The sequence below is a fragment of the Sceloporus occidentalis genome, unplaced genomic scaffold (genome assembly GCF_023333645.1).
Source record: "Sceloporus occidentalis isolate IW3139 unplaced genomic scaffold, rSceOcc1.0.p SCAF_42, whole genome shotgun sequence".
NCBI lineage: Eukaryota > Metazoa > Chordata > Lepidosauria > Squamata > Phrynosomatidae > Sceloporus > Sceloporus occidentalis.
Genome location: NW_028317022.1, coordinates 3813991 through 3874938, shown reverse-complemented (window position 1 = coordinate 3874938; position 60948 = coordinate 3813991). Strand labels below are relative to the sequence as shown.

At 38.4% G+C, this 60948-nt stretch overlaps 4 protein-coding genes across 4 annotated transcripts in view; 3 read left to right on the top strand and 1 right to left on the bottom strand.

Moving 5' to 3' along the window:
• The first annotated feature begins 4076 nt into the window (after nucleotides 1-4076).
• On the top strand, nucleotides 4077-18210 carry LOC149289887 (sulfotransferase 6B1-like). Its single transcript, XM_089490146.1, has 7 exons — nucleotides 4077-4290; nucleotides 11397-11506; nucleotides 12162-12251; nucleotides 13420-13546; nucleotides 14055-14149; nucleotides 16421-16577; nucleotides 18080-18210. The coding sequence occupies exons 1-7, from the start codon at nucleotides 4077-4079 to the stop codon at nucleotides 18208-18210; spliced, it is 924 nt and encodes a 307-aa protein (XP_089346272.1).
• A 3837-nt stretch (nucleotides 18211-22047) lies between these two features.
• Nucleotides 22048-28577, top strand: LOC149289886 (sulfotransferase 6B1-like). The gene is made up of 7 exons (XM_089490145.1): nucleotides 22048-22267; nucleotides 23991-24100; nucleotides 25091-25180; nucleotides 26250-26376; nucleotides 26812-26906; nucleotides 27395-27551; nucleotides 28447-28577. Exons 1-7 carry the CDS (start codon nucleotides 22048-22050, stop codon nucleotides 28575-28577), a joined length of 930 nt encoding a protein of 309 aa, XP_089346271.1.
• A 6196-nt stretch (nucleotides 28578-34773) lies between these two features.
• Nucleotides 34774-46303, top strand: LOC149289885 (sulfotransferase 6B1-like). The gene is made up of 7 exons (XM_089490144.1): nucleotides 34774-34972; nucleotides 37051-37160; nucleotides 42366-42455; nucleotides 43137-43263; nucleotides 45370-45464; nucleotides 45840-45996; nucleotides 46176-46303. The coding sequence occupies exons 1-7, from the start codon at nucleotides 34774-34776 to the stop codon at nucleotides 46301-46303; spliced, it is 906 nt and encodes a 301-aa protein (XP_089346270.1).
• A 10398-nt stretch (nucleotides 46304-56701) lies between these two features.
• LOC149289884 (E3 ubiquitin-protein ligase SHPRH-like) overlaps nucleotides 56702-60948 on the bottom strand; it is a 33269-nt gene continuing 29022 nt past the window's right edge. Inside the window, exons 25-29 of the mRNA XM_089490143.1 lie at nucleotides 60065-60157; nucleotides 59558-59644; nucleotides 58691-58869; nucleotides 57973-58053; nucleotides 56702-56798 (exon numbers count right to left, since the gene is read on the bottom strand). Coding sequence (XP_089346269.1) covers nucleotides 56702-56798; nucleotides 57973-58053; nucleotides 58691-58869; nucleotides 59558-59644; nucleotides 60065-60157 — 537 coding nt within the window. The remainder of the gene's footprint in view (nucleotides 56799-57972; nucleotides 58054-58690; nucleotides 58870-59557; nucleotides 59645-60064; nucleotides 60158-60948) is intronic.

Here is a 60948-nt window from a genome sequence, read left to right as displayed (position 1 = left end):
TAACTATTAAGATAAGAATTATAGAATTATTGATAATAATGATTTTAGATTAGACACTAGTAGATGTCTTGAATGTCTACAGTACACTCTACACTAGTATACTATTACTAACTATAGTATATATAACTGACAAATATATATATAAAATTTTATAATGTATTCAATTATTAATTATTAATATTACTGATTTTAGATTAGACACTAGTAGATGTCTTGAATGTCTACAGTACTCTCTACACTAGTATACTATTACTAATACTATACTAACTATAGTATATATAACTGACAAATATATATATAATTTTATATGTATTCAATTATTAATAATATATTCTATTAAATTATTTATAAATTCTATTATTTCAGTTATTTAAGCAGGACACTAGTCACTAGGCACTAGTGCCAGCCCAGGGCAAGTGCATCCCAGTGCCAGTGAGGCACTGAGTGCACTGTCAACTCAACAGCACTACACAGTTGATGACAGACAAAATAAAAAAATGATTAAATTAATAAAATTATTATTATTAAATCTTATTAATTCAGTAGAACTGAAGTGAGGAAGAGTACACTGTGAGAAATGGCAGGCTGAGGCTTACCAGTCTCACCCAGAACAGAACAATCTCTCTGTAACGCTCGGATGCAGCACAGCAGTGTTGCCAAAGCAGTCACAGCGAAAAATGAATGGATCTCTCAGGCAAGCTCTGCTCTTATAAAGGCGCCTTCAGAATTAAAAAAAAACAGCACAGGCATTGGACGAGACCCTTAGCATGACGTCACAAGAGTGAGCTGATTGGAGAGACGTGGTTGTGAGTTGTGAGTCTTCGTCTTCTCCTACGTTTTGCCGGCACTGTATTCTCTTCGGCGTCTAAAAAAACAGCCTCTTCGTGCTCGTTTACATGTTCGCCCGAAGACGAATGCGCAAGTCTACATTTTATGGAAATAAACAAAATAGACTGAATTTTAATTTATTGGCATCCACGGTGCTAGGATATAATCTTATGTGATGGGATTGGGAGTACATCAGTACACTAAAAAGTCATCATACATGGGATGCCTGAAGCCACAATTTAGTGCAACTGATCCTTTTTATTAGGATATGCAGATTGAAAGAGTAAATAACACAAACCCTTTACTTTTTCCTCTCACTGATTTCTGCACCTAGAAAGTTTTGTCCTCTGAAGTGACTACAAATTCAGGAATGTATTTAATCTCTGGAAAAGTAGAATTGCTTAATCCTACAGTAAATAAAGTGCCAGGAAACAGAAGATCAAACACATACATACAATCAGGCCAGGCTCTGCCACACCGACACCCAAACACACGCACCAGGACAGGCTCTGCCACACCAACAGCCAAACACACGCACCAGGACAGGCTCTGCCACACTGACACCCAAATACACACACCAGAACAGGCTCTGCCACACCGACACCCAAACACACACACACCAGGAAAGGTTCTGCCACACCAACATCCAAACACACATGCACCAGGACAGGCTCTGCCACACCACCACCAACACACACACAGCAGGACAGGCTCTGCCACACCATCACCCAAACACACACTAGGACAGGCTCTGCCACACTGACAACCATATCCAGACAGGCTAAGCTACAACGCTGCCTTGCTGTTGACCCCCTTTTGTGTTTTTGCCCACTTGTGTTTTGCCCCCAGTCAGCCCCACATTGTACATTTATCCCACCAGACAGCTCCACATTGTGTATTTATCCCACCAGACAGCCCTCCCTTTAGTATTACTTTATGTGATGACCCCAGCCAGCTACCCTTGTGAATTAATGCCTCATTGCCCCACACCCTTGTGTAGTGCCCCCAGTCAGCTCTATATTGTATATTTAGCCCACCACCCAGCCCTCCTTAGTATTGATTTATGTGATGTTCCCCAGCCAGCACCCTCTTGTGAATTAATACCAGCACACCCTTGTGTATTGCCCCCAGCCAGCCCCACATTGTGTATTAATGCCAACCAGCCAGCCCCCCCCAAGTATCATGTCAGCCCTGGCACACAGGTTGCATTCACAGGACCTGCCTAGAACCCAGAATAGAAGCATAGGACTTGCCATCTTTGCCCCCCCCCAAAAAAGCCTCCCTGTTGCATCTTTGCATCAAACAGCCCCCCTGTGCCATGCTTCCCCCTTACACATATATGTTATCAGATTGGAGCCCAGATTATGCATTAATTAAAGATGGGGAGCGGTACAATTAAACTGTTGGATTGAAAGTATCCTAAGTGCATAAATTAAGTATTGTTCCCAATATGAAAACATGGGGAAAAGATGCTCTCTTATTGGTACCACTTGTACATCAATTTTTTACATTACTTATTTGTGATGTATGAACACATTTCTTAGAACAAACAAGCAGAGATAAGACATTTGATGTATTAGTATATTTTTATAAAACAACAACACAAGGATCCAGTCATGGTGTAAACATTGATCAAATGCCTCATTACTCTGGGTGCTGTAGTGACTACATGTTTGATTGCAACTGCAATACAGAAAATAAACAATTACTTGCTTTACAGTCTCATTTGCCTGCACTCACCAGGACAATTAAGTAACCCTTAATTGTATTAAAAAGTATGGTTTTCAAAATCGTTAACTTTGAGGGCTTAGTAAAAAAAAGGCAGAGTTGCTTAGCTGCTTATCTTTTTCTGCCACATGTCTTCTTACTTTCTCAGTCAGTAGAGCCAATACAGGCATCAGCAGTATTCAAAAACCCGTTGTTGGAGCCGCGCGGTCAAAAGTGAAGCTATTAGAACGTGTTTTGGACACTGCCAGCATTTGTATCGTTAACTTTGTTTTTTACTGAATACCTAATCTCGCAACTAAAGATATGCAATTCCTATTACATTTATTGACCGCAATAAAAATAGAAATAGCCAGGAATTGGAGATCATCCGATTTAATCTTATGGGCAAAGATAAAAGCCCAACTGACATACCAATGTCAAATGGAAAAGGGGATTTTGTCCCAAACAGTATGGAGTACGATAAAGTATGCAATCTGGGAAAAGTGGTTAAAATTTCTTTCTGATGGAGAATTGGATGAATAGAGCTAATTTATTAATGAGTGGAATCCCGTCCAGAGAAACTCAGACACCTGACATAGATAGAACAGCATGATCGAGACTAATGGAATCCTTTTATGTATGTTTTGTTTCGTTTGTAACTGTAATGTGAAATTGTTGTATTGTTATTTATTTTGTGGATAATAAAAATTATAAAAAAACAAACAAAAAAAAAACAAACTTTGTTTTTTACTGAATCCCTTAAGAAAATGATTGCGAAAATAATATGTTTCATACAATAAACATTTGCTTAAATGTTTTCTTACAGGACGGGACAAACTTTACTGGCACTTAAAAACATTGTCAAGCCTTTTTCATTGTGACCAATGTTTTTCCAATATATATATATATATATATATATATATATATATATATATATATATATACACACACACACACAAAACCATGTGTGTAAAATGAAGAATATATATTCTTTATATAAAACATGTGACCTTCTGAGTTTCTTGTAAGAGTTCCAAAATTTCAAGAATAAATTCATTTAACAATCGAATTACCTTTGCTAGCTTCATAAGTGGTTTGTAGCCTTTACCTTTGTCCTCTTAACTGATATGGTGTTATGGCAACACCTGTTAATTATTAAACAGTTGAACAAAGTATAACTACAACTGGGAATAGCCACTTTACTTTTAAACACAGCAAAACAGATACATTGTCGATCTGGTTCTGTTGTACAGTTTTAGCCAACAGTGAGGCCAAGCATCACATTAGTATGATAAAGCAATCTTTGTGTTATTATTATTATTTTTTGTTACCCAAAGGTTTATTGTCTACATGGTCATTCACAGAGAGATGCACATTTCTGTCCCAATGCAATAAGAATTATAGTAGTTGGTGAATGCTTGAACAATTAGTTAACTGTGTGCTTTGGCACGGTTTATAAACACACCCTACTTCTACTCTTATATAAAAAAGTGGTAATCAAGCAAGTTATAGAGATCCCAAAACTCAAGGACTGAAGAAAGATGTCTAATTCTGGACAGAACACTAGAACCGGACAGGATAAACTGCTAGAAGCTCAAGCTGAGGATGCAAACAAGAAAACACCTGACCAATCACTGTTTAGTTATAAAGGGGTTCTATATCCCTGTTCTGTAACTAGTAAGGAAACATTGCAAGCTCTTCAATTGTTGGAAGCCAGAGAAGATGACTTGCTTATTATAACATATCCAAAATCTGGTGAGTAGAAAAAAATTCTTGCCATGGATAGCTGTGAACTGAGTATAAAGTTGAACTGACTTTAATTCCATTAGGTCCACTTCTTTAACAGGGAGCCATCATATTCTGTAAATTCGCAATTCTTACTTTTTAGTATTAATGTAAAAAAATGCCTATTATTTTTTGTTCTGTTACATTTGGGTGCTGACATCTTGCTGACACACAATGTTTTACAATTACATTACAAATATAGCTTTAAACTTGATTCCAGTTAAATATGTAAGAGCGTGAAATGTTAGGTACAAAACTAGGTACAAAAAGAATGCTTTAATTATAAAGGTTAATGAACAAAAACCTCTGTTTGAGATTTCTTAAATGTGGAATTAGTATTAATAATATTAATAAATAATACTACTAATAAGAAGAATTAATTTAGGTTAGGTATTTGTACATGAAAGGGCAGATTACTGTTGACAAATACTTTACTTTTAGTCTTAAAAAGGTTTAAGATGACTCTTCAGACAGGGCTGTCTGTTACCCATGCTTTTTAATGTCAAAAAGATACAGTATTTATCAGTGCAGCATACCCCCAATATTTCAGGTGTCCAAATCTGGACACATGTTTTGGAATGTGTGGCTGGAGGTGGGCCTGAGCTCCTTCACTGCCATCATAAAATGTCCTGCCTGTGAACTCCTCCATTAATGTGAGGAACTGTGAGACACATCAGAGAGGAGCCAGCTCTACAGCAGTTATGTATGTTACCTGATCCAATGCAGCGCAGACTCATAACGGGGTCGATCAAGGTCAGGTGGGGCCCTGGTGCACACCTGTGATTAGAGGCTCCCTCCATATTATACTGTATATTAGGCTTTGACAAAACCTGGTCACAGTGGCGGGTTTTGGAAGACAAGAAGGCAAAAACTGGCCAACGCTGCCATTGTGCATCAGGCACCCTATGCTGTCCTGTGGGGTGCGGTAAAGCAGGAAAGCATAGGTTGCGGGATTCACAATGGCCGAAGAAAAGCAGAGCCACGGCACACTGTAACATTTGTTTTTATATCAATATATTGAGTTCGCCAGTGTGTGTATGTGTATAAGAGTGCAGTGTTAGTGGGTATGGTGTTGTATATATTGCAATATGGCATTAACATTTATCTTACTTTCTACACCTCATGCTAACATCAAACACCAATACACAAACTCTTTCTCTAAATGCTGACATACACATTCATAAGAACATTAACAGAAGAAGCCATTGGGTGCCAGTGAGGTGTGTGATATACATTTGAAATGTTATGGTTAATAAGTGGTCTGTTTTTGCTATATTTCTTTTAAAGGCTTGTTTATTGAAAGGTTTACAAAAGACCAGTAATTCTACCTTATATAATTTATTTTTGTGCTTCAGTGAAGTGTTCTTGTTTACTTTGCATGTGGGAGATGTGGCTCAAGAAAAGGAGTTATCCAAGGCCTGTGTGTGAAGAGGCCCCTGCCATAGACTAGGCTTTGCTTGGTCAAAGTAGTGGGAATGTCCATGACCAGTGTTCCCTCTAAGCTGTGCGCTTGTGCACGCGCACATAACTTTTTGAGGGAGCGCACACGTCCTAACATTGTGCGCACAGTACCTAACGGGGAGCTGGGGGGGCGGGCAGTCCGTCCAGGGTGACGCTGGTAATGTCCGCCGCTGGAGGAGCAAGCTCGGTTGGGGAGATCAAAAATCTCACCCCAACCGGCTTAAAATCAATCAAGGGAACGGGAGGTCTGTTAATGCAGACCTCCGATCCTGCTGCCTTGCGATGCGCGCGGCAACTGATGCTGTGCGTCGGAATTTGATGTCAGATCCCGGCTCACAGCACTGAAGCCACGCCCACCTTCTTTACTGCACCGGAAGGACAGGACACAGAAGAAGAAGAGGCAAGAGGAAAAACGAAGAGGAGGAGGAAAAGTAACAGAGGAAAGGTAGGAAAACATTAAGTGAGATTAGTAAGTGTGTGAGAGTGATGGGTGTTATGCTGTAGTTTATGCTGAATGTTTGTGAATTAGTGTGTGTGTGTGTGTGTGTGTGTGTGATAGCATGGATGTGTAAATGGGGGGGATAGCATGGCATAGGGAGGCTGTAATCACATTAATATGATGCCCAGGTTCCAGCATGTACTGGCTGCCTGGGCATGATAGGAGTGTGATTGCTGTTAGCAATTATGTATATACCGTATTTGCTCGATTATAAGACGACCCTGATTATAAGACGACCGCCCAAAATCTGAATATTAATTTAGGAAAAAAAGAAAAAGCCTGATTATAAGACGACCCTATAGGAAAAAAAGTTTTTTAACCAGTAAATATTAATTCATGTAAACTATTTTTTTATATTGAATAAAAGCTATGATTGAGTAAAATATTTGTGTTTCATGTCCTTTAATTTGCCAACCTGCCCCCCAGTTATGCACATCTGCCTCCCAGTTATGCACATCTGCCCCCAGAAATGCCTTATACCCCTATATGCCACTCTGCCTCCCTGATATGCTTTTTACCCTCCTATATGCCACTCTGCCCATGATATGCCTTTTAACCCCCTATATGCCACTCTGGGGGGTTAAAAGGCATATCATGAGACAGAGTGGAATATAGGGGGTATAAGGCATTTCTAGAGGCAGAGTGGCGTATAGGAGGACACTCATACACCCAGACACTAATTTACCCACTTACCCACCAAGACACTTACATACCCACTGTGACACACATACCCAGACACTAATATACCCACTCAGACACACTTCCAAACCAAGACTCAAGCACTCAAGCAACTAAAGCACTCACCGCGATGGGTCAGCAGGCGCTTAGTATACTACAGCTTCCATGGCATTACAGCATGATGCGGTGTGACCCCGCTAGGCCCCGCCTCCTCCAAAAAATTAAAGCGGTAAATCTACTGGATCCGCCTTTGACTTTGGGACGGTACAGTGCCGCCCGGGTCCCACTGGGTCTTGCTTCTGGAGTGTGGTGCCAAGATCAATGGTTTCCCTCAACCGGCTCTGCTCCCCGGCAGTGGGCGGGCTATCGCGGCGCGGAGGAGGCGTCCCCCATGCTGAGAGCACGCTATGCAGGGAAAGGTACGCTGCTGCCCGCGCTTTCACGGCGCTCGCTGATAGACACCCGGTAGCAGCTGAGGTTACCAGACCGGAGGATCCAGATTCCCTGCAGCGCTGCAGGGAATCTGGATCTTAGTCTCATAGTCAGACCTCTGTTTGAGGTCTGATTAGAAGACGACCCCGATTACAAGACGAGGGGTATTTTTCAGAGCATTTGCTCTGAAAAAAACCTCGTCTTATAATCGAGCAAATACGGTATATATATATATATATATATATATATATATAATATTGTTGTTGTTGTTTTTTTGTCCAATTTTGGTGTGTTATTTTTAATAAAGTGGGGGGTCATTTGAATGCTGAATTTTCTGTCCAGAATTTTCATTTCGGTGCATCCCTATATACTAAGCCAGACACTGAAGCAGTAGGCCTACACCTTATCAATGTTTGGCTTAGTATATAGTGATAGGGTTTATGCTACATTATTGGCAATGTCTGGCTCAATGTTAAGTGATAGGTGTTATGCTGCCCCAGGGCCGGCCGAAGACTTAACGCCGCCTGGGGCGAAGTTTAAAATGCCGCCCCCCGCCGACGCCGGGGGGGGCGGCATTATCTACCCCCCCCCGGTACTTACCCTTAAACAGTCCTGCGGCGAGTCTCCCTGTGATGCCACAGTGCCGGCTTGTAATGCTGAGCGCCGGAAATTCACGTCACTTCCGGCGCTCTGCATTACAAGCCGGCACCGAGACCGAACAGGGAAACTCGCCGCAGAGGAGAGAGAGAGGGGCGCCGAGCGGGTAAGCGAAAACCACTCGGTGCCCCTCTCTCTCTCCTCCGCTTCAAAAAAAACAAAAAAAAAACCGCTTGGGGCGGCAAAGTGCCGCCCCTTCTGAAGTGCCGCCTGGGGCAATTGCCCCAGTCGGCTCCATTGTAGGGCCGGCCCTGTGCTGCCCCATCGTCAATGTTTGCCTCAGTATATAATGATAGCAGTTATGCTGTACCACCGTCAATGTTTGCCTCAGTATATAATGATAGCAGTTATGCTGTACCACTGTCAGTGCGTGCCTCAGTATATAATGATAGCAGTTATGTTGCAACACTGTCAATGTCTGCCTCAGTATAAAGTGATAGGTGTTATGCTGTACCCCAGTCAATGTGTGCCTCAGTATATAGCGATAGGTGTTATGCTGTACCCCTGTCAATGGTTGCCTAACGACAGAAGCTATGCAGTTTCCCAATAAAAAAAAATTATATATATACATATATATACACACACACACATATATATATATATATATACAAATATATATATATATATATATATATATATATACACACACACACATATATATATATATATATATTGATCCTTTATGCAGCCCGGAGCCCCCGCTTGTGATTCACTCATAATTAACTTTTGCAGTGAGAATTTCACCTTTAAAATAGACCATGGAGTCAAAAGGGTTGGAAATATATAGCTCCCCCCCTTGCAATATGATTTTTTTTCAGCTCCACCAACTTCGCTTTATATGGACTGTAGAAGCATATTGTGCGCACAAAATTTTGGCTCTGGGAAAAATTTTGCACAACAGAAATTTTCTGCGCACACCACCCAAGAAAAATTAGAGGGAACATTGTCCATGACCACACTTGATCATCTGCAACTTGCCATGGGCTTAGCTAGCCTTTTTAGTTTGTCAAGAAAAAAGGAAGGTCACACAATTAAACAACTGTCTGATCCTGAGGATGCACAGCTGATTAAACACCAACAAGATTTTGTCAAAAGAATGCATTGATGCTGTAAAATCTAAGGCCAAAATATAGTTTGTAAATCTCAGACTGAATAGTATTTGCCAAACCTGCCAGCTGTACTCTTGCTCTTATCATTCCGCCAGTACAATGTGCCCCACTCAATGTGCCAGCCATTAATCCACAAGTCAAAGTGCAATCCGATAAGTATGAAGCTGACAGTGTCAGTGTCAACTGATTTGATAAGCAACATGTGGTTATTAGGAAACCCGAGAAGATTAGAATTTGCATTGATCTGAAGTTTCTGAACATGGCTTTGAGAAGGTCACACAACATAATGCCAACCCATGAGGATGTTTTGCGCAAACTACCCAGTTGTAGGTGTTCTGTCACCAAGTAAGGTGTTGGAGGCTGGTATACTAAGTGCATCATTTTGAGGAAATGGAATCCATCTTTTTAGGCAGGCAGTGTAATTTCAAGTAGCAAACATGGGAATGGTAATGTTGTGCTGTTGTAGCATTCAGTTTAGAAGACTGTGTTAGGATATCACTACTGTTTTGTTGTAGCAAATAAAAAATTACGTTTCACTGGGACTGCAGTTTAAGAAGAACCTATAAATAGACGCCTTCCATTCAGCAACATACAATGACTACAACTGCTCGCAATACTGTCACATTACTGCAGAAAGATGTCAAACTTTGAACAGAAACCTATAACCGAACGGGATATATTGCTGGAAACCATTGCACAAGCAAAAGGAGAAGCTGGCAAGAAATCAGCTGATGAGCTGTTGTTCGATTATAAGGGAATTTTGTACCCCACTTATGTCTGCAGTAACGAGACATTCCAAGCTTTGGAATCCTTGGAAGATGATTTGTTGATTATAACCTGTCCAAAGTCTGATGAGTGAGTCAAGAAGTGGATAATTCCACTATTGATTACATAGGAAGACAATTATGTGTATCCTTGGCTGAAAAACAAGTAGTTTAATGAGTTCAGACTGGGATACCCAAAATGTTGGCCTGTTTTTGGCCCTCAAGGACTGGAGCTATGCTCCCCTGTTGCTAAATGAACAGATTATGACTATATACCGTATATGTAAATATAACCACATAGTTAATTGGTTAGAGAAAAGACACAAGTTCATGTAGTGGTTTTTTTTTTTTAAATTTATAACAAGGTTTGTAATCCTGGTGCATACAGTGAATTTGGGCAAAACTTACTGGCTGTCTAGGGCTCTGAGCTAGTAGGAGGTGGCACTATGAGGTTCTATCTTGTGTTGGAAAGTGCATGTGGTCTGCGGTGGTGGAGACATAATGTTTTCAAACCTTAATACATCACATATATGATATGCCTTGTACTTTACATTTGTGTGCAAATGTGCATTTACATTATGAATCATAATTATTCAAGATTATTCATGATTATTTATCAAAGCAATTACTTTACACAGATTGGGGTTTATGCGGTAGTCTTTGTCCTTCCCTCCCATGCTCGAGATTTTAGTGTTTAATAAATGAAATACGGGGCAGGGGTGGCATAAAGGTGTTTGACACTGTCTCTAGTAGAAGGTCTTGATGTTAGCGGGTTACCTCAGTGATCAGTATTGTGATTTCTGTGTTCACATCAGCTGTTTTATATCACAAGATTTGGTTTATTGTCTTTTTATGTGCTCAGTGTCAAACTGTTCAGTTACGGAGAGCAAACATTGAGCAATGCGCTTAATCTCATAATTACACACTATTTTCTTCTTTCAACAGAATATAATAATAACGATAATCTAAATTCCCGTAACTGTCCAACCCATAAATAAAGAATAAATAGGAATTATTCATATATGGTTACCTCTGAAAATGAAGTCCAAAAAAAAAAAACGTAAAGAAAAAAAGTGATATGCTGAAAAAAATTTGTAGTGAGCTCATATTAATACTCTGTTTTATCCTCCATAAATGTCTTAGAATAGTCTGCTTTGTTTGTTTTTTTTCCACACACTAACGCATCATGTTTCTCTTTACAAAACTAAGAGATATTAATGTAAATGTTTTTGTACCATGATAATGGTCGATATCAAAGAGGACATTCCCTTTTTAGTACTGTATCTCTACTTCCTCGTACTATGTACATGGAATGTTTGAGGTGCACTCACGGTGGCCTTAACAAAATGTCCGTGTTCACATTTTGAATGTCTTTTTCTAGAAAACCAAATAATTTGGATACTACCTCACATTCCCTGTTGTCTTTCATGTTGCCTTCAGACCAAGATTATGTTTACTTATTTATGGTTTTTTTAGGAACTAATTGGGTATCCCAGGTTCTACATGAGGTGGTTCATTTAACTCACCAAAGAGAACCATTGGTGGATGCATTAATACTTGAATTTGGTAAACCAGAGAAAGTAGAGGTGAGTGAAAATTGATATAAAGTTCAAGGAGTGCTGTCTTTGCTATTGTCCTGAAATATAGGTCGTATGATGTGATACATATGCTCTGCTCTGGGCCCTAAAGTTTTTTGTATCTAGTGTATATCTGTATCAAATATCACACGCTTTGGCTATTGTAACACCTTTAAGAATATCCCTCTTTAGTGTCTTCACTGGATATTTTGTAGTTCTAGAGTCATGTATAGAATCATTTTTTAAGTACAGTAAATAGTAGACAATGGTTAAAACCAGTCACCTGTTCAAGGCTGCCAACTATACCAACTACAGTATGGAAGTTGGTAGTGCACATCTATCCATTTGATTGCTTGAAACACTTCCCATTATCCCTGTATTTACCTTTTTTAAACTAATATTACTTCTGTCAGGATCTAAAATGCCCTCTACACCCAGTAAACAATTTTCACTGTCCACCTCTCTGAGGTTTTTTCACTAAAGACCGAGAAGGGATAGTGTTCAAGCTACAATTTTACTAAAGATGTAGAGAGCTATGGTTCAACAATTTTTGCTTATTTGAACAACCCTTTAGATTACATACACTCGGTATGACAAACATGTTTTGAAGGATCTAAGAAACAATAGGTCTTATCTGATACTTCCAACATTTTTCTCCTGCAAGCACTTAAAAGAAAAACCTTCACCAAGGATCTTGTCAACACATCTAAATTATGATAACATGCCAAGGTCATTTTTTGAGAAGAAATCAAAAGTAAGTGTGAATGTTTTTCAATTGAATTTGAAGTAATTGTAAACATTTTACATTATCTCCTAACTTAACTAGTGTTTAAAAATGATTTTGAACGCAGGCAACAAGACGTGACTATTTGCAATTTTGCAAAATGTTAAAATCTCCTCTTTTAAGCACAATCCATTTGCACTGTATCTCAAAATTCAAAAGATTAACATAGAATACAATCATTTTAAATGTTGAATAATAGAAAAACGTGATGTTTTGTAAAAATGAAAATGAATAAAATTTGCAGTACTATATAAAATAATCTATTGATCCTGTAGATGAGGATCAGTGTTTGTAATGTACAAATAAAAACACTTGCCTAGCCCTCCATTCCCACTCATTTTCTAATATATTTATAGTTGTGAAAGGGTTGGAATAATAGGGTCTGCAGTGGGTGCACCTTCTATTATTCCAACTCTTTGCTTAGTGAATAGACCCTATAATGCTTTTATATTTTCAAGTTTATGACTGAAAACACAGACCTCACTTGGTGGGTCTCCTTAGCTCCCATCTACTGCATGGCCAAACACTGACAGGGTCACTAAGCAGCTGCCTAACAGCTAATCTTGTTCTGGATGAGAAGACACAGAAAAACACATTTGTTGCTTTCCACGGGTTAAGTACAATACACATACTAGAGTCTAAGCCTGGAGCTAAAAATAAATAGAACTGCAACTTGTCCCTGCAGAATCAGGCCCAAACTGGAGAAATAGAAGGCTGGATGTATGTAATTTATCAATCGCTGGTCTTCAAGTGCCAAGACCAACTTTAAACCCTAGCCCTGTACAGAAGCTTTGGCATCCATAGAGCACTCACCTTTACATACATCCAAAAGAACCAAGAATATCTGCAAATTGTCCCAATACCAAAAGTGCTTCCCTTTTTATATCATCTGAAGGGCCTCTTACACATGTGGGAACCCTAGGTAGCTGCTTATTCTACTTACATGGTAGTGCATGTAGTTTTAGGAAAATACACCATTAGGTCACTACTGGATATAATTATGAACCCAGTTGCTGAGGGGTGCATTAGAGGTGCTTGAATGCAAGGTTATAACTTAGCAATACTTTGATAACACCATTAGTTATTACAGTTTATAAAAATAATTTGTGATCTTTTTTAATTTAGATTTTTTTTTCAGATCCTGCTGATCCTTCGGAATCCAAAAGACACAGCTGTTTCATTTTACCATTTCTACAATAATAATCCCGTGCTTCCCACTTACAGTTCCTGGGACTTGTTTTTTAAAGATTATATCAGTGGAAATGGTAGAGTTGATCATATTTCCAATAATACATTACATTTTGGTTAAACAGTAGATTCTACAAGAGGGTAGCCACCATGACCTATAGCAGTATTTAGATCACATCCACTAGAACATGTTATCACACAGTAAACTGGTTGTTACAAAATATAATAGATGGTAAAATAAAGAAAATGTCTTATTGTTACAGTGAACATTTTGGATTTGCTTTCTGGAGGGGCTATGAAAAAAACACCTATCACTGGTTTAATTATCCCATATACTATAGCATATTTTTATTTTTATTGTTTTGGTTTGATAAGGCTTTCATGGGTCTGGAAGAACATCACATTTATTGAGAATTAATATTTATAAAGAATTAATATTGGGAAAGGTTTAGGTTTTCAATAATAGTAGGGATTGTATTTCTAATGCAGCAATCATAGATACAAATTTGTTAAACATAGAGAAAAGATTAAAAAGGTAATAGTTATTGTGACTGTTTAATAAAATGGTGAGATCTCTCTTTATAGTGTGTTATGGATCATATTTTGAATATCTGTTGGGCTGGAACAAGAAGCTGGATGAATTGAATATAATGACAGTTACATTTGAAGAAATGAAAGAGGTAAGATCCTCAACTAGCTCATTAGGAACGCTTTTTTATACTTGTGAAAGTATTTTCAGGGCAAAAAGGGCTTTAAACCATATTCTATATACCGTATTTTTCGCTCCATAAGACGCAGTTTTTTTCCTCCCAAAGTAGGATGAAAAATCAGCCGCGTCTTATGGAGCGAAGATGCAGGCAGGGAGGGGGGGGGGGGCAACGATATACCGTATTGGCTCGAATATACGCCGCACTTTTAAGACTTTAAAGTGGGGGTGCGGCCTATATTCGGGGTCTAGCGCCCGACGCCCGGGACATGCAGTCCCGGGCGCCGGGCAGGCAGCGGGGTTAGGATACAGATCCCCCGCAGCGGTGCAGGGGACCTGCATCCTACTCCCCGATACGCTCAGACAGCCTCCCCTGCCAGCACTTCCCACGGGGGGGGTGCCGGCACGGGAGGTTGTCTAAGCGCATCGTGCGGATGCGTTTTACCTCTGCACCCCCCGCGGACTTACCGGAGCAGACTCCCGGGTGTCTTGCGGGGTCGGCGGGGGACGTCTACGCAATACAACTTCCGGTGCCGGATGTGCCGCACCGGAAGTTGTATTGCGTAGATGTCCCCCGCCGGCCCCGCAAGACACCCGGGAGTCTGCTCCGGTAAGTTGGGGAGGGGGGGGCAGAGGGGGACAGTGGCAGCGTATCTCGGGGAGGGAGGACAGTGGCAGCGTATCTCGGGGAGGGAGGACAGTGGCAGCGTATCTCGGGGAGGGAGGACAGTGGCAGCGTATCTCGGGGAGGGAGGACAGTGGCAGCATATCTCGGGGGGCGGGGGGGGCGGGGGGGGCAGAGTGGCAGTATGTTTTTTGGTGCTTTTTTAAAGAAAAAAACTTTTTCTTTAAAAAAGCACCAAACTTTTAGGGTGCGGCCTATATACGGGGGCGGCCTATATCCGAGCCAATACGGTACTCACCAAAAGTGTCCCGGACAGTCTCTGTCTCGCTTCGCCGTCCAGGGGAGGTCTTCATCTGGAGACCGCCGCCTCTGTCGCCGCCTCTCCTCTTCTCTGGTCCGTTGCGACGGCTAAGGGCGGACTGGATGGAGAGGACGGGGGGATTTGACGCAAGCGCCGTGTCACGTATGGCGCCGGCGCATGCGCAGTACGGCGCTTGTAGTCCAACTACACTTCCCATCATGTCTGACCAGCTTTTTTCTGTGCAGGCATGACGGGAGGATGATGTCCTTTTTTTATAGCCCATTTTTTAGCTCAAAATATTTTTTCCTTTTTTTTCTCCTCTAAAATCTAGGTGCGTCTTATCAGCAGGTGCGTCTTATAGAGCGAAAAATACGGTAATCCATCATTTAGTATGACTGAAAATATAAAAAAATGATAAAAATAAAGCACAACTACTGCAAAAGAGAAATAAAAACAAAATATAAAACAAATATAAACCCTTTAACACACACTTACATATGTACATATGTACATATGCTAACACACCCTCACTCTAACAAACATGTACACACGTATATATACATACTTCCCTAACACCCTTACCCTCTCACCCTCTTTCCCCTTTACCTTCCCAGGAGCCTTCTTCATAGATGTATGCACACATTTTTACGAGCAGCCTCACTTTTACTGTGGGGTCATGTTACATTGTGTATAGGTATAAGTACTCTGGAGCCCCAAGTGCCTTAATCTGACTTTGTCTATGTTAAATCTGTTTCTGGAAGAGCTGCCCTGGAAGCCTACCCTGCATTGAATAAAAGGGGATTAGCCAGGAGTTTTAAAGACAAGGATACCTTATTACTTTATTTAAATACAAACTATTTGTAAAAAAAAATATGTTCCCAAATTGTAGCTCTAAACTGCTCCAAAGTATTAGTAAAATAGATTTGGTATTAATGGATTCTGCAATTCATTTATGCAGTCTTATGACTGATCCCCTATATGAAAGGGTTTGATCAGAAGATCTATGCTGGGCTTCATGGTCTATAGGGAAATCAGTAATGTCACAGCTTGGGGACATTGCCATAGGATACCGATAACCATTTGGCCTATCTAGTTTTTCCTCATATAAAGACTCCAACCTTAAACGGTTCTGGTTCGTGTCTTAGATTCGGGATAGACATTTTTCTTACTTAACAACCTGTTTTCAACTTTTAATGCCTTGTGCTCCTTTTTCTTCAGCTCCTATGAAAAAAGTAAATTTAACAAAATGCATCATGACCATATTTAACCAACAAGTGCATAATGTATGTAATTAATTCCTAATTTGTCTTCCATTTAAGGACTTTGCTGTGCAGTTGGAGAAGATTTGTGAATTCATAGGGCTCCCTTTGACAACGGAGCAAATTAAGTTGGTTGAAAAAAAGACTACCTTTAAATCTATGAAAGAAAAAGCCAGTGAAACAAACAGCAAGCTTGCTAAAGCCATGTTCAGAAAAGGTAAACAACAGAAAGTGCCCTAATTGCTACTTCGCTACTAAGATAATAAATCATGGGAATATGTAACTTGTGTATGATTTACTTAACAATAAATACTTAAATGGCTGAGAAAATCCTGGGAGCATTCAGAAATATTCACCAATTAGACTACTCCGCGTTGTCATATATATTAGTTTGTTAGTCAAGTTGCTCAGACTAACTTATTGCCAGTTTGACCAATTCTGGGACATGTCACCTCCCCCCGAGGCGCTGGGATGATTTTGTATAGCAGGAGTTATTTTTCACAGCTGACCTGTTTTACCAGCTTCTTTGCAAATTAAGTTTATACCAACAGTTTGTGAATAGCAAAGTTAATTTGATTTCAATTTCAACCTCAAACTGTTGAAGTTGACTCGGAATGTGGTTAAGTTGGCAAATGAGTTGGTTCTAGTGAATATATGAGATGCTGCATTGAAAGGAAAGTCCTGTTATTTTAACTTTTCTGTAACTGAGCTCTAGCAGTCACCTCCAAAATATTTACAGTGGTTCTGAGTAAAATACATTTCCTGCCCCTTTAAAACATGTCAGATTGATCTCAGGCTACTAGACTCATCTCTTGACTCTGTCAACAGATCCCAATAGCTTCCCTATTTCCATTTCAGTTTAAAAAACACATTTATGAACCTTTAGTAAGGTTAGGGCTCTGTGCAATCCAGTCAAATTCTTCCACACCAAACTCATCCAGCCATATCTTGATGGACCTTGATTTGTGCACTGGGGAGCAGTCATGCTGGAATAGAAAAGGGCATTCCCTAAACTGTTCCCACAAAGTTGGAAGCATACAATTATCTAAAATGTCTTGATATGCTGAAACAATAAGATTTCCCTTCACTTGAAGTAAGTGAAGGGAAACCAAATGCTTCAGCATACCAACCCCTGGCAAACCGCCCCATACCATTATCCCTCCTCGACCAAACTTTACAGTTGGCGCAAGGTAGTCAGGCAACGTTCTCCTGGTATCTGCGAAACCCAGACTCGCCCATCAGACAGCCAAACAGAGAAGTGTGATTCATCACTCCACAAAACACATTTCTACTGCTCCAGAGGTGACGTGCTTTACACCACTCGATCCAAAGCTTGTCATTGTACCTGATGATGTTAGGCTTGGATGCAGCTGCTCGGCCATGGAAACCCTTTCCACGAAGCACCAGCTGCACAGTTTTTTGCTGATATTGATGCCAGTGGAAGTTTGTAGAATTAGCAGAGTGTTGGTGACACTAAGTCTGCTCTGTCATTTTATGTGGTCTTCTGTTTTCGAGGTGTGTCCCAATACTTTTGCCCATATAGTTTGTATTTATTTGGGAAGGCAATATTGTTAATTAAACTAGAATTCAAGCTTAGAATTCTGAAATAGTATTAATGAGTTTCTGTATAAAACTGATTGAAAAAAAGTAGAAAAAAAGTATGTTATGTGAAGATAGTTTTTGTAATTGAACGCTAAAGTCATTTTTATATTTTAAAAGGAGAAATTGGGGATTGGAAAAGCAATTTTACTGAAGAACAGAGCCAAGAGGTGGACTCAAAGTTTGAGGCGTCCCTTGCAGGAACAACTCTGGGTGAGAAGCTGAATTACAATAAATACTGCAAGTTCTAGAATTCACCCATGGAGACTTTTGTTCAAGTAAAACAATGTGTTGTGGGTTTGCTACATGCTTTATTATTGAATAAACATGACTTTATTGTTTCTTTAAGTGTTTTTTATTTAATAAAACCTAAAATATTTATTCAATGTAGATTTCTGTAACCATTGTCCTATGGCCATTCTTCAACTTGATTGTACCTAGAACTGATTTAAGATACTTAAATCTTAAATCAAAAATACTCTATGAATCCCACCAATTAGAAAAAAAGCACATGCCATAATCAACAATAGTTGGAAAGAAGCCCAACTCATCATATTTAGGGGAATACATCTAAAAGTTACAACATATAAGAATTGTGTACATCCCACAGGAGAAGTGCTTTAGAACCTTTAATTAAAGGGACACTCAAGCTACAATGTGAACTTTAATACTCACAATAGCCGTGTTTTCACTTAATTCCCCTTAAAATGCATGGAAGCTCTTTCCCTACACCTGCACCTACATTTTTTTTATAGATACTGATTATCAGTTGTGTTAATCATATATTTAAATATATCACATGATCAATTAATGAACTGCTATAAAGTACACTTCCTGCATATTATCTTTAGCTTATGAGTAAAAGCTAGTATAAGCTCGAAATGCATAAAGCCTCAATTGACCTATACCGCCTGGTCTTATGAGCACAGATTTACTCCATTAAATATCAAACTGAGTGCGGATCTTGTATTTTATTTCCTGATTTTATACATTGTATACTCACCACCAGTCAACTCCAGCGCTTGCTCAGTGAATGCTCTAACAAGACCCTTGTGCACATATGCAGAAAGCACTCTTTTTTAATGCATAATAAACATTGTCCCGGATCAGAGTAATGCAGATGGATTAACAGAGAAGGAGAGGTGCAGGAACGTTTCTCTTTCTTCGCGGATCTGTCTGCATTATTTTGGCCTCTTGGAGTATTTCCACAAAAGGGCAGACCCACAGGGGACACCACGGGGAAAGCATCTCCCCATTGCTCAAATTGGGGACAGGGTATGTTCGGAGGCTCCACTCCGTATTAGAACTGCTCCAGAAAAAGCTGTGGAAAAGGAAATCCGGACAAGGCAGAAGTAAAGTGATTTAATTGATATCCATGGGAGTACTTTTTACAGACCCCTGCCTCCAGACTTTGCTAAGCCAGCATTGGAGCTGGCTAGGGGTTAGTATATGATGTGCAAGGAGATGCATCCAGCTGAAGACATCCCCTATATGGAAAATAGGGCAGGGGGAGGAGCAAATGCATTTTGGGGTTGGGGATGAATTTGATGGCTGAAGTGTCCCTTTAAAAACAGGTTAAACCAGGATAAGGCAATATTAAAGCTAGGAGTACAAAACGACACCTGGCCAGCTTTTTTTTTTTATTTATAACAGGATAATTGGATGGATCCACTAGAAATTAACATGAGCTCTTAACTATGTTTGCTTCAGGACTCACACTTACAGACAAAAATGACAAAGTTATCAAACTTACATTCCTTAAAAAAGGAAAGGAGTTCTCTCCTACAATCAATTTGCAATCTATTGCACTCTAAGAATCTTACCATGCTGTGTGTTGCCTTAATTACATTTACTATTACTATTACATAGTGTTTCATAAAGAAGCTACTGTGTCTAAGGGAGAATAACGCTCTGTAATGAAAGGTAAGAGGTTTAGAATATTTTTAATGAAAGGGGACAGAAAGCGTGTGATGTCGGACATCAGAAGTTGCCAGGGCTGTCTTTAACAGGGGGCAAAAGTCTGCAGTGACCAAGCTCCCAGGTGTTGAAACTGCGATTACTTCCCCATGGGCCTGCTGCTTAAGTCTGCGTTACTTGCGCACTTGCAGGAACACAAAGGAGGATGCAGGACTCCTCTGCATTCTAGCTTCCCCTGGGCGGTAAAAAAGAAGTTGCGAGCAATGCAGAGGGAAGCTGCTGGCCTGTGCGAGCTTCACAGACAAATCTAGAGTTCGTGAAGAGGGTGGGGGAGGGTGTATAAACGAGTATGTTTGATTGAGTGAATGAATGAGTATCTGTGAATGTGTGTGAGATAGCTAGGATGTCTAAGTGGGGGCAAAGATGGCACAGGGAGGCTGCTTGGGGCAAACGTGGCACAGGGAGGCTGCTTGGGGCAAACGTGGCATAGGCAGGCTGTTTGGGGCAAATGTGGCACACGGAGGCTGTTTGGGGCAAAAATGGCACAAGGAGGCTATTTGGAACAGAGATGGCAAGTCCTTAGCATCCAATCTGGGACAAAGGGACAAAGGAACTTTGGTGTAAGGACATGGTATGGGGGCACCACAAGCGAGTTCTGCACAGGACTCTGAACAACTGAAGCTGTTATGACTTGTGCGTTCATTTCAAGTCGCTCGCCGGACCAGTACCATTCATTTTCTATGCAATCGAAATGGTATTGCACTCCTCCCCTTTCCTGTGCGTATATATCGTGAGGACATCTCACACGGAGTCAGGCTGGGGTCACAAGATTTATGTGTATGTTGTAAGTTGTATGTGTCCTGAGGCTGACTCTAGAGGGAGCCAAGAGCCTTGTTAATGTGTCACTGTGCAAAATCATAGTAGGTGCCATTGGTGTTCATTATACCCTTTTCAAAGAGGGAACCTGAAATCACAGCAATACATTTTAATTGCCCACCATGCTCAATTTGATACCCAAATTCAATTCAACCCATTTTCTTCATCTGGATTAAAGTTTAACTGGCGTAAAGTAGGTAGAACTCCAACATGGGCCCAAAAGAACATGCTGCTGTAGGAATGTGCCTAGTATGTATAGTTGGAAATCTGAGACAGCTCATAATGTATTAAGCCCTAGAGCGCCAGCTACACTAAGTAGAAGATATGTAGCAGGAAAACTGGAGTAAGTATATCAGCTACATAGCGGCACCCTGTGCCCTAAACTAATCAATCAAAGTCTTTTCTGTTATATGGTAGGAGTGTCTGTCTTCACAAGGATTAGTATGAAAATTGGCCCAGGCAAGTGGGCGAAAAAAATGTGCCAGACCTCTGTCTGATCTGATGTTGAGAGAGCAAGATATAACCATAACCAATTTAATAAATACCACTTAAAGGGACAGTTTAATATCCCATACAGCCTCACCAAAGAATATAGCATGCGATTTGTTCGGCCAAACACATATTTTGCAGGCTAATAAGTGGGAGGTGAGTAAAGGGGCATATAAATCCCCCATGCATTTGATCACTTTCTTCGCCTAAGCAGTGTTTGCTGTAATGTCTTTATGTTGAGGCATCCAGCAACGCTGAAATTTACTGCAGAGACCCCGTGCCACCCCTCCCCGGGGTGTCGACGTCCACATTATACCGTATAGTACCGGGTGCCCGATTTAAATGAGCGCTCCGGAGATCGGTCACAGGTGCCACTGCGCGAGATTTTGTCTCTCGCAAGATGGCGGGGTGCTTTAAAAAAATACATACGTTTCCAAGAGGGTCTCTCCAGGAGTGACATAGTAGTAGAATCAGTGCATGGAAGGGGTTAAAATACCAGCACAAAAGTGGTAAAACTCCCTTGGTCAAAAAAAATTAAAAAATAAGCCTGGTCCTTAAGGGGTTAATTCTGAGCAGTGGACTAATCTTTCCGACCAATGATTACTAACCACACTCTTATAGATTTTCTGGTTTAACATTTCACATTTTTGTAAATTCCCTGCTCACGCCCCATGGAAGCAGAAATTACATTCAGCTCATGCCCTTTTACTCTTTGTTGTAAACACACCCCTTGCATCCCTGCCTACTAAAAGGAAGCCCTTGTGAGAACTAGAGTATTTTCAACTACTTGATCACATTCCGGGAACATGTCTGCTGGCACTGAATCAAAAACAAACCGGGAGAAATTCCTGGAAGAAATGCAAAAGATAGCAGCAGAGGCTGCCAAGAAAACTCCTGAGGAACTTGTGTTTAATTATAAAGGGGTCCTGTACCCCAGCTCTATCTGCAGTGAGGAGACTTTCCAAGCTCTACAATCTTTTGAAGCTAGGGAGGATGACCTACTTGCTGTGACTTATCCCAAGAGTGGTGAGTGTTTAAATTATTTGATTGCGTTGCAGGAATTGCTTTATAATAAGCGGGCAAACATTCCCTTTAAAATAAAGATTTCAATGCTGAGCCAACAGTATATGGCCCCCCTTTGGCTCTCAGGTTGAACTCCTAAAACACAATTTACAGATATAACAGATTGTAACTTCAAGGGACACTCCAGCCACTTCTAATTCAATTATTTTTTCTCTCCAATTGTTCTATATGTTTCCACTGTGTCCCTGCTTCCCGGCGGCTTGGCCAGTAGAAGCTAAATGCTTCTTCTGCTTGCCTGTGTGCAAACAGTACACACACGGCCATCCAGCACTGGCCTGTCTGAGACATCTGGGAGGTCTAAGGCGACGCACGCACCCACCCGCACGCACGCATGTGCATAAAGTGCTCCCAATGATTTCAGCAGAAGGGCATTACTGACCGTGATTGCATTCCTCATTAGCTGTGCAGTATGGAACATTAAACTGCCCCTATAATGAATACTATAAAAAAGTTTGCTATGGCATTGTATGGTGTGTTAAATTACATAAGGAGCTTAATCCACTAAATCAACTAGGAGAGTTTACAGGAGCATTGTGTTTCAATTCACAATGCTGCATGGCTAATTTGTTTTAAAGGGATACTTCAGTCTACATAAGCACTTTAATGTATATGATAGCTGGGAGGTCCCTTTTACATATACATGGTGTGAACAAATATTTCTGAACAAATTGGTCCTATTCCAAGGTAACACAAATGGTTTTATTATGAGCATATTGTTCACGTGTACCTTGAGTTATTCATGCTCCTTCTTTTAACTCTTTTTATCGGGGGGGGGGGGTTACACAAGGTGAAGTGCCAGGACAAGTGTTAAGTGGTCATGTGTACAAAGAGGAACTGTCACATCTCAGATGAAAAAATAGATGAATCCGACATCGAAACAACCAATTGTTTGTGTTTATTTAATGTACCAGCCTCTGGTTATTCAGATTACATTTTTCTCGATCTGACACCACATGCACCTCTACTAAAAGCATGACAGAGGTGGAGTCCATGTTGGGGCTCTTCCTTCCAATAAGACAAACACACCAACTGAGTACAAATATTTAATTACCATGTTGGCTATGAATAAATTAAGTGAACACCTATAGGTGGTTGACTCTTGCACCACAACCAGCCGCTACCAACTTTCAAACATAACAGGGGATGGACACGCTGTCCTGCTGCTACAAAAAAAGAGGGTGGAGCAACCCTGGGGCAAAACCTGTAAACCCCTTACTAAATCAGGCCACCAACCAGGCCTGCTGTCAATCAGCAAATGCCCCTGGAAACATTAACCCCTGGAGGGCTGCCTGGAGTCACCCCTGTCATGCTGCCAGTAGCGTATTTAGGTTTTGTACTGCCCTAGGTTTGACTAAACTCTCATACTCAATCTTAAATTGCCCCACCCAGGCCTCACCCCTTTCTGATTATGATCCACACCTTCCCCTGTAAACCCCACCCCTTAACCCGCCTTTTAGGCTCTGGCTTTTCGTCTTTGAGCTCCACCTCTTCCTCTCTGTATATTAAGTACCTATCTGTATAATTTCACCAAGATTGTGCATTCCCATACATTTGCACCATACATCCAATTGATTAAAAATCTACTCCTTTTTAACAAATCTTAAACACAATCAAACGCTGATTCACTATGCTTATTTACTGTTTATCTCTATTTATTGTGTTTTAGGAACTAATTGGGTAACTAAGGTACTTCACGAAATGTTAATTTTAGTACACAATAGAGAAATAACCGTGGACCATGCAATGCTTGAATTTGGAAAACCAGAAAAAGTAAAGGTTTGTATCTTCGACTGGCTGTCCATTGCCTTCCAAGGTATCATACTTATGTTTTAATACCGTATACATTCAAATAGCAATTTAAATGTGTTACTCTCTTAATTCTATTCCTTGTTTGAATACTCTGAATTGAAATAGACTTAGCCTGTAATTAATTAATTAAAGTTAAAACCGTGGATGCCTGGTATATTAGTTTAAAAACATTAGATCGATAACGTGTATTCCACAAATCGGATATGTTCCGTCTAATAGATTTATCATCTAAAGGATTAAATAAATGAGTGGAATCTGGAAACTGAAAAAAAAGTCAGAGTAAATGTTGTGCTTATACCGTATTTCGTTTCCCTCTGACTTTATTTTGAGTAACGCAATTGTACTTAACGCAAATCACTTAACTGGGCCTCTGGAGTGGAATTCAAAACAGATGATCTCATCATATGAAGTTCAGCTTGAGGGAAAAAAGAAAAGAATTGTTCCAATTTTTCCAAATATCGACATTAACCCTTCATTACTCATATAACATCCCTTTGTGACTGACAGTCAAATGTTGTGTTTATATTTATACTCTTATATAGTAGGCTTTAAAAGAACAGTCTAGTCCCCATTTTATATTTTTTAATGCATGTCTGAGACCATTTTGTATTGATATGCATTTTACTACATGCAAGCAAGTGCATGCATTGTTTAGTTATAGGAGTTAGAAAATAAGACTTCTGTCTCATTCATGTTATCTCCTGTCTGCCAACGGTGAAGCCAGGGAACATTGTTATGCAACCTTCTTGGACTTTCTCAATAGCATTCCCATTGAAGTCACTGAAACAGCAACTCATCCCATGTTGGCACAACATATCATACTAGCCATTGGCTGCTGCTACTCCCATTGACTTATTCTGGAGCTTGGCTAGATGTCATCAGCTCCATTGGTACTTCCTTAATAATTTGTATGATTATTATGTAAGAAAACTTGTTGGTAACATTGTTCCCTTACAGTATCTGAAAGGACAACCTTCACCAAGACTCTTCTCAACTCATATGTATTATGATGATGTCCCCAAATCGTATTTTGAAAAGAAAACAAAGGTGAGTCTAACGATCATTTATGACTCTTTTTGGCAATACATTATGTCTCTTCCATTGTATTTTTATTTACCATAAATGTATTATTCCACCTTGACCCAACTCTGATTTAGATGAATAAATGTAGCATTAACAAACCATTAAAATACAGCCATTAAAAGCTACAGTTAACGATACGTGTAGCCAGGTCAGCCAGACTAGAGGTTAATGCATGGTAACTATATTTACTTTTTAAGTTTTAGGGTGTGGGGACACATTCATGTTTTTGAATAAACAAAAGTTTTTTATAGACTAAAAATAATTATTTACCAATCAGTGTTTTTAGATTATCCTGGTCATGTTGCTGACATAGCTAAGAGAGTTGCTCATTAACCCTTTTATTTAACCATAAGTACCCTTTTAATTTTAGACACAAATGGTATCTTTAACGACAAGCAACATATTCATACAGATAACATAATATTTATTAGTACTAAAATATAAAAAAAGCAACCATTGTTTTTTTGCACTTTTGCTTAGAATTGTTTCTACAGGATGCACAACATTAGACAGCCTCTAGATAGATAGACTCTAGATATTCTAATAAAGGCAACTGTGCCTTTACACAACACACCTTAAAGATAAGCATATGTTTGTTAACTTTGGTCAAGGGAGTGGTTATTTCTTTCTAGTGTTAACAGCAACATGTAATCAGTAACCCATGTTTATTATATGATTTGTTCATGGAATCTGGCTTTAAGTAATAGTGACTACTTGTAGAGTCAAAAATAATCATCTTAACCTCCAGGTTGCATCTTAATAATATTATAATTTAAGTGACTTTAATGAAACACAACTATATTATCATATGGAAATCGGCAGTTTCATTCATAATAAAATACGTCCGCCAGACATGTTCCAAAGTAATCAGTAGGGGATACAGAGTATGGCGTGGTCGTGACACCACAGCAACCCAATACAATTGTCCAGATAGCCGGAACCTTACATTAGTTTCTTTAGAAGATGTCTTCTTAAGCACGTCACCAAAATTCATATTTTTGTTTACCCATTCTTTGTTTTTTCTTTTTCGCAGATTTTACTAATTCTTCGGAATCCAAAAGATACAGCTGTGTCATATTTTCATTTCTCTAACAGTAATCCAGTGCTTCCTTCCTTTAGCACTTGGGATGAGTTTTTCCGGGCATATATGGATGGAAAAGGTACACTATCTTATCATAATTTTTATTTACTTTAACGGATGTTACTTGATTTTTATTTTACTTTTTTGTTGGCGATCCTTTGAATAGTATGGTGGCTGCTCTAGGCTGAATGGCTTATTTTAATATAGAAACATCATTAAATAGGTTTATTAGCTGTACTATACACAAAGCGACCAATTCCTTTTAAAATTCTAAGCATTCTTATTGTATATGGTTTGATGTTGTATGATACTTTGTATATTCTGCCTTCAGGATGCACAACATACAATATATTTGTGCCCTTTTTTATTTATTTTTATTTAATATGGCATATATAATTACAGTAGCAGCAATTTAAGCCCTGATTTAACTAGCTGTATTTACATAGTATTTTTTTTTCTCCTAATATCCATACTATCTTTATTTACAAAAAAAAAAAAATTCTCTTTGTGCTAGTTTGCTATGGATCATATTTTGACCATGCGGTTGATTGGAACAAACATATAGATGATGAAAATATCATGGCAATAACATTTGAAGAAATGAAAGAGGTAAATGAAAATAGATTTCTTTTATTAGCAGGTGTATTTTTTAGGCTTTTTTTTGCAGTAAAACTGTATACACTGCTATACAACAATGTGGGGAATTTGCATGAAAAATATGCTTCAAAGCTGTACAACAGAGTAAAAGGAAACAAAATGACATTTAAAAAAAACAACATTTATTATTAATATCACAATCCTATTCTCCAGCACTGTACATTAAACTTTTACTGGAGATAGCACACAGATAACCTGTATGTATCTTTGTAACATTCTTAAATTATTCAATTGTCATTAAAACCTTGGCTTAAACTAATTGATTTATTTCACTACATAGACAGTTTGGTCATGATTATAGTTTGTCTGTCTGTTTGAAATGACCATTGTTTAGTAAATGATTCTATCATTTTCTCTCATAAATGCCCATATAGTGATTATCATGTTACTTTTTATTTGACAGGCCATATTAAATAACCTTTAACTATTTTCATTCCTAGGATTATCTCTCGCAACTCAAAAGAATATCTGATTTCTTTGGGCTTTCATTGACGGAGGAACAATTAGCTTTGGTTGAAAGCAAAACCACTTTTAAATCTATGAAAGAGAAATCTGGTGATTCCCATGGCAAACTTGGGAATGTTTTCTTCCGCAAAGGTTAGCACTGTCTCTATTTTCCTTTTCATTTATTTATATTATATATATATATAAATAATCACACTTTAGTCCGTGTTCCACTCAACATGTGAATTCCCACAAGGATCAGTCCCATTATCCTCTGCTTTGACATGACCCCCCCAGCTCCCCTTTGGTTCCCTTGTTAGGGGACTGCAAGCATAATGACAGGGCTCCCCCTAGGATTTTCATGATTCTTGTACAGGGAAACCCCCTGAGTGCTGTACAGGGGAACCCTGCTGATGATGTCCCCAGTGACATCACAGAACGTCCCTTGTGGGTCATCTCTACACAATGTGCACTACTCTCTAAAATAAGTAAGAAGAAAAAGGGAAGATGAAAAGACAGAATAAGAGACAGAAATAAAAGATAATTTGGATGTATCTCATCGGTTCCCATATAGGTTTGTCTTGTTGAGTTCAAATAGAATGACAGGGTTTATGTGACTGGCAGGATTAAGAAAGGAGAGGAGAACCGGATGGGCTTAGTTGGAGACCTCTAGGATGTAGGGGATGTACAAAGGATGTGCCCAGTTTTGTCTTCCTTTGTGCTTTACTAATTTGTTTTTATGCTTCATGTTTAGTTTTTGTTTTTCTTCTTAATGTTCATTGTAAGAATCTCAATTTTAAAAAATGCTTGGAAAAGAAAAGTAGATATGAGTTTGCTGAGCCTGATTAACTTTAGATTAACCCTACCTCAAAATTCAGAGCCACATTTAATCACAGCGTGACTGTACACAGCAAAAATATATATTTTTTTATATAATGTTACTAAAAGCATCCCATTATGATTAGAACATTGGGTCCTTGTATACCACTTGGCTTTAAATAGCCTGGGTTTAATTGACTGAACACAATCTTCTCTTCTTATTTCAAAGGAGAAATAGGTGATTGGAGAAACCATTTTACTGAAGAGCAGAGCAAAGAGGTAGATGCCAAATTTGAAGAGTGCCTTGCTGGAACAAAATTAGGACAGATGCTAAATTACGATAAATATTGCAAATTTTGAAAATATTATTATTATTATATGTATGACATCTCTTTTGCATTAAATATCTTACATACGAGTTTTTATGTGACTGCTGATTTTGGTTTTGTGAACAACTGAACTATTAATTTCAATGTGAATTTATAAAGCTGATATTGTTTAACATTCAACAAGATAAATTCATACCTGGAAATTTTTTTTCCCTGAGACACGGGGGAAGCACATTAAGGAATGCTCCACTTACTTCCCACACTACCACTTCCAGTCCCGCACAGAAGATCAGTGTCCATCAACGTCAGACGACCACACACTAATGTCAATACACCCATGTCTGAGTGATGTTCTTGTGTGAGTGCATGTCTGTGAGTGCCATATGTGTGTGTGTGTGTGTGTATACTGATGAATGCTGCAACTCTTTTGACTGCCTGATTGTGAGGTGTGTGAATGTTGCAAGATTTATGAGTGCCTATCAGGCTGATATGTATATATGCATCATAGTACAAAATAGCAGAGGCATTATTAAATGCTACTCCATGGTCATCCCCCACCCACCCCTAAAAATGTAGACGGAGAAACAGTAGGCTGTTTAGAGTAGGTAACTAGACATAGAGGCAGAAATGGAGGCCATTTTGCCAGCTGAATTTAATGGGAATTATAGTTATAGTGGTTGTGTTTAATTTTTACTTTTTCAGAGAAAAAAAACACCCTCCTGGATTTGTAGTCACTTCAGAGTCACCCAGAAATCATTGAGAGGAAAACTCTTACGTCAATCTGCATAGCCTATTAAAAAGGATAAGTGGCACTAAATTGTGGCTTCAGGCGTCCCTTGTATGATGATTTTTTTTTTTTTTTGTGTACTGATGTACTCCCAATCCCGTCACATTACATCAATATGCATTAGAAAATCAGGAAAAGATAGGCATGGATGGTGGGCTTATTCGGTGGCGCAATTGGCCACTTGACTAGACTTGCCCCCTAGGCCTCCCTTGTGTGTTCGTTTGAATTTACAGATACCTATTGGGGGCTGCACATTTGTAATTGTAATTAGCACTTACTAAATGATCCACTTCACAGTTGACATCCTCTTCTGGTCTTTCTCAGTGGACTAATTCCCCTACACACTCGCTTGATCTGGTTTTCTCGAGGTCATGCTCTCTTTCAGATTTCTCCATCTCTTCCCTCTGTCTGACCACCAACTTCTAACCTTTTCTCCTTACCTTTTCACGCCGGTGCTCCTTCATAGAAGCTCCGGCGGAAGTGACATCCACTGGCTGCTGAAGAGGAAGATCCAGGTGCCCTGCAGCGCCATTCGGGGGGGGGGGGGGGACTAACTCAATACCTATAATACCTATACGCTGCAAATCATGTCCTAAATTTTCTTTAGAGTGTTTTTAAATTATAGGCATTGAGTTTGTCCCCCCCCCAATTGGAGGGGTGGAAATAGTGTAGAGAACACAGTACACTAGACTTGTACATTCATATTCAGCTGCCCTTCATTGGTTGATGCCAGATGAGGCCCCTGCCAGCGACCAATAGAGTCGCTTGTGCGAACCTTTAACTCCTGGAGCCTCCCTAGGCCAAGTTTCGGAGTCAGGTCCGTACTAGTGACTCTATTGGTAGTTGGCAGGGCAGGGCTCCTCTGGCATCAACCAGAAGGGCAGCTCTGTATGAGTTACTCTATTGGTTGCCGGCCAGAAGCTCCTCTGACATCAACCATTAAAGGGCAGCTGCCCTGCAATGGTTGATGTCAGATGAGGCCCCTGCCGCCAGGAGACAAATGGTCTTCCCAGGCCAAGTTAAAGGTCTGTTTGTGCGACTCTTCAGTTGTTCTTTATTGGCTGATGCCAGATGAGGCCCCTGCGTCGAAGCTGCTGCATACTGTTACCACATTAACCCAGGATTAACCTCTGCTAAACAAAACTAAGAAAAAACAAAATGAACACGAATAACGTACACGAATATTCTCCCGAAAAGAACACAGGAATGGGCCAACGCCCAAGTCTAATAACTAATAAACACTATATAGAGAGCACACACACACCAATGAGCACATCATTATAAATAGCTTTTTCTAAAAATCAAAGTTGAAGGGACACTCTGGCCTTTATATGCACGTTAATGCATTTGACAGCTGAGTGCTCCTTTTAATTTAATTTATGTGCCAGTGTGTATGTACTTTTTTTTTTTCAGTGTAGGTTTCAGTGGGAAACTGTGATTTTGAAGCAGCTAAAATGTATGCAACAATTATGGGGCTGTGCACTGCAGCTTCCCCTAAAGGTGTGTTCACTTTTTTGTGTTCTTTTTTTCTTTCAGCTAAAGAATACATATTAAAGTTTGCTTGCGTTGTTAAAATCTCAACCCTGCATTCAGACAAAGGGAACAGATACTGGCTCTACTTGCATTTCATGTCTCACATCTGAAATTTTGATCACATCTGGAATGCATTGGCAGGGCCACATTCATTTTTGGAAATTCAACTGGGTGGTTTGAATGAAAAGGAGGAAGTGACTAAACATTAAACCTACCAAATGGAAGTAAATATCTTTGTAGTCATCGTATACGACCACCTAGAAATCTTGTACGAGCAAATACTGGAGTCAGATGGAGATTAGAGCCTCACAAATTTGTTTGATGGCACTGGGGGTAGGATTGCCAACTGTATAGAATGGTTTCTGAGAAATACCTCTAAGCATTAGGGTGCAAAAGACTCATAAAATAAAAGGTAACATTCAGCTATGGGTAAAGTGATCTTTAAACTAGCCTTCTGGCCACAGAAGTGACATCAAAAATCACTAGAATGCGATTCAAAACCCTCTGCAGCTAAAAATGTTCATCAAGTCCTGTTTGTAATAGTGTCCCACCACCGAATGTTTCTTCATGGTCCAAAATCACAGTCCATCATAGTGCCCTTCAAAAACGCTTTTAGAGAGTACTGAATAAAAGTTATATTTTATTTATTTATTTTCAGATGGCCACAAAGCAGCAAGATAAGAAGTCATATTGTTTGTATAGTAGATTACCTAACAGACCTGAAATGCTCATCCATAATAAAAACATTATACTTTGTAAAACCTAGATTTAAAAAAAAAAAACCTGGAAAATAATATATTTGAAAACTAATTTTTTTATGTGATACTAATAATACTATTTTGGTGGGAGTTCTTCTTTAAGAGTATGATGTATGCTTTAATATCACAAGCTGTTTCAAAGGCCGAATGAAACAGCAACACAGTATGCAAAGGGCAAAGGATTGTGTTTTAACCATGGGGCAAAACCCAAAGCCACCAATGTTTCCTTGTCAAGCAAAAATAATTAGAGCCAAGTAGTAAAGTAATGAAATCGTATTACCACTATATGACTAAGATTGCAAATCTCTTCAAACTTTATATCATCCGTTGGTTCTGTTGGCAGTGTTTTCATTCTGAAATGTCTTACTAAATGCCTTGGCCTGGATGATGTAATTTGCAAATATTTTAGATTGCAATATGTAGTTTTTTTATATATATGTCGAAATATTCTGTAATACTGAGGGAGTAAGAGGAATGTTTCAAAACCCATCCTATGGGTTACATGTATTTCATAGTATTCATTCACATGACTAAGCTGTGCTTGTAGGCAAAAAAAAATTCTTGCATATTAAAATTTCATCCAAACTGTGGAATTTCCCCACGGTCTTTCCGCTTCATTCTGATTGACAGTGTTGTGACAGTTTATTATTATTTGCTGATTTATATAGCACCATCATATTCCACAGCACTGTACAATGGGTAAACAGGACATACACATAACAATTAGGACTTACAGAAACGATAGGTAAAGAGGGTCTTGATCAAATGACCAATATCATAAGCTTTATTGGCTGTGAGCAGCAGGTGGGTTGTGGTAAATGAAATAATTCATCAGACACTGACATTATATTATTATTTAAGTTATTTATAAGTAAATGATAAAAATATAATATATATATATATGTATATGATATAAAAAAATATTTATTATTTTAACATGCCGTCCTTAACGATGAGCCAGAATACTTCACTGTATATAGGTGAGAATATGAAATATTTTTTCAGAAAAACTCTGGCTACACTTAGTAAATTGGTAATATATGTAGCAGTAAATACATGTAGATTGCACACAAAGCATAAGTAAAGGACAGTACACAACATATCAATGGTTAGATATACATAGAGGGCAATGAGGACTATGGGCATACTGGGGAGATCACCCTTGACTGGTGCAGAGAGCTGTATAATCAATGGAGGTCTGTGCTTTTGCTACCATCATGAGATGGAACTCTGGTAACGGTGGGTGGGTGTTCATGGCCCCTCTTTATGTCTAAACACACTCCCTAACATAAGTGTCCTGACTTGGGCATCTGAGATGTTGAAAGGAATGCATTTTTCTCCTACAAGTTTGGAGATTAAATGAGATTTACTTCTCAATGTATAACTACTATAACAGTTAATTCCTTCACCAATATCCACACAAAAGGTTAAACAAATATTCTAACACCTTTAGGGAAGCAATATCAATAGCAAAAAGGGATCTGCACATTTAATTACTCAACTTTATTGTGACCCATCCAGTGGATGAAAGTGGATCCAGTGGATGAAAGCGCACTCTCGATAATTTACCACTAGCTAAATAAACCTTTGGTGCATTATAGATTTGCTGATAATGCTGCAAACATGAAGTTGTTCTTTCTAGGATTGTAGCATAGAATAAATAGATAATATAATGCAACAATCATTTAAGTAGCGAGCATTCAGAGAGCGTTGCCTTGAGCTATCATAGTCTATCATTCTTCTGGAGACCACTGCTTATGGTCCTTTTAATGGGGGACACATACAATGCATTATATTGTTTGGATTGTCAAACGATCAAGCAGAGTCCACAACAAGTAGTTTCTCATTGATTAATTATGCCATAGTTTAAGCTTAAAAAGCGTTATTCCTTAAGGGGTTAATATTCATGGTATATACATGGTTTTAAACAAACATCGGCCCACTCCAGCAGGATGTCCAGACGCATGCCATTCCCTCGTCCAGGCCTAATGCGTTTCATGCACACATGTAGCTGTTTAACCTGTGAATAAATGCGTGTGTGCACTAAATAAAACACCCCCCGGCCTGGGTGTCGGGTCATCCTGCCACAGTGGGCCAATGTTTGTCTCTCTTACCTGTACTGTAATGGATTAATGGTCTTGGTCCAGGTTTTAATTGGAAGACATGGATCCCTACATGCAGGCTGTCTTTTTGGCTCCTACACATGGGCAGGGCGCCTGTATCGTTAAAGAAATTGTTGACATTGCAGCAGTAAGCTTATGTTTTTAACCCTGTGGAGAAACAAAATGTAATAAAAACGAAAAAAAAAGTTTTCAGTGCTATACCGGGGAGGGGAGTACCAATGCATTTGTGTTGAAAGGCAAAGAGTTAAAGTTTGGGGGAAAAAACAGTTCAAGTTAAGCTATTAGTTGACACCTAGTTTAAGACAAACAGTGCATTCCGTGACATGATATAATGGCAAAAATGCAAAACAATAAAAATATAAAAACTGAAATCAACAGGAGCACATTTGGCACACTTCGGAACTGAACGATGGTTTATATATCAGGTGCAAGGAGTTGGGGTCAGCTGAAGAGAAAATAGCTGAAGGATGGCAAAAGGACAAATACATGGACAATATGAATGGATTCTGCAGAATACATTTGCAAGTGGGACGCCATCAAAATTTAAAGGGACCTCTCAGCTATTATTATTTATTGTTTTATATAGCGCCATCATATTCCGCAGAACTGTACAATGGATAAACAGGACATGACAAGTAGTATATAAAATAACACATCTGATTTACAGAAACAATTACAGTACATATGATGGCTGGAGTGTCCTTTTAAATGTAAGCCTGCAGAGTTTCCCACAACATATTTAAAATACTGTTTCTACAAGTTGCATCCCGAATAAGAAATCTCTAAAATGTGATGTGCTCGGTGTTTCTTACAATTGTTTTGCAACCCGTTTCCTTGCAGTTGTAGTTAATGTACTGGAATGAATATGTACAGCAATTAAGTGGTTAAGTCATGCAATTCAATGCAATGTCGCTCCCTTGAAAGTTCTGCCCTCTTTTTCTCTCGCTCAGATTATAAGCAGGAAACTCCATTCAGAAAAATACACACGCCGCAGTCACCAATTTTGTCTTTCTTCTGTGTAATACAATGGAAAGCAGGGTAGAATTTCTAGAAGAAGTGAAGAAAGTGTTGCAAACGGCGAAGGACACTTCACATGACAAGCTACTTTTTAATTACAAGGGGATATTATTCCCTACGTCGGTTTGCAGTAATGAAACATTTAAAGCTATGGAAACGTTTGAGGCCAGAGAGGATGATGTATTCTTGGTGGCATATCCAAAATGCGGTAGGTGACCTTTTTTTTTTAATATACGCTGGTATTTTTTTACCCGGGACCTAAGGAGGACATGCTGGGGGAAAAGCGCAATCATGCTCTGTAGCGTTGTACATTGTCTAAACGGGACCTAGCAAGCAGAGCATCACATAACAATTCGGACTTACAGAAATAAGAGTTGAGGGGGTCCTGCTCAAGTTATGAAAGCCTTGTGGCTCTAAGGTGTTGGTGTTGGCATATTCTTGCAGGGATGTATTATTATTGTTGTTATTATTATTATCTTTTATTTATATAGCACCAACAATTTACGCAGCGCTTAATACAATACATATATTCAAGGGGTGTGACAAGACAAGAATTGACAGACTAAGACAAAACGATACATTCGGTGGAGAGAGCCCTGCTCGCAAGCTTACAATCTAGAGGAAGAAGTGGTGGAGGATCAGTCAGATGTCTGGATGGTTAAACTGTGTGACCTACATTAAATATGTGAGCAGAAATGAATGAGGTGGTTAATGGGGTGAAATAATACCTGGGTGGATGACCAGTATAGTTGTAATCAAAGTCCTGTGTGTTTTCCACTAATTATACTTTCATATCATTTTACAAAACGGCAACACTTAGTGTTTTGATGGCTAGCCTGGGGAACCTCTAGGTCAAGGGGATAAGGATAAAAATTACCATCTTACTTATATGTTGGTCATTTTTTTTTAATATATCTTATTTAGGCTGCAAAGTAGAAAATGAAAAGGCTGCCGGGGGGCAACAGTAACAATCGAAATTTTACGCATATATATATATTATATCTTCTTGCACCTATCATATTGTAAATGCCATTGTCTTTTGTTTCTGAATATGTCATTTCATTGTGTGAAATTATAACTCACTGGGGTTTAAAACTGTTTCAAAGTTCCAATGTTTCACATAGATAAGCCAGAGATGCCTGTAAATGATTACAACATTCATTAGCATACCCAGGAATTTTCCAATTCTACTGCCACACAGAGTCTTCAAGTATTAGCCATTTATAGCCCATCAAGATTCTATGTAATGACTCAAAAATGTGTGCACCAAATGACTCTAATACCGGTTCTCATGGAAACATTAAATTGTCATTATTTAAAGATACTTAATTAGGTCACCTGCATTCAAGCTGGAATATCAACCGGTAGCAAAAATGGTGGTCTTATATACAGTACTGTACAAACATTTTAGGCAGGTATAAATTCTGTAAAGCAAGAAAACTTTCAAAAATAGGAACCAGGAACCTCCACAATGCTTCCCTTTTGATTGGAAACACTCAATCTGGTACCGCTCTTCATTCCTTCAACGAACAAACAGCTGTTTGCTACAGGCAAATATTAGAAATTTTGACTCATCATTCCAGAGCACCTGCTGTTTTTTTGTGAATAGTTGAGTCGCTTGACCTTGTATCCACGTTAGAGGTATGACTTTTTTATGACTTTTTGGGTACAAGTCTTGCAGCCGTGAAGACCACTTCTAACCAGATTTCTCTAGGCAGCAGATGGGTGCACCAGGGTTTGACTGTTTTCTGCCACTGCTGAGCTGATGATTCTGCTGGACATCTTCTTATTGCGAAGGGAAGTAAGCATGCTGTGTTTTATTGGCCGACCCATGCATCTGCGGTCCTCAACCTTGCCCTTTCTTTGTGCTTCTTCAAATAGTTTGGACAGAACATCTGGAAACCCCTGTCTCCCTTGAAATTTCTGTCTGCGAGAGACCTTGCTGAGACAGTATAATTACCTTGTGTTGTTGCGGTGCTGAGTCTTGCTATGGTGTATGACTTTTGACATTAAACTGTTTTCAGCAACCTCACCTTGTTTCACACAGCCAATCATCAGTGCCAACAAATGTCAGATCATGGAGGAAGAAAGCATAGCTGAAAATCTCGTCAGGTGTTTTTATATATATATTTGTTAGTTTTGGAACAAGAGATATTGCATTCATATGCCTTTTATTTTGCTTTAATATGGCTTATTCTATAGGAATGGTGTCAGGGACATTGGATTGTCCCATTAAGTTGCACCGTAATATCCTTAATGTTATATTTTCTTCCTATCCATCTTTAGGATCAAACTGGTCCTTGCAGTTGTTACATGACATGGTACTCGCCTCTTACAACAAACATCCATCGTCAAACATCCCCTTAATAGAGTTTGGAGCTCCTACCAAATATGAGGTTTGTATATAACTATAAAATATATCAGATGCAACATTTCATGAGTAGTTGATATCTAAGCAACGTGTTTTCAAAACTACACTCCATCCTTACTTTCATCTTAAACACAAGTCCATTTAGTGCTTATAAATCAGTGTGTGAACTTTTGGTTACCGGCGTGTTTCCACTGAAACAGGAAATGTACTTAAGTACACATCCTGCACAAGTACTGTAGCCTTCCATAGAAATCAATGAGAGTTCAACTGGCAAACTTGCAAGTTGAGTAGCAACATCATAAGCAAGCTGAAGTCTCACTTTAACACACCAATAAAATATATAATAGATTCCAATATACATTTTACTTAAATGTATGCTTGGAGTGTCTTCAATAAGAATAATAAGTTAAACTATCTTCATTTTCCATTTGATACTATGCATTTATGCTTGAAATACGTTTATTTTTTTTTTTTTTTTTTATTAATAATACTTAGAGCACAAATTTATACACGCATACACTAGAAACTATACTTAAACTAATTTTAAGATAATTCCTTAGACACAACTAAGAGATTTTATAATCTTATTGATCCGATGGAATATTTCGGAGTTTATAAATAATTCACTTTCACCATAAATATGGCATAAAACAGCTCTATACTGAAATTTGTATTTTGTGGGAGTAAGATAATTCATTAGAAACGTTCTTGCACATTCACATTTTGGTCTCTTCTGTATAAATAATAATACTTATATAAGGTATTATTGGGCCAGTTTTTTTTTTGTTTGTTTTTTTTTGTATTGTGATTCTTTTTTGGTCATAATTAAGATAATTCTATAACACTTTTGAATTAATGAAACCTTTAGGTATCAATACCAATATATATATTATATTAATTTCATAATTGTCCTTCTACCTCTGCTTGTTTTTCTTTAATATGTAAAATCTCGTGAATTTCTTTTATATGCGATGCTGCTGAGACGAGGCATAGCCTCCTACCTTGTGTCAAACAGACATAATCTTCGCATCTAAGAGGGGTAGTTTCCCTCTTTTTTTGCGATGGTAGGCCCTGTGGAGGGTCACTGGAGCCTTTCCTCAGATAGTGGTAGGGTTTATTGGTCACAAATAGATATGACCATGTTGTTGTATGTCCTTTATGTCATGGCGTGGGAAGGGAATGGGGAATTGTGCATCAGATACAATGGTTAAAATCATTTCAGTTAATGCACAAGGGTTGAATACAATCTTTAAGAGATCAATTCTCCATAACTATTTAAAAAAAGAACGAGTAGACATCTGCTTCTTACAAGAAACACATTGGAGACAAACTGACAAAATAAAAAAGATAGGAAATTCTTTCTCTAACATATTCTCTTCTTCAGATCGTATTAAGAAAAAAAAGGGCGTCGCTATAATTTTCTCTAATAATATACAAGTTAAAATTGACCACCAAATAACGGATGAAGATGGTAGATATATAATTTTGATTTGTGAAATTAACAACAAAAAATTTACTCTTATTAATGTATATCTACCCAATATTTCACCGGTAACTCTTTTAAATAACATTTTTGGAGAAGTAGAGAACATCAAAATGGGTAGCTGTCTGATTGCAGGCGATTTTTAACTGTGTCTTGGATCCGTATATAGATAAAAATTTATCCAAAGGTTGTACTATTCACCCTCAGATGATAAAACAAGCGAAAGCTTTAAATAAGACCCTAAATTATAACAATTTATTTGATATTTGGAGGACTCTGAATCCTCAAGCAAGAGAATACACCCACTTTTCACGAGTACATTTTTCCTACTCTAGGATTGACATGATGTGGGGAGATGCAGAACTTATTAACAATATTGAAAAAATTAGTATAAAAGAAAATACGTGGTCAGATCACAATATTGTCTCTTTAGAACTTAAAAATGAACTATCTTTAAAAACAAATACCACCTGGAGAATGAATGATTATATCCTGAAAAGCCAGAAAGAAAAAACTGTCCTTCAAAATACGGTAGTAAATTACTTTAAAGAAAATATCTCAAGTGACACCTCCTCAGGGAATAACTGGTGTGCTTTCAAAGCCGTTATTAGAGGACACTTTATCAAAATAAACATTAATCAAAAAAAAGCTCAGGGTAAAAGGTTATCCGAACTTTATTGCCAGTTAAATACAATCTCTAGAAAAAATATATTAGCACCTTCACAACTATTAATACAAAAAAGATAAATACAAAAGATACTCAAGAACAAATAAACCAACGGCTAATCGAAAGAGTCACTAGAAATATGAAAAAGCTAAAAATAAAATTTTATGCTAGAGGAAATAGGACTGATAAGATGTTGACTAATAAGCTAAAAAAGCAAAGAGCTAATAATAGAATTATAAAGTTAATAGATGGCAATCAGATACTAACCACTCCGAAAGATATTGGTAATTATTTTAATAGATACTATGGAAACCTGTATAGTCTTTCAACATCTAGTACAGATAAAGATTTAACTAAATATTTAGCACGAACAGAGTTACCTCACATTTCTAAAGCCCAAAGAGATGCACTAAATAGACCTATTACTGAAACAGAAGTAAACAAGGAAATTATAAAACTTGCCAATTACAAGACACCGGGCCCAGATGGCTTTAGGAATTTGTTCTATAAGGTGTTTAGTATCCAAATAGTTCCGCATTTAACAACTTTATTCAATGACACAGTGGAGAAAGGCAGCTTCCCAACAGAAATGTTGAGAGCTAACGTTTTGCCAATCCTAAAAGAAGGCAAATCTTCTTCGATTATCACAAACTATCGTCCGATTTCTTTAATAAATGTAGATGTAAAACTATTCTCGTCAATATTGGCAGTTAGAATGAAATCGATATTAGACAAAATAATCCATAGAGATCAAATAGCTTTGTACCGGGCAGATCCTCTAGTTATAATGTAAGAAGAACTATAGATATTATAGATGCCTGTTCTAGATCTAAAACTTCTTTGTTAATGATGGCGGTAGATGCAGAAAAGGCCTTTGACCGGGTTAGCTGGAAATTCTTAAGCTGTGTTTTACAAAAGAATGGTATCTCCGGTTGGATACATAGGGCAATCTTTTCTTTATATGCAGATCCATCAGCTAGGGTAGTGAGTCCAAACCTGTGTTCCCCTTGGTTTCAATAAAAAAACGGTACTCTCCAGGGCTGCCCTCTATCGCCTTTATTATATATAATTTCTATGGAGCCTTTAGCTGCTAATATTCGACGCAACCATATGATTAAAGGATATCAAACTAATACAAACCATTTAAAATTGAATCTCTACACAGATGACGTATTAATTACTCTCACCGAGCCAGTTGAATCCTTAAAATATCTGATGACTGAAATAAGAGATTATAGCAAAATCTCAAATTATAAGCTTAATACAACTAAGACAATTTTATTAGGTAAGAATATAGACAATAGCGTAAAAGAAGAAATTAACTTAACATATGGATTCACCTGGGCAACTCGAGACTTTAATTACCTTGGTATTCTCATTTCTGCCTTTTGAAAGATACTAATCGTAAATTGAAAGAATGGCAATGTAAGGAAATATCATGGTGGGGAAGAATAAATTGTATAAATGCATATATTATACCTAAGTGGTTATACCTCTTTCAGATGCTCCCACTAAAATCCTCGGACCAATGGCTTTTATTAATACAATCTAGTTTTTCAAATTTTATTTGGAGAGGAAAAAAACCAAGACTTAAACGAAATATATTAATCCAGAAACCGCAACGAGGAGGTATCTCCTTTCCAAGCATAAAAAACCTGTATAGAACTGCGAGGATTTTACATATATATAGGATGCAATTAGCGTTAGATAAAAATGAGGGTTGGATGGAGATAGAGAAAGAATTAAGTTAGACAACCTTATATGGAATATCTACTGCTTAAAACATATAAAAGAAAACATTAAAGGTAGCATAATTTTTGAACAACTGATACCCACATGGGAGAATCAAAAACGACAATGGAAAATTGATAAGAAACTCCTCAATTTTCATCAAATTGAAATTCTTGCTGCCAATATAGAAGAACTTAATCTAACTCTTTGGAAACAAAAAGGTATTAACCGCATCAAAAATCTATTTTCTGATAGCAAAATAAGAACGTTCTCAGATCTACAAACAGAATTTCAACTCCCATCAGCCGAAATCTTTAAATATCTAAGAATAAAAAGTGCCCTCAGAGAGTTCTTTATGCATCCTATTTTTCAGACCGACTCTCTTGGTGAAATTTTTAATACCGATAGAGTGCCTCAGGCGACCTCTAAGATCATGAAACTGGTGCGGGAATGGGAAGAGCTTCAGGATCCTCCCTATATAAAAACTTGGGAAAAAGATTTACATTGTAAAATTCATGCTACAGACTGGCTCCAAGCTCAAATAAATACAACCAAATCTATACACTCCATAACTTTACTGGAGACCCAAGTAGCCAATAGATGGTACCTCATCCCGTCTAAGTTAAAATTAATGTATCCCAATGTTCTCTCCACTTGTTGGAGATGTAATAAAGTTGACGGAACATACCTTCATATCTGGTGGGAATGTGGAGAAATTAGAGATATATGGAACAAGATGTATGACTTACTGGACTTCTTATTAAAAATAAAGATTAAAAGATCACCAGAGGTAGCTCTACTACACTTAAATTGGCCTTTCCTACAGAAAAAAGACAAACTACTACTAACACATTGCTTAGTAGCAATGAAAATTACGATTGCCAGAAATTGGAAATCTTTTGGCTCTCCTATATGGAAACACTTTATTAACCAGTTATATTTTCAAATAAAAATGGAAAGAGCAATTAGCTGGCCTCTCCTAAATTCATGGAAAGCTTTCCAATGCTGGGACTTTTGGTATAAAACATTTGATGAATTAGTATCAACCCAATAAGTGCATTTATTGACTTCATGCTGATTTTTTTTTTCAATAGCACAATCCACCATATCCCTCCTAACTACGCCATGACTGTTTTTTTATATATGTCATAAGTGGATATCACAGAGATTTTTGTACCTATTTGAATTATAAGTGGAACTAGTCTTAAAAAAGAAAAATTTGAATTTTGTTATACTATATTTATCTTTGTATGCAATTCCCTTATGTGTCAAGTCTCAAATGTTTGTATTAAAAAAAATAAAAATAAAAAGAAATACGTTTTGTAACATTTTCCTTTTTTTGTTTACAGAAACTCAAAGAAGAATCCTCACCAAGAGTTTTAGCAACACATTTGCATTATGATAACATACCCCAGACTTTTTTGGATAAAAAAACTAAGGTAATGTTTAGTTAAAAATACTTTATGTTATATTGTTCATCTTTTTGGTAGGTGCATGGGCAAACCAGATATCTGGAGCCAACGGGAGTTTTAAAGTCTTGAACATGTCTTGGACATGTTGGTATCAGCACTCAGTGAGTTAGAGTCTACACGGTTGGGGGAGACAAACTTGAGCATGAGGTTGATTCAAAATTCTGGAATTAAATAGCTGTATATCAGTGTATCACAGGGCGTTTGTGAATCTGGTAATGATAATGGGGCTTTGGGCCAGCCTCCTCGTAGTGGGGGCTCAGTCATACCTACCTCCAACAACCTGTGCTAGAACGCTGTGATCCATTCCTTCCTCTCTCTTTATGTAGAGCAGTAACTGTAACATTGCACATCCATACAACATGAAATGGGTACAAAAGGGGTAACAGCCTCCAAGCACAATGTTATCCTGTGGCGTACTTGAGATGACCAAAAAAATACAGCATAGCTTTGAAGGGACACTTTGTGAGAGCTGCCACGGCCATATGGTAAGGCTTGGCCCGGGGAAGCTGCCCTTTCTGCCCTGTGTTAATGCTGAACATGTTACTAGTCACTCATCTGTGGTTATAGTACAGAACAAATAAGCATGTTTACTTCAAAAACTTCTAAAATTCTATTTTTCTCTATCACTTTTTTTATTATTATTAACAGATGCTAGTCATGTTTCGGAATCCAAAAGATACAGCAGTGTCACTTTACCATTTCTACAACAACAACCCTATGCTTCCCAGCTACAGCTCATGGGATGCGTTTTTCCCAGACTTCATAAATGGAAATGGTATTTTATATTTTATATATGTATGTGTGTATACTTTTCACATATGAGCTTTTTTTTATTTATCTCTTTTCTTCCTTTTCTGTTTGGGTACCATAATTCATATACACCGATCAGCAATAACATTATGACCACAAATAGGTGAAGTGAATAACACTTGTTATCGTTGCTCCTGTCAGTGGGTGGGAGCAAGTAAACATTTTGTCCAAGGATCTGAGCGACTTTGACAAAGGCCAAAATTGTGATTTCTAGACGACTGGGTCAGACCATCTCCAAACCTGCAGTGGTTGGTACCTATCAATAGTGGAAGAAGCAGTTAACCAGTGACGGGGTCAAGGCTTATTGATGCATGTGGGGGGCGAAGGCTGGCCTGTGTGGTCAAAACTAACAGACAAGCTACTGTAGATCAAATTGTTAAAAAAAAAGTTAATGCTGGTTCAGATAGAAACATGTCAGAACACAGAGTGCATCGCAGTTTGTTGTGTATGGGGCTGCGTAGCTGAAGACCAGTCAGGATGTCTGTACTGACCCCTGTCCACTGCCGAAAGCGCCTACAATGGGCACGTGAACACAACAACTGGACCGCAATGCAATGGAAGAATGTGGCCTGGTATGATGAATCAGGTTTTCTTTTACATCACTTGGATGGCCTGGTGCGTGTTCGTCGCTTACCTGGAGAACACATGGTACCAGCATGCACTGTGGGAAGAAGGCAAGCTGGTGGAGGCAGTTTGATGTTCTGGGCAATGTTCTGCTGGGGGACATTGGGTCCTGCCATTCATGTAGATGTTACTACATGTAGATGTTACTTTAAAACATACCACCTACCTTGTAACCCTTTCATGGATACAGTATTCCCTTATGGGATTGGCCTCTTTCAGCTGGATAATGTGCCCTGCCACAAAGCAAAATGGTTCAGGAATGGTTTGAGGAATAAAACAAGTTCAAGGTGTTGCCATGGCCTCCAAATTCCCCAGATCTCAATCCAATCTAGCATTTGTGATGTGCTGGACAAACAAGTCAGATCCATGGCGACCCCGCCTCGTAACTTAGAGGACTTAAAGGATTTGCTGCTAAAGTCTTGGTGGCAGATACCACAGCACACTTTCAAAGGTCTAGTGGAATCCATGCCTCGATGGGCCAGGGCTGTTTTGGCCACAAAAGGGGGGGCCTACACAATATTAGGCAGGTGATCATAATGTTATGGCTGATCTGTGTAATTTATGAATTCTTAATAGCTAATTGAATTTTAAAATAAAACCTTTAGAAGTAGGTCAACTGTAATGTAACAGTCTTGTTTTCTGCTATTGACTTCTATATTTTTTTTATGAAAATACAACAGGCCTTCCATGGTGTGTGGATTTTTGACATTATTGAGGTTTATTTACAAAAGCTACGTCATCAGGGTAGCAACTCACAACTCACTGACTTCATCATCCATCAAAAAAGCTTAACCTTGGCAAGCTTCCCCTGTAAGAAGGGCTGAGTTGTCCTTTGTATAACACATAGTTTAGCCGATAAGATGATTTACAAAATAATAAATAAATAAAAAATAAGATGATTTACAAAAAATCTTCCTATGAGCCAGCTAAGCCTTTCTTGCAGGAGACTCTCACTTGGGTTGGCTTTTTTTATAATGCAGAGTGAAGTTGGTAAGTTGCTAGTCTTCTGCCAACTCCTACACTCTTTACATATGGCATCCATGTATCATTTGTAGTATAAATAAACATACATATATATATATACATGTAAACATCAACACTTGTTAGTGGCAAATATTTTGACCGCCAGTTGTTGTCCAAAGGCGCAGAGCGCTATGAGGTGGCAACATGGTAGCTGTACTGGAGCATTCATTTTACAACTCCCTGGGCCAGTCATGGGAGATCAGGGGATCTCCCAAACTTGCGTATGATCCCTACTGCCCACAAAGTGAGACAGGAGGACAATGTCCAAAATCATGACTGTCCTGCAAAAAAACTGGACTGTTAGGAAGTATGCTACGTGCCCACTTCGGTATAGAGAAGTGTTTCTTTGTGCATACAGATGTACTTGATGATATTGTTTTTGGTGTTTTTATGACGTATCCATCCTGTTTTTTTATTATTTTAGTGTGCTTTGGGTCATATTTTGATCAAGCAGTTACATGGAATAAACACATTGGTGATAGTGGCGTTCTTTTGATGACCTTTGAAGAAATGAAACAAGTGAGCGTAATTTATAATATAGTTTATATGTAATTCTTTAATGTGAGATTAAACAAAAAGGTATGTTTTTCGCATTCAGTGTTGAACTTTGGTGAAATGAAGTGATCAAGTAGGTGTTAAATATGAAAAAGTGGAGATACAGCCAAAAAAGAAAGAATGTGGTTAGCCAAGAAAGTTGTATATTTTAGACTAGAGACCCTTGAGGCTATATGTTTGGTACTTGTCACCAGGCGCATCTGGATGGTTAATTGACACTAATAGTAGGCTTGGAATCTCAATGTACACATACCATATAAGTCAAATAGAGATTTTTAGTTCCATCATACATCGTACAATGTATCGTCTGAAATTTCAATTTCCTTTTGTTTATTTAAGGACTTGGAGTCCTCCGTAAAGAAGATTGCTGAATTCTTTGGGTTCACCTTGGCAGAGGAGCACGTGAAAAGTATTGCCAATAAAGGCACTTTCAAGAACATGAAGGAGAAGTCCAAAGAAACTCATGGCGATTTTGGACAAGTTGTCTTTAGGAAAGGTAAACAAAAGATGTAAACAAAACAAAAAGGAAAGTTTGCACTTGACATTGCACCAGACTCCTAAAAACTGAATTTGTTACACTTAAAAACTTCAGCAAGTTTCTTCTTATAAGTGTAACTCTGAATCTTGTGTTTAAATTGGCCAGTATACATTATTCATACTGAATTTTTTTTCAAGGTGATGTTGGTGACTGGAAAAATTACTTCACTGAAGATCAGAACCAGGAAATGGATGCAAAATTTGAGGCGTGTTTAGCAGGAACAAAACTCGGAGAGCTGATTAAGTATAATGTTTACTGCAAGTAATATATGTCGGCATAAAAGGAGCGGAAACAACACACCTTACGGCCATCTTCATCACTTGTTGTTTTTTCCCCAAAATATTTACAGATACAATCTTTTTCTCTTCTTTTTTTCAATCAAGTAATCCTTCCATCAACCCTTTCAACAACTAACACTCACAATAACCCTTATACCATTAAGTAATGGAACATAATTGATATGGAAGTGACCCTGACAGTAGTGCATTACATCGTATATGTAGCGCTCTTTGAAAATCCTTCAGCTAGCTGCTGAAGGATTTTCCTCATATAAAGGATCTAGCCAGGAGCAGCAGTTGATGCCATGTTTGAGGGCGTTGTGTTCTAGACCTCCCATACCCAGTGACCTTGGTGTTCTTGCGAAGGTGCTATGAAGACAAAACAATAAAATGATGAGGTCCGACTGCAATCATTGCGCATAATCCAGACTGACAACACAAATTAATTGCGTGGACAGAGTGGCTGCCCACTGTGTACAAGATGTCATGTGTTCAGTTGATATATATAGATTTGCCAGCTAGGGTTGCCTAGGTGGTCTTAAGGCAGAATGGCTTACATCCAGCAGCTAACTGAAACCGTTTTTAATGAGAAACAGTTTAATGACACATAACTAATTTTTGTAAATATGCAGTTATCACCGGATCTCATCTAGAATAAATTAGATTAGGCAAATACATAAAAGTACATAGCTGGTAGTCTTATGTCTATGCAAGCATACTTTTTTACATTGTATCTAACTGATCTAACTCACTCCAATTGTTCTAGAATTTCTCCCTTTTCTCTTTGAAATATTATTCATCCATCCTCTACTTTGTTTGACCCCCTTTATGTATTTAAACGTTCTAGCATATCCTATTCCAACAAGATATACATACTGACATTTTCTGTAATCCATGCAACAAACATCAGCTATAGAGATAAACTGGCAGAAGAAATTACACCGCTTCATGTAGGCGAGCTAGACATAATATATATATATATATATATATATATATATATATATATATATATATATATATATATATATATATATATATATATATATATATATATATATAGGTATACCATTTTATTTTCTAGCCCAATTATTGCTAAACTTACCATATATTATATGAGTCAATTTTGTATGATAAGTTGGAATTTTATTGTTTATGAACTGAATTAAATATTCAGAAATCTAAATGCCGTTATACCGGTTACTTAGATGTTGCCGGGGAAGGTAAATTTCTCTTTTCAATTTGAAAAATTTGACAATTAATAAAAGATAATAATAAAATGAAAATATAAAAATAGATGGCAAATTGGTAAAATGATTACTAGTTAAATAATACAGTCATGGCCAAAGGTATTGAGAATGACACCAGTATACCATACTTAAGACCAATACTTAAGTATAATTACAAGCATTTCATAAGTGTCAAGGGCTTTTATTGACAATTACATTAAGTTTATGTCGTTTAAGAGTCAATATTTGCAGTGTTGATCCCTCTTTTTCAAGACCTCTGCAATCAGGCCTGGCATGCTGGGCCACAACCTGACTGATGGCAGCCTATTCTTGCATAATCAATGCTTGGAGTTTGTCAGAATTTGTGGGTTTCTGTTTGTCCACCCGCCTCTTGAGAATTGACCACAGAGTTTCCTGGCCATGGACCCAAAATTTTGTTCCCCGAGCCACTTAGTTATCACTTTTGCCTTATGTCAAGGAGCTCCATCATGCTAGAAAAGGCATTGTTCCTTCAAGCTGCTCTTGAAGGATGTGTTGCTACCATTCTTTATTCATGGCTTTGTTATCGATGGCAAAATTGTGAGTGAGCGCACTCCCTTGCGACCCCACACATGAATGGTCTCAGGATGCTTTACTGTTGGCATGACACAGGACTGATGGTAGCACTCACCTTGCCTTCTCCAGATAAGCTTTTTTCCGGATGCCCCAAACAATGCGAAATCAGTCAGAGAAAATGACTTTACCCCAGTCCTCTGAAGTCCAATCCCTGTACCTTTTGCAGGATATCAGTCTGTCCCTTGTGTTTTTCCTGGAAAGAAGTGGCTTCTTTGCTGCCCTTCTTGACACCAGGCCATCCTCCAAAAGTCTGCCATTCCTGAGCAAGCTCTGCACTGGTGGCACCCCGATCTCGCAGCTGAATCAACTTTAGGAGATGGCCCTGGCGCTTGTTGGACTTTCTTGGGTGCTCTGACACATTCTTCAAAACAATTGAACCTCTCTTTTTGAAGTTCTTGATGATCCGATAAATGGTTTATTTTAGTTGCAATCTTACTAGCAGTGAAGCCATTGCCTGTGAGGCCCTTTTTGTGCAAAGTAATGATGACAGCACCTGTTTCCTTGTAGGTGACCATGGTTAATAGAGGAAGAACAATGATGTCAAGCACCACCCTGCTTTTAACCCCTTCGCGACCTTTGCCGGTTCAGGACCGTCAAAAAGTAAAATAAGCTTAGAAAGTGATCAACGATCACTTTCTTCGCTTAAACGGTGTTACTGTAATGCCTCGATGTCGAGGCATTCAGTAACGCCGAGATCGGCATCGGGGGCCATGTCTGGCCCCTCCCCGAGGCGTCAACAACCGCCATACATTGTATGGCGGCGGACGCCCGTTTTAAAAGCGTTTAGGAGGCGATCAACGATCGCCTCCTAAACTTAAATGGTGTCGCTGGAATGCCTCGATCAGGAGGCATCCAGCGACACCAAACACTTACCTCTGGGTGGGCTGTGACCGCTCCGGAGAGCGGTCACAGCCGCAGCTGCCGGTGTTCTTCACCATCAACAAGATGGCGGCCGCCCTGTAAAAGAAACAAACAAGTTTTTAAAGTTCGCTAGATGGTCTAGAGAACTCTGGCTCCACTTGCAGGTTGAATACAGGTACTGCATTCAACCATGCAAGTCAATGGAGCCCAGCTTTCTAATCACAATGTGATTAGTAAAATATAAAAAAAAAAAAAAAAAATGGAAAAAAAAATATGGAAAAAATTTAAAGTGCTAACATTTAAAAATAATTATGCAGTGATGTCACTAGATGAACCATCCAGCAAAATGTGTAAAAAAAAATATATAAAAAAAAAAGTATTAAAAAAATAAAATAAAAAAATAAAGTTTATTATTTTGAGCAAGTGCTAACATTTCTCAAAAATCTCAACAAAGAGTTAAAATAAAAGCACTTCAAATACCCAAGGGGTGTCTAATATAAAAAAAAATGGCTGATGGGGTAAATTGGAGTGGCTGAGCTCAAAGATAGGGCATAGGTACAGACTTTCCAAAATGGACAAAAAAAGCGCACTTCCCAAATGTGGCATTTTAAATCTCAAACAACACGACAAATCCATGCATGTCGGGTATCACTGCACTCAGGAGATGTTCCTGAACACACATTGGGGTGTTGTTTGACAGTGGCATATACCAGGACCTGTATATCTATAACTAAATTACAATTTGTGTGAAAAAAAATTACTATTACAAAGTTTGACAAAGTGTAGTTGTATAATTGGTGCATGGAAAGGGTTAAAATAACAGCATTTGGAATACCCTGGGGTGTCTAGTTTTCAAAAATATATGGTTTGAATGGGTTAAATTGAGTTAGCCGGCTTCAAAGATGTTCCAAAGAGGAGATGGAGGCAGAATGACCAGATTTGTTAAAAAAGATTTGGAAATCATAAAACGCTGCTTGTACTTATTGCCCTATAACTTACAAAAAACAGCAAAAAAACATAAAAACATTGGGTATTTCTAAACTCAGGACAAGTAGTAGAATCTATTTAGCTAGTTTTTTTACTTGCTTTTTTAGGTGAGTAAAAGATTTTTCAAATAAAAGTCATAAAATGTGTTTTTTTTCAATTTTTCACCGTTTATTTTTTTTTTTTTATAGTAAATAAGATGATACGATCAAAATAATGGTATCTGAAGAAAGCCCATCTTGTCCTGAAAAAAACAATATATAACTTATGTGGGTACACTAAATGGGTGAGGAGAAAATTACAGCTGAACACAAGCACCACAAAAGTATTAAAACAGCCTCGGTCCCACAGGGTACAAAACGAAAAATGAGCCCAGTCCTTAAGGGGTTAAAGCTTCTAGTCTGTTATTCTAACATAACAAAGTGATCTCATGCCTTGTCCATGTCAACACTCTCACCTGTGTGAACAAAAGAATCACTGACATGATGTCAGCTGGTCCTTTTGGGGCAGGGCTGAAATGCAGTAGAAATGTTTTTGGGGGGATTAAGTTAATTTTCATGGCAAAGAGGGACTTTGCAATTGATTACAATTCATCTGATCACTCTTTATAACATTCTGGAGTATATGCAAATTGCTATAATCTAAACTGAGGTACCAGACTTTGTGAAAAATAATGTTTGGCCACGACTATACGATGCAAACCTGAACACAGTATATTGTGAGTATTTTGTTATGAAAAAATGTGATGCCTTTTCTTTCAATGGAGCATCTACTTCACTGGAAAGTTATAACATGTTTTACATTTCTAGAAGAGTTTTTATTTTTTTATTTGCACAGTAGAGACCATGATATCCAAAAGATTTAAAATTTTAGATTATTGTAATTAATTAGATTTCTGCCATATTTAATCTAATCCTCCATTTTAAAGTCAACTGGAGTAGTAGCAGCCAATCGCATGTATTTTATCAAAACGCTATGTGATTGGTTGTCACCACTCACATGGATTTCAATACTGTTTGTACTCAGAATGAGGCAGCCTGGACTGATGCCCCAGCTTGGGAAATGCTCATACCTGGTACCCAGAGCCCTCGCTCTTTTAGTAGCTGGTGGGCAGGTCTAGTGATGTCAGTGGGAGGTTTCAGTGACATCGGTGGGTGGTCTGCTGATGTCGGTGGGCAATCTGCTGCTGTTGTGTTTGGGGTCAAATGCAAAAAAATTCCATGTGGTAGGAGGACAAGTGTGTGGGGAGTGAGGCGGGCCTCACCACTCCCGTGCCCTTGAGATTATCTGCAGTGACCTGGAGAGTCTAGTCTCTAGACCAAAAAACGAATATTCCTGGGTAATGGAAATGCTGCTGAAGATACTGTTTTTAGTTCCTCTGAAAAGCTATCATGTAAATCTTAGGGTGGCACTTCAAACGATTGTGGTCCCTAGCAGCTCCCACATAATGATGTGATGTATTCATAAAAATAACCACACTCATAAGAAAATTGCCCTCACGACCCTCCCTTCCCCAATCCATTATGAACCCCTCTTGACCTTGCAGCTGAGCCTCCTCCATGGTGGCCATGCTGCGAAAGTAGGGTGATCTGTCCATCTGTCACCATGAAAAGTGCCCTGTACTGCAAAAGAAAAAACCCTTGGTCTTTAAGGGTTAATCTTAGGAAGATGCTAAAGCAACCTTTGGTTTAATAAAATGTCAGGCACGGTGCTATAACAAAATGCAGTGTACAGTACATGATCAAGTGGCACATGTCCCTTTATTACTTGCTTTGTTTGCAGACTGATCCTCTCCAAGCAGGTAAAACGAAACAGACCAGATTTTTAGAATTAGTACAGAGGACATTTTTTAAACTCATGACAGATACATAGCGAGATATACTTGGATCCAAACCTTCGAGGCTCATAGCATCTGATTTAGCATTTGTCATTGGGAAGAATGCACAAATCACCAATTGTTAAAGCTACTTTAAAATAAAATAATAATATTTTTTTATATGTGCAGTATACTTTTAAAACCAGAATCAAGATATTTTATTATACTGTCCCGTTTAAGCTTAATAACCAAAACATTCTCTGGGAACTTATCAAAAGAAATTCGTTATGTTTCCTAAAACCACAAGCTGCATGATCTGATTTGCAGAAGTGATAAAATGATCACTTGTTATAACAAAACAGCATTATATACAAATACAGAATAACCATAATTAAATATAAAAGCAAATGATTAACCATTTAAAGGAACATTTTTGAACATCACTAAATCGTGAGAATCATAGAAGTTGGGCTGCCAAAGGTTTCCTGCATGGGATGGCTGGCAAGTCGGGTACATACATAGGCAATTGCCCCATGGCATGGTAGGATTTAACAAAAGCTTTTCTGTTTGTATTTACATATAATCATCATGATTTATATAGAATACCGACTTAGAGAGGCATTTCTGCCCCTTTTTAGGGGATGTTTTGGACCCGAGTAGATAATGCACAAGGGGCATGTTCACGGTCATTTGCCAGTCCTCCTTTGGTTGCCTTGTCTGATCTGAAAAAAGCTGTTGTGGAGCCAAATCTTAGGACTCCACGTGAAAAATTAGAAGAGTTTGCAGTTATTCTACCAAGAAAGGTTACCATTTATGAGTTGTGTTTAGAAGGAATTGGGATGGTAAAATGCCAATAATGTCATAAATGAAAGAAATCAATCTAGGAGAAGAAAAACTAATCCGGTGTCTTTTTTTGCTGACTCATGCACACATTGCGTGCTAGCCAGTGTAGTTAAAACATTGTTCTGGGAACAATTAAAGGATTCTACTCACGCAATGAAGGCATGAATGTGTTTCTTAGAACAAAAAAAGTATGGGGAGTGACAGGTTAATCCAGTCACTCCAGAGTCTAAGCTGATTACACTGACATAATGATGGATTTTGTAGGGCAGAGGGGACTTTCTCCCAATAAAATAGAATATTTTAAAAATTTATAATAAAAAGATACAATTAAAGGTTATTTAAAATTAAAAGTAAAAAATAGACTAGGGACGCTTACATTATTCGGCGTGTTACAATTTGTTATTGATTTAAGAAACACAATTTTATAAATGCTTACATTTTTCACCTTTAAGGGATATTAAAGCTTTACGATGCACTTTAAATGGAGGGATTGGGTGTGTTTAATGATTTCTGGCCAATATAAGGTCAAGGAGAGTCTAAGCTAGGTCTCCTATTTTATGCTCAGCTTCTCAAGATATCAAAATCAAGCAAGTGAAGGCATTAAAAAAATAACCTTCTACTACCTTCCTGTCTACTGATGCTTTAAAATCACTATATATTAAGCAGGGACAACACAGACGTTCTTGCATGAGACGTCCACTGTGATTGGTCCTTTATAATGCAAAGTAATATCAAAGGGTTCTAGAAACTCTCAGGTTAGTGAATAGACCCGGCTTGGGGATAATTGATAGTAACCTAACCTCACACATTATGTATGCCACCAAAATGCTTATTTTAAAAAAAGGGGTTTATATATAAATCAGTATAGCTTTGTCAAAAGGTATGTTCAACAGGTCATTTTAGAAATGTCATTGCAACAGAAAAGCATAAACTAAGGTGACTGGAATAAAAGATGGAGTAGATGGGAGAAAAGGGGTTGCTACTGGCTAGGCTAGAAATCAAAGGAGCAATTGTCAAGGAGCAAGAGAGAAAGCTAGCTTGTTTTGGCTGACCTGAAAATTGTCTTTCAAAAGAGGATTGGTGATCGACAGAGGCAACTTGAGTTTATGCGTTTATAACTATACGTTATATGAGGCCAACCAAGATCTTCCTGCAGCAGAAGCTCCCTAGAGTCGGCTCTTCGTAATGTTTAGAGAAGTCCAGAAGCTGAAACACAACTTTTCCACAAACTCTCCTGTCAACTGCCCCTTTAGTGAATAGATCACTCTATGTGTACTTTGATTCTAGAACTCTGGATTTTTTTTCTTAGGCCGTTTCAAGATTTTGGGGTACCTGCAGGGTCACATAACCAGTAACTCAATAGTTACAAGTCAAGACTGGTAGTGTTTTTTGAAATATACTAAAGGGAGTAGCACCATCTAGTGTCATTAGAGTAAAAACTAAAAACTGCAACAAGTTACTTCAGATATTTCTAGTCTATAGCAGGTACCGGAAAAACATTATTGGCATATTTTTGAACGACAAGTACTATTGTGCTTTGTCAATACAGTTTAATTCCTGTTTCACAGTCTTGTGACTAATAATATATGTCAATAGTGAAAGAAGTAACTTTAAAAAAAAAAAAACAGTCTTGTAATTTCTGTAACATAACTTTACCTTTAATACAACTTTCACTCCTGGTTCAATGTATCCAGTCGGCGGCCACACTAAGGGATACAGATCAGCCCAGCGAACAACAGTAAAGATAAGTGACCCATGAACTGAAATTAACCAGTGATTATATTTGGTGACAAACTAGTATATGGACAAGTCAGGTCCTCAGATAAGGTCTCTCCTGGCCAAGTTACAGCACCAGGATTTTAAGTCTGTACGAGTGACTCTATTGGTCGCCAGCAGGGGGCTCGTCTTCCATCAACCAATGAAGTACAGCTGTACTTCATTGGTTGATGGCAGAGGAGGACCCTGCAGACGACCAATAGAGTTGCTCGTACGGACATTTAAAACCCTGGCGCCGAAGCTGCTGCGTAGTCCGTACCGCGTTAACCCCGTATTAACCCCTTCTACAAAAAACGTCAAAAAAGGAGAAAAACAAACAAACACTAAGAACGTACACAAATATTCGCCCGAACCGAACACAGGAACGGGCGAAGATTCGCGGAATACGAAGATTTTTCCCCCACGAAGACGAACACGAAGAGTTGGCCGGCGCCCAAGTCTAGTTTGTACCTCAAATTTTTGTTCAAACATAATTTTTCTCTTTCTAATGTACTGTAGAAACATATTATATAGATTGCTCAGGACATGTTGGACTATCGTCTGCTGCTATACTTTTATAAAGCTGCAATTACTGTCTAAATGGCTCGTTGTAGAAGTCATTGGTACCCATGAGACCAATGGAGTATTCACTAAACCAGAGGTTTGCAAGTCACTCCCAGACCTTCCAATATTACTATACATTATGCAGGGCCTTAATATTACATGGTGTATTTAAAATACTTCCTTACTTCCTATTTCTGCCTCCTTCTTGTCTTTATCCTGGTGTGACTGGTACTTATTTCTAGCTTTATGTGTGTGATGTTGAAATAAAAAAATAAGTCAGACACAAAATGTTCCCAATTAATATTAATATATTACAATGTTTTTTTTTGTTTTTTTTTACAATTACTTAACATGTGGAATTTTACATACAAATTGTTTTAAAACACTCCTTCTGGGATAAAATAAATCAAACATAACAGTAGTTTCATCCATCTTCAATTATGACCGAACATCTTTAGAAAAGACCATATATTTCCATGTAAATCTGCTACAAATTAATGAACGTTATGAGGAGTAGAATGTAGATGGGTAAGAGAGTGGGAAGCAGCAACTGTGGAGCTACAACACAATATTCATGCATTTGGTGGTTAAAATGCATTGTGAAAATATAGAAATTCTGTAACTCCTAAAAATACCAAAAAATCGTAAAGGAGATTCTCCCTATGGTAGAAAGTCCTATATAGGCAGCTCACATTAGACTAGAATCTGACAGCCATGCAGGGCAGAAACGTTCAAATCAAACTGTTGATGTTGTAACTGCCAAATAAATTAGTTTTATGGATTACATATGCATTGTACTCACACAGGTTTGAGGTTCAGTCCTTATAACTTATGTACTTTTCAGTATTCTTCAGAACTTATGGTTTTTGACAGTGACATTACTAAAGCAGCACCAGAGTAAAAAAATAGTACTAACAACGAGTCCTTTTTTTACTAAAATTGTCCAGTTGTGGTTTAACGCCCTGATTTCAATTTACATTAAGAAGGTACCTCCAAAGTGGGCTTCTGCTGCAGGGAGCATTAGGCTGGCCCTGTATAATGTATAGTGAAACCAGTGAGATTTCTTCACATCCACAGAATGGTGCATTACATAGGACCAGCTCAGCCCTTCTTGCTCAGAAATCTTCCAGAGCTAGCCCTTCATAATGAGTAGTGACTACCATTGTTATTTTAAATAGTTTATCCTTGATGGACTTTACTGTTAACACAGGAATGCTAACCCCCCCCCCCAAAACGTTCAGTTTTTACTATGTGTAATGAAGTCTGTATTATGAAAGGTTCATATCGCCTCAACTCCCAGTTAGTGAATAACTTCCCAAAGTGCCAGAACGACCACCCACTTCTAATGCACACTCTGTGTTCTACATATAGGAGTCGAATATTATTTGTGGACTCTGAGCCCTTGCAGTCTTAACGACGTGTAATAAGATACTTTATCTTGAAAACCACATTAAGATTACAAACATTGTGGCGATAGAAAAGGCAGGAATATTGCTTAAACAGGAGAAGCAATGCAGAGTTGTTTTTACAGCATATAGCAATCACAAACATATTTTCTATATATACAAATTTATACTCCTGTGGTTAAAAAAGACAGTTGTGCATAAGACCAGCAACCAGATGTAATGTCATACTGAAGCCTATAAAATATCTTTTAAAAAGGTCAAGGGATCCTGGAATGTATACGTGATGACATATCTGTAGTATTTTATTATCATAGCTCATTCAAGTTGCTCCCTCTCCTCTGTGAACAGGTCAGCCAAGTCTGCTACGGTTAGGACCGATGCTTCAGACTGCTTCATCGACGCGCTTGTGTGACTAAAACAAAAATGCGCATTAAAACATTAGGACATCATGGAGAAAAACCCAACACTAAACCAAATTGAGATATTGACATGAGGGTTCATATATATAAATGAATAGAGCGATAGAATAGATTTACACACACGTATAAAAACAAAGGCAGGGCCGGCCCAAGACATAATGCCGCCTGGGGCGAAGTTTAAAATGACGCCCCCTGCCGACGCCAGGGATCATTATCTACCCTTCCTCTCCCTACCTTCTCATTATCTACCCTTTATCAGAACTTTAGCACTCTTTTATACCTGTGGAGTACACCTCCTTTTGAGGGCTTTAACTTCCACCAACCTCTTTATCATTCTGGCTAGTGTGATGGGACTTGGAGACCACAAAAGTTCAACAACTAATTTATTTAAAAAATAAATAAATGTATTTAACTTTTTTTCATTCTTTACGGAGGGATTCGAGTGAGGGGGCACCTGTGAAGTCACAGCCCCTGCATGTTAGAAGGGATTAGGCTTTTTATCGTGCACGCTAGCCAACTGATCTCACGATAGATCAGCTGGCAACATGCTGACAATTTTACTTTTTCGACAACACGGTAGCAAGCAGCCATAATTAGGCTATGGATTCCGTGGATTTTATAAACGTTTTTGTACTCAGAGAAGCTGCCAATTGATCGCTTAACAGCAGACTTCTCTCCTCCTCAGACAGGGCCTTAGAGTAAACACACAAGACTTCTGCCGGGGTGGTAAGGGAAGGCTGCTTGTTAGCTTAGCAGCTACACTACAGTAAAGTCTTCTTAGCGATTGCCGAAAGAGGTCGCTTAGTACAGGGAGCACAGTGCCACCATATACGGGATATGTAGATGGCAAGCCCAGTTTGCCTGCTATGTATCTCCTCTGTAACTGGCACTCTAGCGGTTAAATACTTCTTTCAGGAGTCCCCACATACTGCTGAAAGAAGGGTAAATCCAAAAAGGATCTTCAGCACTGCCATGCTAAGCAAACTAGACATTATATGGTCAACAAAAAAAGCACAGATGCCTATTACTGGCTAAATAAAATATCTCATAGCGAGGGATGTCGTCAGCTAACTTGAAGATGAGAACAGACAGACTGTGCTATTTTAAAGACAAATACACTAAAAATAATTGTTTAATTAGAAGGCTCATCTGTCAAAATATGAATACCTCCTGTCTGCAGTTTTAAGCATTGCTTGCATCCTTTCTTCAATTGTAGCTTTTATGAGGAAGCGGTGAACGATAGTGGATCTGAAAACAAAAGAAATCAAAAAGACTGAAACGCTGCTCTACATAGGGATAATCAAATACAGTCAGAACAGTTTCTTTCATTGGGTTAAAGCACTTTATGAATCGAGTATGCAATCAGTACTAAAGAAATAACGTACATAGAGGTGTAGAATCAATAAATAAAAAAGTAGACCTGTAGTCAATTAGAGTTCCTTTTAAATTAATTCAACGTTCTAGAAATTATTCTCCGGAAAAATGAACCGGGAAATAATTTTCTGATAAAGATTTGATATTTCAGTTTTAGGTAACGATATTGTTACAAACAAATAGTGAAAAATGCAATTATGTACTGATGTGATTGAGCGCTTTTGTTCTGTAGTTGTCTTCATGTTTCTGTGTCTAAATATGCTATATTCTGTTTAATAAAATGTTCATTCTTGCTGTACTCAATTCAAGGTAGTTGCGTCTACTTATTGAGTACACATGGCAGGGTTCCAAGGTCTGCATGCTGACTGGTGCTGGAAGTGATTTTGGGGACAACAGGAGGATAGATCTGGGTGATCTCTAGGAGTGACTACAGCTCTCTTGGTGAACCCGTTACAGCGTTAATAAAAATAAGCTCTGAAAGAAACACATGAATTTGACAGCAGAAACTCACTTTGTCTGGCCAATTCGGTGAACCCGACCGATAGCTTGCAGTTCATGTGCCGGATTTAGAATGGGCTCCACCAGTAGCACATGAGTAGCCTCTATGATGTTCAGTCCGTTGGAACCCGTGTGTAGAGGTAGCAGCAGAACATTGATTTTTGGATCATATTTAAACGCTGAAAGATTCTCCTGAAAGATATTTGTTTACTTATATGCTGAGTGCCATGTCAAGTAAATACAGTTTGTCTCCCAGGGTCTACTGCCGGCAAACAGCTCACAATTCCAGGAGAATAAGAAACCATAACAACTCTCACTGTACATAGTAAATTCAATACTAGATGATTGACAAACAGGCATATTATAGCCTTAAAGTATTCTTGTCTTTAAAAAAAAAAAAAGGCCAAGCAACTCATTGTAGACATGGAAAATGTATAGATACGGATTTAGCAACTTATCTGAACACTGCCAGCAACATTAACTCAATATTTAATGTGGTTGCTACTACTAGGACTACTTGGAGAACAATCTCTTACTTACTCCATGTATTACCTGTGCTGAGCGCCAGAATATAAAGTCATGTCCTACAGCTCTATATTAGACGGATGTGCAGAGGAAGAGATACTACACAGGCTCTGCTGGCAAGGAACAGACCTCCACAATATAATTGGGCTCCTTACAAGGGTGATCTCCACAGCTGAAGAGCCCGACTCCCCAACAGGGTGATCCGGCCTTAGCAAAAATGTATACAGTAAGGTGGACGATAGGTCCACTTTATATAGTCCAAAAAGACGGACAATTCTTCCTCCAGTATATTGAATAGGAACCTGCAGCAAACAAGCTTATTATTAAACACAGCATGGTAAAACTAATATCGTACCTGGAACTTCTGGATCCCGTTGATCTGTGAAAATACGATGTTGTTGTCTTGCAGGGCTTTTGCGATGATATCAAGCACATCTTGCCACTGAAAATGCAAGACATCTAATACATTTAGCATTGTTTCATAAAGGAACACTGTTATAGATGTGTAATTACTTATATATAGCATTGCTATCATTAAGTAGTGGCCTTGCTTCGTTAGCAAGGCAAAAAAAATTAAAGAGAATTACGTAATCCATCTATCCTAGGCCAAAACAGACCATGGTTGATGGAACTGCTTTCCCATACAACAACCCATCCCACAAAAAAGCAGACATACAAAAGGTATATTCCATGCCACAAACCTCTGATCTTAGAGGCTTTAAGGGGGCTACATAAGGTTAATTACGATAAAAATGGAATGCTAGAGTCTGGGTTGCCTCTTGAGCTACATCAGAGCTGGATTGCCACCTCTGTTCGTCTAAATGCTAAAATAATAGTCTAATGCACACATGTATGCCCTTACTGTTGAGAAAACCAGTGCTTTAGCTCCAGGATCGCGTAATTGCATTTTCATTAGCGTTCTCACCACAGCTTCCACTTTGGTAGAATGGCTTCCCTGCAAAACAGACAGACTTACACTCAGTGGCATACTCATTATGTGCCTCCAACGATGCGTTTGGGTTGGCTGAAAACATGTGGGGTTTGTATTGTTCTTGATACAATCATGATGGTAATATTAGAGCAATCAGCTGAAACATTCCATTGGTTGTTTTGGTGACAGCCCTACTTTCACCACGTTGCATCAGAGTTGATTTTTTTATTTAAAACCCCGTAATTTCAAATGTTTTTATATTAAAGACTTATAATTATTACTCCAATCATGGGCCTCCATCTTCATTTAGGCTGTACGCTAATACAACCAAGGCCATCTAAAATATCTTTTATATTGTATCAACCCATGCAGCCATGCAGCCCCAATAAATAGGGCAAAGCAACAGAACATGCTGGCAAAGTATAAACAGCTAATAATAACATTTTAAGAAATCTCACTTTGTGACATGATTTATACACCATAACTAAAGCAAATATATAACAGTATAAAATATGAGCTCAAAAAAGTAAAACACAGAAGAACCTTTTAGACATGATTTCCAAGACAACATTAAAATAACAAACTCCACTTTTAAAACCACTTGTAAGACAAAAAATCTCAGATGCTTCATGCTATAGGTGCTTCAATCAGTATTTCGACAGGGCCCATGTGTAAAAATTCCCCAGGGCCCCTGTGTAAAGAATTGAGTTGGCTTTCATAGTGCATTGTTAAATTGTACAATGACTTTTAAGAAGTCAATCTGTATAAATTATATATCATCCAGGGTTGGTTGAGCTCATCCTGCAGAAGAAACT

What these genes read in the sequence shown, in the direction of transcription:
- LOC149289887 (XM_089490146.1), top strand. Translation starts at nt 4,077, where the DNA reads ATGTCTAATTCTGGACAGAACACTAGAACCGGACAGGATAAACTGCTA. An exon ending in AGATTATATCAGTGGAAATG is followed by an intron (nt 13,547 to 14,054) that starts GTAGAGTTGATC and finishes CTCTCTTTATAG; the next exon opens with TGTGTTATGGATCATATTTT. An exon ending in TAAAGCCATGTTCAGAAAAG is followed by an intron (nt 16,578 to 18,079) that starts GTAAACAACAGA and finishes ATATTTTAAAAG; the next exon opens with GAGAAATTGGGGATTGGAAA.
- LOC149289886 (XM_089490145.1), top strand. Translation starts at nt 22,048, where the DNA reads ATGTCTGCTGGCACTGAATCAAAAACAAACCGGGAGAAATTCCTGGAA. An exon ending in GGCATATATGGATGGAAAAG is followed by an intron (nt 26,377 to 26,811) that starts GTACACTATCTT and finishes TCTTTGTGCTAG; the next exon opens with TTTGCTATGGATCATATTTT. An exon ending in CATTTGAAGAAATGAAAGAG is followed by an intron (nt 26,907 to 27,394) that starts GTAAATGAAAAT and finishes TTTCATTCCTAG; the next exon opens with GATTATCTCTCGCAACTCAA.
- LOC149289885 (XM_089490144.1), top strand. Translation starts at nt 34,774, where the DNA reads ATGGAAAGCAGGGTAGAATTTCTAGAAGAAGTGAAGAAAGTGTTGCAA. An exon ending in TTTTGGATAAAAAAACTAAG is followed by an intron (nt 42,456 to 43,136) that starts GTAATGTTTAGT and finishes TATTATTAACAG; the next exon opens with ATGCTAGTCATGTTTCGGAA. An exon ending in ACAAGTTGTCTTTAGGAAAG is followed by an intron (nt 45,997 to 46,175) that starts GTAAACAAAAGA and finishes TTTTTTTTCAAG; the next exon opens with GTGATGTTGGTGACTGGAAA.